At 36.9% G+C, this 72,089-nt stretch overlaps 1 protein-coding gene across 1 annotated transcript; it reads right to left on the reverse strand.

Moving 5' to 3' along the window:
- Positions 1–22,297: 22,297 nt before the first annotated feature.
- Positions 22,298–58,439, reverse strand: LOC149233259 (putative protein phosphatase 2C 44). The gene is made up of 4 exons (XM_089382136.1): positions 58,415–58,439; positions 31,032–31,325; positions 30,762–30,898; positions 22,298–22,372 (listed from the first exon to the last, which is right to left on the reverse strand). The coding sequence occupies exons 1-4, from the start codon at positions 58,437–58,439 to the stop codon at positions 22,298–22,300; spliced, it is 531 nt and encodes a 176-aa protein (XP_089238262.1).
- Between the last annotated feature and the right edge of the window lie 13,650 nt (positions 58,440–72,089).

Here is a 72,089-nt window from a genome sequence, read left to right on the forward strand (position 1 = left end):
GTCAGCAAGTTATAATATCTGTGATTATGATAAGCCGGCTCGTGATGAGACCTCTTATTCTTCAAGATGAAGTGTATCCTTGGGTTGTTCCTCTGAAAGTTGTGATCTCTTTAGCAGGGAGGAAGTCATTGTTTCCTTAAGATAGCTTTGGACGACAATAGTAGAGTTTTTTGGAAACAACTGTTCTATAGAGAATCTTTATTTTGTTATTGATACCTTTCATTGTACTGACATAAAACAATTTCTTCACTAAAGGTTGTTTTCATCAAACTTTATGAAGTTGAAACTAGTATCATATCTAGGCTAGAGTCTTTAACTGTATCTATCAATAATAAAGATCAATTTTCCAAAATATTTGCTATTTATACAAGCGAAAAATCAAAATTTGAAAGAGAATTGGTGTCTTGTTCGTAAATGCCTAATGTAACCACTCACAACTGGTTTTATTATGAAAAGAAAAACAACTACTCTATAAAAATAGAAGAATAACCTTCTATGGAAAATATTTCTTGAGAATTTGTCCGTTAACGACAAAGAGTATCTCTTACCTACTAAATCCTGTAACACAAACGTTGATGGACCTATGACTTCTACAATTTGAAAAGGACCAAGCCACATTCTTTGAAATTTTGTATGTTTGCCTTTCTCTTCATGAGCCTTGTCCCATTTTAAAACTAAGTCTCCCATCTGAAAATCTTTTCTGGTCATTATGTTTGAATCAAAAGAGGATTTTACTAGTGCTTGATGATGAGCATGTGTTTTCTTAGCCTGTTCTCGTTGTTCTTCTAATTTGATTATTTCCATTTGTCTTAGCTGTAAGGAGGAAGTGGGTACTTCATCAATGTATTGAACTAGAGACAAAGAGGGAATTGCTAAATGAGTCGGAAGAACCACTTCTTTCCCATAAACTAAATTAAAGGGAGAAGTGTTGATAGAAGCTTTTTGCATTATTCGGTCTGCCCATAAAGCATATATCAAAGCCGTATGCCAATTTTTATGATTTTGGTCAATTGTTCTTTTGATAATCCTAAATAGGTTTTTATTTGTAGACTCAGCTAACCCATTGCCTTGTGGGTAATAATTGGCCGAATATTTAAGTTTGAATCCTCTTTTAAGTGCAAATTCAGTCATTGCATTTCCAGAAAAGTATGATGCATTATCAAACATTAAAGTGGAAGGCAATCCAAACCTGGTGATTATAAATTGATCTATGAACTCAATGATATTTTTAGCATTAGCCGTCTTTAGTGGAACTGCTTCTACCCACTTAGTAAAATAATCTTTTGCTGTAAGGATATATCTATGCTTCTTAGAAGAGTGAGGAACGATCTCACCTATTATGTCCAATCCCCACTGATTGAAAGGTTGCTCAATGTTAACCGGCTGTAGTGGCAAGGATGGCTTCTTTTTTCTCCCAACAGTAGTTTGGTAGACTTGACATTTGCTCACGTAACTATGCGAGTTTTTAAATAACATGGGCCAGTAATAGCCTGCGCGCAAGATTTTATGTGCAGTAACATCTCCAGCATAATGTCCGCCTGCTGGCCCATCGTGGAGTTCCTACAAAACTTTTTCAGCTTCAGATTTCTCAAGACATATAAGAAGAACATAATCATAATTTATTCTAAAAAGAATAGCATTTATGAGCTGATATTGTTTGGCTTTCAACCTTAGAGCTGTTTTCTTAGTATGCTCAAGGTGTGAAGGAGCATAGGCGTTCTTAAGATAATAAATGATATCAGCGTATAATGATTCTACATCATTTAGGCTTACCTCGCACATTTGTACCTCTGCAGATGGAATTTCAGAAATTTGCGACGCTCCAGCCAGCATTTTGCAAAAGCCTTGGCCTCTTACAATGTTCGCTGGTTTAATCTCAATGTCATATTCTGTAAGGCAGTAACCCAATCGGCCCTTTTCTCACCCACATCCTTCTGTACTAGAAGATTCCTTACCGCTGGAAACGATACTATAATTTTAGTATGGGTTTTGAGTAAAAAAGGTCTGAAGTATTTGACTGCTTTGAAAACAACATAAGCATGTTTCTCCAAATCTGAATAATTTAATTCAGCGCCCTGTAAATTTGAAATGAAAAAAGCAATTGGGGCTTCCGCTTTTTCTTGATTTGCTTGAGTGAGTATCGCAGCATATGACCTATCTGAGGCAAATGTATATAATGTAAAAGGCTCTAAAAAATTCGGAGTTGTTAAAGATGGAGAATTAATAATAGCTTGTTTGATCAGGTTGAATGGTTCATGTTCATATTCACCCCATTTAAAATTTGAGTTCTTTTTAATCATGGCTTGCAAAGGAGACACGATTCATGAAAAATCTGGAACAAATCTCTTTACAAAGTTGATCTAACCAAGGAAAGATTGCATGGCTTTTTTGTTGTGAGGTAGGGATATTTCAGAAATCTCTTTGATTCTGTTGGAATCGATGTGAATTCCGGATTTTGACACTATGAATCCTAGAAGTTTTCCTTCACTTAATGCGAAAAAGGATTTTTTCGGGTTAAGTGAAATTCCATACCTTAACACCGTTGGAAGATTTGTTTTAAATCTCTAAGATGGTCGCTTCGTTTCTTGGAATACACTGTTATATCATCCAAATAAATTACTACAGATTTATTTACTAAACCTTTGAATGTGATGTCCATGGCTCTCTCGAATGTGGCACCAGCATTAATAAAACCAAATGGCATCTTTCGATATGCGTATGTGCCCCATTTAGTTCTAAATGTGGTTTTTAATTGATCATCAGGATGTACCAACACTTGATTGTATCCTAAAAATCCATCCAAGAAAGACATTAATTCTGAGCCCGCTAGTGCCTGCAATATCTATTCCATAGGTGGTAAAGGAAAATTATCTTTTTTGCAGGCCTTGTTAAGGTTTCAAAAGTCAATGCAAATCCTAATATCTCTGTTTTTCTTTCTAACAGGTACCATATTGGAGACCCATTTAGAATGTCTGACAGGAAAGATTATTCTGGCTTTCAATAACTTATTGAGTTGAGCCTTTATTTGATTTTCTAAATTGGGATGGATCTTTCTCAACTTTTGTTGAACAGGTTTTTCATTATCGATCATTGGAATAGTATGTTGGATGATGGAAGTGTCGTATGTTTTGAGTTCATCATAGTTCCAAGCAAAAACATTTTTATATTGTCTCAAAAGACGAATATACGCTAATTTTTCTTCAAGGGCTAGGCCGAGACCTAGATTAATGTTTTGTGGTTTGGCATTGGTTCCTAGGTTTACTAATTCGTAATTCAAGGTTGAACTTTGGAGTTTTGAATTGGTAGACCTTTTAAACCGATCTTTCAAATCGTACAGGTCTTCTAACTTGACTACCAACTTAGGTATAGCATTGTTAGTGCTATCTTGTTGCAATTGTCGATCATGTTGGTCTTCATCAATTATTTGATTGGAGTAGGATCCTTCAGATGTGAGGAAATTTACGATATCAGGATCGTCGTTGAATACTCTCTAATTTGTGATGTTATCAGAAATGGATGGTCTAGACTAAAATCTTCTGAAGGAATAAGCTTAGAAGCTACGTTAGCCAAAAGGTCTGCACTTGCATTCTGGAGTCGGGGAATTGAAGAAATATTAAATTCTATAAAATGCTCAGTCAGATTTTGAACTAAGGATTGATAATGTTTTAGATGACCTGATAAGCAATGTATAGTATTACATACCTGTCTGACTACAATTTTAGAGTCTCCGAAAACTGGAAGGTACTTGACGTCTAACCCGATTGCTTTGTACAACCCTTGGACCAAAGCCTCATATTCTGTTGTATTGTTGGTGCAATCAAATTCGAATCTGCATGTTAGCATAATTTTATCTCCTTCTGGACTAATTAGAATTCATCCTGCTCCTTCTCCTTCGTTACATTTAGAACCATCAAAAAATAATTTCCAAAACAAAGATTTATTTACAGGACTATCTAAAAAATTGATACATTTTGAACTATCAGTTCGAGAAAATTTTTTGACATGGGACAAAACAGAGTGTTCTAAATAAGGTGATGTGATAGCATTAAAATTGCCAAGGAAAGGATCTACTAAGTAATTTCCAATAATGCTACTGCTATATGCTACTGGTTCATTTTCCCCCTCTAGCTCCATTACTATGTATTTCTGATGTAGTTCTCGTTCAACTTTTATTTGATTTGGTTTACCATTGTAGGGCAGCCACATGTGCGACCAGTCAGTTGCGAAGTATCCATGAAGTTTTTCTGACCAATCCCTGCTAAGAATTAAGCCATAAAATTTTGGAATATCAGCAACTAAAATGTCAATAACTTGACATACCTTTGGGTTGGATGACAGCCTTATGGTTACTTGATTTAGTTCGCCAATCACTTCGACTTGAGATCGATCTAGCTGAACTATGCACACAGCAGATTTCTGTGGTTGAACGTTTAACTTGGCACATATGGACTTTGGTAAAATATTCGATGAAGCACCAGAATCCACCAAGCAATTGTGCACATTTTTATTGAAAATTTCATAAGGAGAAACAGGGGAGTATGAGATCTCGATCTTCCTCCAATTAGAGCGATGTCATTTGGATCAATCTTATTGATTGCATTAGCTGGAGGTCTTCCCATATTATGAGAAGCTTGAGAAAGTACAGCGGCAAGCAAAGGTGCAACTGGCACAGTATGTAATTCTTTAAACATTATCTTCTGTTGATGCTTTAACTTGCTTAATTCGTAAAGAGTGATGTTGGCCCTAGTATTTTTCATATCTTATATAATAGTGTACTCCATTTCATCTGACACGATCAGTGTTTTAAATGGAGTTGATGCATCTGTTTGGACTGGGCTGGTTTGAGTCGCTTTAGATGTCATTTTCTTTGTTGCGACTTTATCCTTTATTGCATAACTTGCACTCTTTGGCTTAGGGGTAGTTTGGGGAGGATCAAGCTAATTTCTACTTCGTGTGCTAACTGGGAATACTTCTTGATCTTCTTCTTGTGGGAGGATGAAATCCCACATTCCTTGTAACTCTACAACTTCTTCTTCATCGGTTTGCCCTTCAGTGGCAATTTCCTCTTCCTCTTCTTCGGATTCAGCATTTGAAATAGCATTGGGTGGCTTTGAATCCATTGAAGGGCCTCTTTTAAAGCTCTATAGGGCTTTTTTGAAGAATTTTTTTCTACTTGCTTCTTGATGTCGACCATTTCACTGGACATGGTCTTCAGAACTTTTTGCAATCCTTCCAAATCGAATGGATCTTTTGTTTGTTTCTTCTTGGAATCTTCCTTTGATGCAGCAACATCAAGGGTGTTTTTTATTTTGTAAATATGTTAAAAGGGGGTGTGATAATTTTTAATATTTTATTAATTAATTTGAATAAAATAGGAGAAGGTGAGGATTTTTGTAAATATATTTTTATTTAATAAAAGGATATGAGGGAATTTAATTAGTTGAAGGATTTTAGGGATAAAGATCTATCCTTTAGGGATGTTGAGAGATTTAGGGGTTTGTTGAGGAATTGAAGGGATTGAGCATTTAATTAAATGATTTTTTTAAATTGTATAAATAGGAGGGGGTTTTGAGAGAAAAACACATTGAGATTGAGAGTAGGCTTGAACAGTAAGGCTGTAAGCCTTCAGCAATTGTGAAGGGCCATCAAATGAAGATCTGGCCAAGGCGAGAGGAAGTTTGTAAGTAGTTTGCGTAATTAATGAAGAATTGATTTTGTGTTAATTTCCATTGTGTGATTATGAGACTGTTGTTTCTGAATTGTATGAGATTAAATAAGTCGAATTTTGTGAGAGATTGTGGGATCGATCTGAAATAATCGATGACTGACATGGTTAAAATTATGACATAAACTTATGGAAAGTTGAACACATTGAATTGGGTGACAATTTTGTGGGATTGATTGTAATCCAAAGTACTGAGTCTGCGGGGTTTGTAGGGTTCGGTTCTTTTGAATTTAATTGCTGTTAATACAAATGTATATGGAGAATTATTGTTGAGAAAACTCGATTTGATAAACAAATGTCAGATCGGTTGATTGATGAAGAAACATGTTCAGTTAACATTAATGGTTGAATATCCATCGATCTATTGAATCTATGTTTGTGTACAACAATCCAGAATTGAAGAATTCGATTTATGTTTGGAATGTCATGTAGCAAGAACCTACATTGAACAGAGAAATTTGTCAGAGGGGTTTGATTCTAATATCGACTTGTTTCTTTATCTGAATGTATTGCTCATCGCTGTGTAAAGAACACCGAGACCGAGAAACCTGTGAAGCGCAAGAAGACGAGTTAAGAAATGACATCGATATTTATTTGTTGCTATCAGCGTAGAGGAATTGTAATTTAAAGATGCAGGAACGGAGTATCAGTCGAATCCATAGGAGACTGATCGACAATTGTTGAAGACGCAGTTAAATTTGCAGAGTATTTGTAAAGATGCAAGCGGAATGTTATAAACCGGATGCAGGTTTGAAAGGAATTGCGTGGGCCAGATTGTCCATCGTGGAGTTCAAAGTTATTGAGTGATCAAGTTCAGGATCTGCAAATCTAAGTTCCTAATAGATGAAAAGGGGTCAAATGAAATTATTTTAAATCCAACGCAGAGTTGAAAGGACTGTTGGTCTTGGAATACATCAAAGAAATTGGAGCCTGGTGAAGAATTCGGAGCAGACAGAGTTATGATTGACTCTTGAGTGAAATCGATTTTGAACATCGATTTCTTATGTCTAAATATACTGCCTTAACGCCGGAAGATTTAAGATCAAATGCTGACATTTGAGATTATAGTTCCACAGCAACTACAGAGGGTGAATTGGTAGTACAGAGAACCTGTGTTATTGGTGGATAAACAGGTATGAAATTGGCATTCAAATTGTTTGGATTTGAGCTTGGTAAAGAGCGCACATATAGATTGCAACTCTAAGTTTGAACAGTTTATTGAATTGCCAATGAATTTTATAAACATGAGAAATTGTAGTGCATTGAGTTAATTCCTCAATTCAAGAATTCATGTATAGATGGAACTCCATTATGATGATGGCATTGACTTATGGAACGTTGTGGTAATTGGGTGTGTAATGTTTCAGAATTTGGGGAATTGGGTTTAAGTTGATGGACTTGAATCTGTATGTAAAGGCTTATGGGGTTGATATATATGAACATTCATGTTTGAGTCAATGGGTTTATGGTTTGAAACATATGATTGAAATGTTTCCGCATTCAAATGATAACTTGTGAAATTGCCAGAAATTGAAAGATAAGCTTCTGCATGATAGTAGAGGATTGCCAGTGGGTGAAATGTCTTAAAATGGAGATTTTGATTAGCAATTTACTGAGATGTATTTTGTCATGTACAAATACATGGAGATCCTGGGTATTGCAGGCCCTTCCTGCGTCATCCTTGAAGGTGACTTTCTTGGATTTCCATTCCTCTATCGGGGATTTCTTCTCTAGGGTTATTATACGTTTCTCTACTGCTATTGATTCTTTCATGTTTTCGACTAAGGTTGTTTTATTAGCCCTATCCACGAAGATTTCTATGTTTGAGGGTAAAGCAATGATATACCATTCACTTCGTACTTCTTCGCTAGGCTGGGAAGCAGTAGGAATTTTATTTAGGATTTTATTGAAACGTAAATTGAAATCTTTGATAGGCTCTCTTGACTCGGCCCTAAGGTTAGATAGGTCGTTGATTAGCGTTGTCGTAGACCTGTCATCACCAAACTTGGTCAGGAATTTCTCTTGGAAGATGTCCCAACTAGTGATAGATCTAGAGGGTAATGAGAAATACCATGATCCGGTTGTTCCTTGCAGAGTATAAGGAAAAATTCGAACAACAACATCTTCATTAGTAACCCCATTAAGATTAATGGATAGCATAAAGTTGTTTATATGCTCTTCTGCTAGCATGCCTGCCTCGGGATTAAACTTAGACAACCATTTCTCAGGATGGGCTGGTATTTGACTCAAGGGTGCAGGCATTAAGGCTGCCCCAGGGTTATTCCATGGAGATTGGGCCATTGCTGAACTACTAACAGAGGAAAGTGCAGACGATGATTCCTGCGGTTGGGAAGATGAGGATATTACGATTGCAGATGATTGAGGAGGAGTTGTGGGGGTTCCAATGGACGGATGGACAATGATCTGAAGTGGAGGAGTGGATGGTTGACTTCACGGTGAAGAGGTTGAGATGGATGATGATGATGAAAGAGTCTCGCTATCGGACTCCTTAGGTGATTTCCTTGCTTTTTTCCTTGTGGGAAGAGGTAATTTGGTTGGTTGAACACCAAACTTTTCACTCTTTAATCTGGTCAAGGGATGAGCAGGGTTATATTGAGAAGTCATGCTGCCTTGAGATTTATCAGATCTTTGAGGAGAAATAGAAAATTGTTGAAGTTTGTGAATCAGAGATTCAACTTCAGGAGGTTCAATGGTAGATTGTTCTGAAATGTCAGGGTTTTTAGCAGCGATTGATGCTCCAACGACTTCTAACTCTGGATTTAAGTGTAATGGAGAAGTTGGGGGAGATGGTGAGGGCGATTTACTCTCAGAATGGTATTCAGATTTAGATTTACTTGCCATTCATAGTTCAAGCCCTCCTTCTAGCGCCAAATATGTTGAAGCCCCAAAAATCGAGTCTACAACAAGGGGGATACCCACCTGGTCTGGACCTTGGTTGGCAGCTCCTTATCCGTTTGGTATAGCTGGTCCGACTAGGGATATGGGACCAGTTTCCCAATCTATGAGTGTGTGTGTGTGTGTGTAGAATTTGATATTCCTGATCTAACAGTTCCTAATTAATATATTCTAATTCTAACTTTAATCTAATGCTATTCTATTCTAATAAACAACAACATCTAAGTCTATACTAACCCAAGATGTAATTTTTCTATTATGCGATCTAAAAAGATTTCAAATAACAACTGGTAATAAAGATCATTCAGCTATTATGAGAAAGGAAATCAATAAGGATGAACCACTTCGCATAAAAAGTTAGACGAAATAGTTATGAAAAACATATCGCATAATGAGCTATTCATACATTAAGCATAAATAAATAGCTATCACCGTACAAAAGTGCCAAATGATAACTCAGACATTCATACATTAATATATAAACAACTAAAAATTGTATATCACTTTAACACATAAGCAGAAATGGTTAAGAGATAAAAGTACCATTTATAACTAGTCCTACTCATGAGCTTCAAGCGACAATGATTTATCTCTCTTTGCTCTAACATCCACTAAGAGTACAGAAGTGCAACATCAGTAGCAGATATCAAATGAAAACATCAACAAATCATGTTCCATTCATTCATCAAAACCTCCTCGGAGGGTGCAAAAGTGCATGTTCTGAGGACAAGTTTTTGATAAATTTCTGGACCCTTCTCTAAATGCATGAGAAGGGTTTAAATACTACTAACTAAATAACTTATTTACAAAAATTCAGGATACGGTTTAAATGACCGTCATTTTTCTAAGAAAAAATAAAGCAAAACTATTTCTAAAATTAAATCTAATATCTAACTATTTTTGCATTTGCTCCTTAATGTTGCAAGCATTCAATATTTGCTTGAGTATGAGTCGGCTGACTGTCTTCCGCTTTAGTTGAGCTAAGCAAACAGAATTGGCAAGAGCTGGCACCATATCCTTAGCAAAATCGATGATATACTTAAGAGTCATCCACTGACTATGTGGCTTTACCATGTATGCCCAATAATAATCCCAGTTCAACTTGGTTAACACTTGGATTGCTTCTACCTTTTCTTTAGCTTTCTGTTTCCAGTTTGTTTTTTATCATTGATTTCTTGCAATTTTCGGGCTTACAGGTGACTGAGCAGTTAGAAGCTTTCCTTCTCGAGCAATTTTCTCAGCGATGTGCGATTAGCGCTAGGCGCTAATCGTGCATCGGAAACTGCCTCCGTTCTTTGATCCGGGCTTCTCTGATGCGTTTTTCGCCTTTTGCGCCTCTTTCTCTTATTGGGTATAAAGCTCAAAATTTGTAAAAATAATGATTTCGTGAGCTCTTGACCCTGAGCATTAAACTGTCTGTCTCTGATATCAACATCGCTCAGTACCCATTTAACCATGGTTGTATATGAAAGATCTGTAATGGATGGCTCAGCAACATTTTGTGAATCTGCGGCTTTGTTGCATGCAGTATCTATTTATAAGGGCGCCTTTTCTCTATCTTTGGACATTGGAGCCTTACCCTTTTTCCCCATAGCTTCCTGCACATTGCTTTGTGTAACTTTTGTTCTTCGTTCCTGCAGTTCACAAGTGAGGAGAGAGTAATGATAATAAATAATGACAGGAAAGCTTTAAATGCCACAGATATGCAAAAACACGCCATCTAATGTCAACTGGCTCTTCGAAAAACACAAAACCATATTTTACTAACAACTGGCGTGTAATTCATTAATTATCATTAAAGCGCGTAATCAGTTCTTGGTTTATGGAAAATGGTTTTTCTTGAATATCGAGCCAGGAAAATCTGCGATGGAATGTTTCTGCGATTTGCATCGCAGTATTGCATATCGTTGTATCGCATTACCACAATATCTTCGTGCTGTTCTATCGCAAGGTTGTTTGATCGCAATATCGCAAAGACTACAGATCGCAATATCGCAAGATCGCAGATCGCTTAATCATTTAATTGTTATGTGTATTTTATGCGATATGTGATATCGCATATTGGCAATTTTAGGTTTTCCAATCATGAGTGCTCATTAATACGTGCAATGCAATGGAGTTTCGCGTCGCAGTTGATTCTCTAGTCATAACAAGACAAATGTGAATTTGTTTGATTAAAATATTTTGAATTTTTTTATTCAATGGAGTCATGATGTTTCTCATTAACCCAATTGCAATGGAAGTAGATTCATCCCCTGTAAGCATTATCAAATGGAATTGAATGTATTTTCAGTTTGTAATAGTTAGGGAGAAATTAGGAGGTTGAAAATGACTAGAAAAATAAATGGAGTCATGGTGTTTGCATCGACCAAAATTATTCACTGTTACCGTTCACTCTTTTATGAAGTTTTCAAATTACAAAAAGTAAGTTGATTAAGATTCCATTGTTCCCTCATTTTTCATTTATTTAAAAACTCAAAGAAAAATGTGATGTTGTGGATCATTTGGTATGTAAAGGTAGAAAAAAATTTCCATTTGCATAAATTAGGATTTCTCCATTCAAATAGACTATGAATGTTTCTTATAAAATGGCTTTTGATTACAATGCTACAAACGATATGAAATAAAATGACCTAGATTATAAGCCAAAATCCTCACGTGACAAGAAAAATAGGCAATCCATACAAAATCCACATTATAATGTGGTTGCAACAAAAAACATATCACACCCCTATCCTTGATGGCCTCAAAAATATTTAGTTCCCAAAATTTTTCAGTTCACTGCTTGATCCAAGTAGGATGGCTTACCTAATAGTGTTTTGTTAGGATGTGTTTCATTGTTTCCATATGATTGAGCCCAATTTTCCTCTTGTATCCATGGAGGAATTGAGTACCCATAACTCACACTTGCACTACTAACCCCTGCATTAAGTGGAGGTTTTTGATAAGAATACATAGGATTCACACTTGCATTGGTAGGAATATAGACAGTGGGTAAACTCTGATTCTGATAGTGAGGCACTTGAATTCTTCTGAGGTCTTGTAATAATGGTGTATTTTCTACAATTTGGTCCAATGTGATTGACATCATTGTGGTTTCGTTAATTATTATTGTATAATTTGTTGAGATTTTCTTTCTTTCTTTTCCATCCTTGCCATTTGTTTTTTATGGTCCATCTCTTGCCTTAATTTCTCTCTTTCAAGCCTTTCCTCAGCTCAAAGTTGTGTTGCAACCCTTGCCTCCTTTGTTTTCATGGCTAAATCCTTCTTTTTTCTGTTTTAATTCTTGAATGTCAATTTTTTATTTTCTAGACTCAAGTAATAGGGCTATATAGTATTCTGAGGTGAATAACTATGAACTTCGGCCCAAATGAATACTTCCTGGTGTTCCATGCTTTTTTCTTCATTGACACTATCTCTACTGGTAGCTTTAGGAATCAACCAAGTAACTTCTCATTCCTCGCCACCTCCATGTCATTAGTTGAAACTTTCCTTTCAATATTCAGGACAATTTATTGAACTATATTGTTCTCTTCATATGATTATGTTGATGTTGCTAGAAATATGTCAACCAAGGGGGCCTCCCCAATGTGAAGTTCCAATTGGACCTCAAACTATTTGGAGTAGGATCCCCATCCGAAGTATCATCCCAAATGCCATGTATCCTTTTATATTTTCATTGGCTACAAACTTTATCACAAGAGAGTAATACACAGGTATTTTCGTGTCAGTGAGTATTCCTTGTGAAATGTTCAACTATGGAAAGTATCAAGATCCTTCTACCAAAAGGGAAGAGAAAAGTGGGCCCTTTAAAGAGAAGTAATAGTACTAATCTAGAAAATTCACACGAGCATATACATATGAATGAATTATTGATCAACCAACGAAATAGTTCACAAGGAACAACTATTGTTAAAACAAATACAACACACCTTCAGAAAAACAAGTACCAAAGCCACCGAAATAGTTAAATTTCCTTAATACAGATGAAAACAACATACATTGCAAACATTCAAAGAATAATATTACAATATTGATGACATGTGCATGAAAGAGTGTTGGCTTAATGAGCTTCTGAATTAAGTAAAAGTCTGAAGATACATCAAGACAATGAACATAACTAGCCCCAATAGTGGAGCATCAGAGTAGTCACTCGCTCATCAAAAAAAACTTTCTTCCTCTCCAATGCCTAGTAGGAGGAGCCAAAGTGAAAAGTCATTTACATGAGCCACATGAGGGTATATATATAACAAATGGTGATCCATGACCTTCCTCGGGACTCTTTTAATTCTTGTGACCTTTCGTCTTCCTATATGATTTAGTACATTACATAGATGTCTCTTAGAATTCCACTTTAAATTAGATTTTCCAATATAGAATTTACATAATATAAGAAATCATGTGGCACATGATGATTCCTGATGGGACATGGACTACATGATGATGTGTCACTGAAGTTGTCCTTATTGTTGCTTTGTCTTCAATAAATATGTATCTAGCACTTCGTCTTCATGAAAGATATACTTTATTTTTTCATATCCATACTCCAAAGGGTTGTGAATCGGTATGAAGTCTTCATGCGGTCCTAACCTTTAATATTTTGTTGTACTTTGGTGTTCGTTCGTCTTCTCGCCTAATCATCATCTTACCTCTTTAACTCCGTAGGTTTCTTATAGCATGGTTTCCTTCTTCTTTTCATCCATCATAATCCTTTCATCATAAAGTAGAGTACTTGCAACTAAAACCACTCATGATAAGATGACACCAGTCCGAAAACTCCTAATCAGACATGATTCATGAAATCACTTGTTAGGAATATAATTGGATGACGAATTGAGTGCTTCACTTTGGGATTATGCAGATCCAGAGGCCAAGGTCTAAGACTGAGGCTTGAGACTGTGCAATGCGTAGTTTAGGATGACTAGGGTCAAAGGATTACGCAATTGAGGGATTTAAGACCTCAAGGTTGGGGGTTAAGGCTTGAGGTTACCTAGTGTGCACTTCTTCAAGGAGAACAAGCTGGTAGATCACACAGTTGAGCGGTTCAAAGGCTGAAGCTTGAGGTTACCTAATGTGCACTTCTACAAGGAGAACAAGCTGGGAGATTGCATAGTTGAGTGGTTCAAAGGCTGAAGCTTGAGGTTTGAGCACTACACAGTTATGGAAGGATAGGAGGCTAGATAATTACACAATTAAACATTTCAATAGCTCAAGGCTAAGGCTTGAGGTCTAATATTGACCAATGCATAGTTCAGGCTGGGTTGGAGATCAATATTGCGCAGTTCTAGACCTCACAGGTTGGGCTTAGGCATTAAAATTACGTAGTGCACCATTTTAGGAGGTAAAGATTGTGTAGTGCGCAATGTTAAGAGGAAAGGTTGATGCTTTAGGGTTGAGACTACGCAGTGTGCAATTCAAGAGGGATGGATAAGGATGAGTAGCCCGGTAAGGGAGTTTTCCCAGTTTTGACTAAGTGGGGGATCAGTGAAACGAAGTCGAACAAGAACAAGACTTGAGCATGATCACACACTTATATTACTTGATGACACAACATAGGAAACCCACAACACATGAAAAAAATACTTTCCTCAATGCAGCAACATTGCGACTACTCACTCCAAGTGCGACACTAAAGATACACTTTGTGACAACAATGACGACACTTGTGCGACAATGCTCGAAAATTTGAAACTAAGTGCGATGTATGTTTACATGATAAAAAAAACTCATTAGCGCAAATATCACTCCTAAAACAAGACAAAACTCCACTTTACATGATAAGCGACAACTTCGCATGCCAAAAGATGACATTTTCTATATGAAAAGAAAAAAGTGCAAAAAACACTTGAGATATGTGAATGATGATGAAAGCAACACATGCTAGAGTGAAGATAACATGAAAATGACACTTGTGAAAGAGGAGGTGTGAAAAAGTGATAGTTTGAAAACTCACCAAAATACAAGTACACACACGGACCGAAGTGAGAAACTGTCAATGGAAATGCACCCTAACTCTCGACATGAATTGAACATTGCACGGGCACTGTCTTTGTGGATTGTGCTAGGTCTGTTCATGCTTACGTCAAGGAATTTGCTCATGTTTTCATTATGGATTGATCATGTGTGAGCAGGTGACTTCGAAACTTATAATCCAAGAAAGGATCTCAAAGAGTTAACAGAGCATTAACTAACCAAGAACTGACTACAGAAAAACTGATCGCAAGATCCATATTAGGCTCCAAAATTCAAGTATAGGAAAAATTTTAGAGGGTGTTTTCCACAGCGACAACACTTGGCGACACACTAGTAGAACTTCAACTTATCTACCTTGGTAAATTATTTCACGTAGGGTCTAATTATTTGGGGACTATTTATTCATCATTGAGATCACTTTGGTTTCCCCACTTACCCTATGTATAAACATAGTCCCCTTTATCCTTCATCGATTGAACACAATCATATAGACAACCATATCACAATGTCTTGAATTTGGAGAAGGGTAATGTAATTCACGAGCTTTATATTTCCAAATTATAGATTTTCATCTCTGGTGTTGTTCCACTGCCAGTAGGCCTAAACAATACCCTAGCAGAGTCACTTTAGGAACATAAGCAATACACTACTACTAGCGAGCCTGGGTAGCACCCCGACAGAGTTGCTTGCTTCACTTCCCTACACATGAGTCCTTTCTCTTCTTTCACATTTTATTTGTTTATTTTATAAGGCCTCTGCATTGACACTTATTCATTTCATGGGTGGAAGGGGGATCCCAACTTATTGAGAGCAGAAGAGGTTATTCCTTTAGAGAAGCATAATGGTTTTCTCATTTAAATTTTTGCCTTTTCCTTCTCTACTTGATCGGATCAACATGAAAAACACTGAAACATAAAAAACTGATCATAGGGATGAGGTTTCTAGAATAGACATAGATATCATGGTTTGACACAGAGCTTTCCGTATAGAAGGATCATATTTTCCTTCAAAAGATCATCACCCAAAATATAACCAAGATGGACAAAAAGGACTTATAGTTAGACAAATCTTGCAGTGTCACAAAGCTTTTTTCTATTTGGCCACATTTTCTTCGAGCCAAAGGGAATATCCTTCATGCAAAGTCTTATTAAACAAAACACAACAAATACAAAAATACAAAATAAGAAAATCAAAAGGACAAAACAAATAGAGGCTAAACCAATCAACAGAATGCGAGACAAAAAATAGAAAATAAATGATAGACTACGAAATTGAGTGCAGGATACATGTGCAAGGGAAATTAATATGCAACTAGACCTACTCCAAACCCAACTAGCTAGAAGGTCAAGGTCATGTATAATGATATTTTCCAATGTAGCCACCATAGCTTCTCCTGACTTGCATACACAAAGATATGATCGATTCAAACTGATATAAAGAAATCTGTAATAGAAAAGATAAGAACTTGAATAGTTTGCACAATGGATTGAAAGTTTCTCCTTTCAATAGAAATATGTTGCATAGTCACTACTTCTACCCAGCTTTCGATCTTACCCTTTTGATGAAAATCATATTTAACCAAACCTCAGAAGCTTCTTGTGAATGTATCTCCATCTACACTTCACTTCTTAGCAAGCATGAGAAAATACTGAAGCTTGTTATTTGCAACAAAGATTTCTAAGTAAGATTTCTCCATCCATTCAATGATTGGATTGTGAAATTCAAAACAATCCTCTTGAGAAGTTTGATATCCTTGAAAAGATGAATTTTCAATTAGAAGCGCGGGATCAGGGTGATAATATTATAATGGAAAATGGATCTAATCATATTCAGACGACATGTAAAGATAGTGAAGACCTTACATAACCTTCAGCAAGTGCAAAAGTGCCTCAAATGCTTGACAAGTACCCGGATATATAGATGTTAAACCATACAGATCAAAGGATGTAAAATAACTATCATTGGATGTGCTAATGGGAAAATGGTAAGTTGAATGATAGTCGTCATAGAAAAAATCATGTTCAAATTGGCTGATTAAAGCATCAGATTCCTAGTTTGTGATTAACAAGAATAAATAAACCTCAATAGCTTCACAAATTCTCTCCATAATAGAAGAATCTTCCTCACATGTTGACTGTAATAAACCATTTTCTTGTAACTAGTTACACACTACATTAGCATCATAATCATCGAAAGGAGTGAAAAGGAATGCTAGTATAGCAATCACATGAAACTAGTCAGGGTAAAATGAGTGAAGAAGAATTTGACTAGTCAAATAACCCATGCATTCACTAGCCCTCAAGAAGATTTCAAGTGTAATGAAGAAAAATATTAGCAATATAAAATTCGCAAAAAAAACCAAGAGCTAACAATTCTGAAATGCATTTGATAGACCTGATTCCTTCAACAAATATAGTCTTTGAAATAATGGACATCACAGTTCCTTTCTTCTGTGAGAGATACACAGTCCAAAACTGAGTTAAGAGTAAGAGCTTTGCATGGAAATGAATCAACTGAAATAGAATCTTGAATCCAATCATAAATCGAATCTTGAAAGTTCGAAAGATTATATCTCCAACGGCAAACATATTTCAAGAAGTAATCTACATCGAGTGAAACCATGAAGAGAGAAGGATTTTGCAAGGAAAACCAAATATGATTTAGTTCAGGATCTTACCAGAGTTGCGAGATCTCGATATAGCCATCAATGAAAGTTGAAGTGCCTCAGCTTCCTGACAAGTCTCAAAACTTTCAAGGATTATAAAATCACATTCTGATGATTGAATCATATGATGCAGGATGTGAGGATAGTTTATTTCACTAATTTCATTGATACCACTACCAACTGGATGGAAACCATCTCTGTTACTGATTTGATCAGATTGTACAACTTCAACAACTAAATTAATCAAGTAAAAAGATTCTTATGATCGCAAATATAGGTATATATGAATCAAAGTGATTTCATGAGCGAGTTGATTTGAAGAGTTGTATTCATGTAAAACAAGGGATGAGATGGGATGGAAAGGATACTCAATGATATGATTGTTTTCTCTCTCATCATGGAAAACCTCACTACCTTGGGTCAATTTAACAATGAACTCATCTGATGAATAAATTGAAGAGCATGGAGAATCTTCATCTCATGTAGATACATCACAAATAAGGGAGCATAAGGGATAGTGATATGAAGAGGAAGTTTCGATAAGAATGTTTTCTTCAGCTGGATCAAATTCAAAATCTAATTATGTCAAATCAACATCTTGTAGAGGAACCGAAAGATCAGTTGGTGCACTTGGGAATTCATCATCACCTACATTGATAGATCCATCATCATCAGAGTGATTGTTGCCCAATGCTACGGATGTGAAAAAATTGATTTCAATTAATTCACTACTAAGATTATAGGATTGTAATTCATCCAATAATGTAAGAGTGTCATGTTGACATGGACTTTGAAAAAAATAAGAAAGGTTGAAAGAATATTCATCTTCCTTCTCCTCTACTCGCGAAATGCGGCGATCTTGTGCCAATTTACTTCTTGGATTTGGAAGATATTGATTAGGCAGATTGGGGGACAAGGGGTCATGAGAAAGAGATAGTAGAGGATGAAAAGTTTCCCAATCATATTCAAGATATTTATTCGTGGTAATAACATCATACTGAGGAATGGATAAATCAGGCTTCACCATAGGCTTCATGAACCATTCCAAGATTTCCTCCATGGGATTTGGACCTTGAAAAGGGGAAGGAGGATGAGAAGATGGATTGGGAATTTGATTTGTATATTTCCCAAATTTATTATCATTGCAAGGAGGAACCCAAATTGGAACTAAAAAGGAGAAGGACAAGGAACATAAGGGATAGTAGGTTCCTCCTCTGCAATTAGGGGTGTCTCATGATTTACAAAAGTTGGGGAAGCATAAACATCAACTGGTTTGGATTCACCTTGCAAAGAGATATGAAACAAATGCTCAAATTTTGCTTGAATAAATCCAAATCCATGTCTTCTTTAGGAAATTCATAACATAAGTGAAGGAATCCATTAGAAAAATGATCAATTGTTTTGTTGGATCCCATTCTAAGTTGATTGATTCTTCTATTAAAATATTAGTAATCATACCTATCAAAGGATTGAGGAATATCCTTAAGGAAATGATGAAAATAATGGATGGAAGAAAATGGTGAGGTATGACACCATCGATTAACACAACCTTCAAGGGTGAGGAAGAAAGTGACACATGAAAAATATTCATCATCAATTTTGTAATATTCACATAATTTAAGAAAATCAGAGATGTGATTGGTTATGGATGTTCCATCCTCACCATAAAACTTTATTGGAGACAAGTGATAAAGAGGTTCATCTAGGATTAAAAGTTTACCAGGGTATAGGTTATAAAAATACTCCAAGATTATGATTTCAGGATGAGCCATTTCAGATAAGAGATTCCAAATAGACTCAACATGCATAACTTGTCATCTGGCACTCCTTCTAGTGCCATTTTGTTGAGAGTGCTAGAAATCCATAAACCAAGGGGGTCTCCACAATGTGAAGTCCCAATTAGACCTCACACTATTTGGAGTAGGAGCCCCATCCGAAGTATCGGCCCAACTACCATGTATACTTGTATATTTTCCTTGGCTACAAATTTCAACACAAGAGAGTAATAGACAAGTATTTTCAGATCAAAAGAGAGTATGCCTTGTGAAATGTTCAACTGCGGAAAGCATCAATGTCTTTCTACTGAAAGGAATGAGAAAAATGGGCCCTTTAAAGAAAATTGATAGTACTAATCTAGAAAAGGAACACGAGCATATACATATGAATAAATCATTGATTAACCAGCGAAATAGCTCATAAGGAAGCAATGCTTGTTAAAGAAAATAAAGCACACCTTCAACAAGATAAGTACCAAAGCCACTGAAATAGTTCAATTTCCTTAACTGTACAGATGAAAACAACATACATCGCAAACATTCAAGGAAAATTCTTACAATATTCAATACATTGGCATGAAAGTGTGTTGGAAAAATGAGTTTCTGAATTAAGTAAAAGTTCTAAGATACATCAAGATAGTGAACACAACTAGCCCCAATAATGGAGCATTAGAGTAGTCACTCGCTCCTCCAAAACAAATATCTTCTTCTCCAATGCCTAGTAGGAGAATCCTAGGTGAAAATTCCTTTACATGAGAAATGATGGTGTATATATATCAAATGGTGATCCATCACCTTCCTTGTGACCCTTTGACTACCCTCGTGACTACTTGATGTCTTGTGATATTTCAACTTCCTACATGAATTTTCACATTACATTGAAGTCTCTTGGACTTCCAATTTACATTGCATTTTTCCAATATAGAATTTGCATAATCCATGAAACGATGTGGCACATGATAACTCATGACAGGACATTACATGACATTGATGACATGGAATCCATAATGATGTGGCCATGCCAAGCCATACTTCTTGCTACTTTGTCTTCAATAAAGATGTATCCAACACTTCGTCTTCATGAAATATATATTGTTCTTCATATCCACCCTCCAAAGGGTTGTGAATCGGTATAGAGTCTTCATGTGGTCTTAGCCTTTGATCTTCTATTGCACTCTAGTGTTCCTTCATCTTCTTGCCTGCTGATCATATTATCTCTTTAGCTCCATAGGGGTGTTCTAGCATGGTTTCCTTCTACTTTTCATCCATCATCATCATGTCATGATAAAATGGAGTACCTGCAACTCAAACCACTCATGGAAATTCAATATAAATCTGAAATATCCTAATTTAACATGCTTCATGAAATAACTTGTTACGACTAGAACCGAGTGAAGGATTGAGAGCTTGACTCGGGGATTGCATAGTTCCAGAGGCCAAGGTCTAAGACTGAGGCTTAAGATTACACAATGCATAGTTCAAGATGGCTAGGGTCAAAGGATTGAAGAATTAAGGGGTTTGAGAGCTCAAGGTTGGGGCTTGAGTCTTGAGGTTTCACAATGCATAGTTTTGGAAAGAGAATAAGTTGGGAGATTGAGCAGTTGAGGGGTTCAAGGGCTCAGGCTCGAGGCTTGAGTAGTAATTTTTCACACTATGTAGTTGTGGAAGGACAAGAAGCCCAGTGATTACATAATTTCATAGTTCAGGAGCTCCAGGGTGAGGCTTGAGGACTAATACTACACAATGCACATTCGAGTTGGGCTAGAGATAACTATTGCGCAATTCTAGAGCTCAGGGGTTGGGATTAATTACTGTGATTTCGCAATGCATAGTGATGGGAGGCATAGACTTCACATTGCATAGGTCTAAGAGGCAAGGTTGTTTCTTTAGGTCTGACACTGCATAGTGTGCAGTTCAGGAGGGTTGGATGGGGCTAAGTGGCCTCATCGGGGTGTTTTCCCAGTTTTAACTAAGTGTGGGCAAAGTGAGATGAAGTTGAATAGGAACAAGATTTGAGCATGATCACACACTTAGATTACTTGACAACACACCATAGGACACTCAAAACACACGAAAAAACATACTTTCCTCAATGCGGCGACATTGTGATAACCCACTCCAAGTGCGACACTAAAGATACACTTTGCGACAACAGTGACAACACTTGTGCGACAATGCTCGAAACTTTGGAACTGAGTGTGATGCATGTTTACATGATACGAAAAAATAATTAATGCAAAGATTACACTCTGAAACAAACCAAAACTTCACTTTAAACAATAAGCGGGCAACTTCTGATGCCAAAAGACGACATTGGCTATATGAAAAGAGAAAAGTGTGAATGATACTTGCGATATGTGAATGATGATGAATGCAACACATGCTGAAGAAAAGATAACATGAAAGTGACACTAACTAAAATGAAAGCAGGCAAAAGAGACAGTCAAAAACATGAAAATGACACTAGTTAAAGCGGAGGAGCGCAAAAGTGATAGTTTGAAAAAATCATTGAAATACAAGTAGAAACACGACCCAAAGTGAGGAACTTTCAATTAAAATAAACACTTACTGTCGACATGAATTGGACATTGCATATACACTGTTTTGGTGGATTGTGATAGGCCTATTTAGGTTTGTGTGAAGGAATGCACTCATGAATTCATTACGGACTGAGCATGCATGAGCAGGTGACTTTGGTACTTATAATCCAAGAAATGAGCTCAAAGATTTAACAGAGAATTAACTGACCAAGAAGTGACTACGAAATGATCGATCACAAGATCTAAAATAGTCTCCAAAATTCAAGTATAGGTGAAATTTTGGAGGGTGTTTGTCGTAGCGACAACAAATTCCTCAATATGTGCACTATCTTCTTCCATTGATCTATTGTCCACAAAAAAAAGAACAATTTCATTGTTCAATTATGTTAGTTGTGAAGAAATTTTGATGCTTTCTTCATTGTTTCTTGAGACACCATGTTTGTTTATATTCATCGTTCCAACCACGATGGTGGGGCTACATGGCTTGGCAATGTCAATTGGTCATTATTCCTTCCTAGTGCAATATCAACAATGTATTTTTTAACCACATTAACATTTTCAGTTGCATGATCAAAAGAGTCGTTAAGAATATCAACAGTTAAAATTCCATGTGCTTCAGTTGGTAGAAGAACCTCAATATGGTATTCTTTTTCACTTACATGTTCATCATCATCACCATATAAGTGTCCTTGAGAGAGGGAAATTATATAATTAGCTGCAACTGCATCTTCTTGTTCATCCACTTCTTATTGCATTTCAACATTTGATTGGACATTACCTTCTTCTTAACCATTTACATGAAACTCCTGGCTACAATTAATAGCATCATAGTTCAGTGGCCATATTCTAGTCCTCCTAAAGCTAGCCTTGATATTTGATGGTGTGAGAGCCCTTTCAAAGGCTTCCCAATCTCTTGTAGCTCAAACCTTTTCACCTCAAACGATGGATTCTTTGTCATCCACGCAACTCTCTCTGACCTGAAATAGTTCTTGAAAGGGCCAAACACACTAAAATCAAGGGGTTGCAATATATGAGTGGTATGAGCAGGGAATGTTATAGGTTGATGTCCAAATTATTTCCCTCCTCAATTGTTTGCACAACAATGTGGCTTCCATAACCATCTAAAATCAATAGGTGTTTGTTCTTAGGTGAGACACCACCTGTTATAGATGCAACAATGTGACAAAGCCAATTTAAAAAAGTTCCTTAGTCATCCATGAATGGGAATGTGCAACCATGTATGCACCTAGTTCACAGTTGTATATATCGTTTTTCAGTTGATTTTTACCTTTAAATAAATAAAATCCTGGGATTAAAGTGTCAATTGCATCGAAATAACATAGAATAGTTATCCACTCCCTGCTCTTAGGAAAAATATTTTGCACATTTCGGCTGCCTCTCTTGGAAATTACCCGCATGCCACAATTTGTTCCTACCTGTAAACCAATTTCATCATATTTCCATATATGGTTTGTAGCATAAGAATAATTATTGTATGCACCAAAAAGAGTATAATAGAATTTAGACACAATTGTAGGGTGTATATTTAAAGCTCTATCTATGTCAAGGCCCTCAACTGTATGCCATACAAGGTCTAGATGCCTTTTTTTAAACCTAAACCACCATGATTTACTAGGAAACCCATCTTTAAATGGATTTGGCCTCCCCTGCCATATCTGAGCAACTTTGGATTGGAGTTGTATCAACTCTAGCCCATGTCCAAATTGGGCCATCACCTTACACCACTCAACCACCTCGAACTCCTCCTCTTCAGTCATAACTTTAATAGGCCCTCTATGTTTTGTATGAGTGAGCCCATTTATCAAATAATGTATTAATGAGGGAGGAATACCATGTTTCTTTTTCCAGATGCCCAAATTGAATATCCATTAAACTTTATGTCATTAGTTGCAGCTAACATGTCTTATTTTTTCTAACCTATTATAATATTGATCTTCTTAGCTGAGCTATCCCCTTGGGTTCTGGTTGATGATGGCCCTTTGGTTGATGGTGGGGCAACATTAGCTTCTACTGCATGGTCATCCTCAACAAAAAATTTAGGAGCATTTTTTACACTCACATCACGTGTCCCATCCTCATCTGATGAAGGGCATCACAGCTAAGCACCCTGGTCACTCGCCTGCCACTTCTCCTTGTACGAGAAACGTAACTAACTCCTGCCATAAATGCAACTACCTACAAACATATTACATGCATATAGTTAACAATAATTTAAATTCTTCTGTTGATAATGCAACAAGATGGTGGAGCTTAGTGGAAAGAAGTCGCCTTCACTAAGTGGGCCCACAGGCTATTTTTGGCGCAAAGTTTATTTTTAGACTATGTCTGTTTTTAGACATATGGATCATGGTCTATGAGTTGCAGGATGCTATTTGTGGATGATTAGTCATGTTGGTAAAAATAGATGGACTTCTATTTTTAGACATATAGGCGGTTTCTATTTTTAGACCACTAGGCTAAAAATATAACAATCGAATATTATTGTCTCATAATAATATTTGGACTATAAACATTATCTTATCCTCTTGGAGCACTTCAGTTTGAGCTACAGAGGTGGCACATGCAGCTGTCAGAAGGAAATATGATTTTCTTGTGGGTCATTTGAGCTATTGCATGCAGGACTTCAGTTAGAACTCATGTGGTTGAGTTTGGTGGAGTTGATTGTGGAGTTGATGGAGTTATGTTCAGTTTGACTTGGTTAAACTAGTTATATTTAGTCTAACTGCAGAATACACTAGTGATGAGTGATGTGAATTAATTATTAAATTAATTCACTAATTATTAGCTCATAAAGAAACTAAAGAATACATCAGTTAACTCAGTGCATGGACAGTTCAATGGAGACAGGTGTTAGAGGTTGAGATTGTTATCAGTTGTGACTATAGTTGTGCATGAGATCTTGCAAAATTAGTGGGATTAAGTAATTCCAATGAGGATTGCGTGGTTCAGCCAAGGAAATACGAGTTTGCTTCAGCCATTCATCATTATTCTCTTTCAGGATTGCGCAGTGGAGGTAGGCAAACAGTGGAGGAGATTTGAGGCATCGGATCTGAGCTAGTTTGTCTGTAACAGGTGGAGATAGTACTGAGTACTTGTAAGGAGTATTGTACTATGTATTGTTACATGTTCTCAATCAATATAATATACAGATAGTGTGGGGTTTCAGCTGTATGCTTTCCCCGGGTTACATACTATGTTAATGTGTGCATGCAATTGATGTTTCATTGTTTTTAATGCTGCTAAATTGATGATCAACATAGAGGAGGTTATGTATTATGCATGTATTCCGTAATAGTGTATAATCGGGATAATCTCTGTGAATAAGTGATTAATTATTCAAAATTTCTACATGGTATCAGAGCTGTTGATCATCATATCTATTATTCAGAAAGTGTTTACATTTTATTTCTTCAAGCAGAGTCTGTAATCGGGCCAAGTAGCCTCTGGATTCATCCTTCCTTTGGAAGGTGAGATATCTAGTAGAATCCCATACAGTCAATCTTTGTACGAGAAATACTTTGTTCTCACGAATTTTAGATCAAGAGGCGGTTGAGTTTTGAGCTGGTGGAATTCGAATTTGCAGCAGTGTTTTCTTGGTGTCAACGTTGCAATGTCTTTCAATGGATTGCGATTGGAGTATGCTCTTGAGGGCAGCTCGAATTATATTACATGGAAAGACAAGATGGAGGCAGTGTTAGATGATAATGGGCTGAAGGATTTCATAGGGGCTAAGGTCCCAAAGCCTACTGATATTGCGCAAGTTGATGCTTGGCAAAAGAAGACAGCAAAGTGTCGAAGGATTCTGTTGGAGGGCGTGAAGGATCACATTGTGTCCAGCCTACATGGAAAGGCTTCTCCATACTTGATGTGGAAAGCGTTGACAGATCTATTCCAAAGGAAGAGTGATCAAAGGAAGCTGGCGCTCAAGGATAAACTCAGAAACATTAAGTGCGAGAAGGGAGACAGTATGCCCAAGTATCTCACGAAGTTCACTCAGTGCAGGGATGAGCTGGGAAGTGTGGGGCTGACTGTCGATGATGAGGACTTGGTGAGCTTGGCTCTCCTTGGTCTTCTGAAGAGTTGGCATTCCTATCAGGACTCTGTCAATGGTCAAGAGAAATTTCTAGGATGGGAGAGGCTTTGGTCAGATCTTGTGCAGGAGGAGATCGGGCAGAATACCAGGGACAAATCTTCATCAAAGGGACCTGATGAAGAAAATTGTGCTTTGGATGCCAAATAAAATAAGGGGAAGAACAAGAAAGCTTCTCATTCCGGTGCAAAAGGCAAGAAGTAGGATATGTCCAAGGTGAAGCTCTTTCACTGTCACCATCACAGACACTATGCCACTAATTGTCCGCAGAAGAAGAAAATTAAGAAAGTTGTTGGATCTGCAGCAGGAGAGGCCTTAGCCTCATAGTTTGAGCTTGATTTTTCGTTGATCACATGCTTGGTATCAAGTGTGATGGGATCGGTATGGTTCTTGGATAGTGGTGCGTCTTTTCACATGACAGGAGATCGAGATTTGTTTTATGATCTGGAGGAGAAAGATCTTAGAGTACACATCGAGATGGGCGATGATGGTAGATACAGTGCGACCGGTATCAATACCATTTCCTTTGAGAGGGAGTCTGGTAAACCCTTCGTATTGAAGGAAGTGATGCATGTTCCAGGATTGAAGAAGAATCTTATCTTTGTGGCGATGTTAGAAGACAAGGGATATGATGTTGCTTTCAACGAGGGAAAGGCTTTCCTCCGCAGTAAGACAACTCGAGGAACCCGGAAGATAGGGGTTCGAGTGAGGAACCTTTATCAGTTTCATGTAGATGGCTGCGCAGCAATGGCATGCAAGGTAAAAGGATTGGTGAGCCAGGATGATGGCAAGCTGTGGCACAGGAGATTGGGTCACCTTCACCATGGAGCCTTGAAGATACTGCATCAGATCACTACTGGGCTTCCTAAAGGCACTCTTACGCAGTCAGATCAATGCAAGGGGTGTACTTTGGGAAAATTTGTGAAAGCCACCTTTCACGAGAAGGATAGTCGTGCCACAACAATCCTTGAGAGAATTCACACAGACATGTGTGGACCTTTCTCAGTAGCTTCGACAACAAAGCACGAGTATTATGTGATCTTTGTTGATGATTTCTCTCGAAAGTGTCGGTTCTTCTTCATGCAGAAGAAGAGTGAGACATACTCAAAGTTCTATGAGTTCAAAGGACTGGTCGAGAAGGAGTCGGGGAAGAAGGTGAAGGCTCTTAGGAGCGACAATGGTGGTGAATACATCTCTAGCGAGTTCAAGGATTTCTGCAGCGCAAAAGGGATTCGAAGAGAGCTCATAGCTCCCCATAACCAACAGCAGAATGGGGTTGCTGAGCGAAAGAATAGAACGATCATGGGTGCTACACAGGCGATGTTGTATGATCAAGGCCTACCCCTTCACTTGTGGGCGAAAGCATGCAATACTGCAGTATATGTGCAGAACCGTTGTCCTCACAGGATACATGGCATGAGTACACCCGAGGAGGCTTATTCTGGTAAGAAGCCTAATCTTTCTCATTTGAGGATTTTTGGTGCTAACGTTTACATGCATGTGACGAAGGATGCCAGGAAGAAGCTGGAGCTAACCGCAGAGGTTGGGATATTTGTGGGGTACACTGATACGCCCCACAACTATCGTCTGTATTTGCCAGACAATCGCAAGACTGTTGTGCGGCGGGATATAAAATTTCAGGAGGAGAAAGCCATGAAGTGTTCGCTTGAGAGGGAGCCGCACTTGCATGCAGATGAGGAGCTATTAGTTCCTAAATATGAGCTTCAGGATGTGGATCAACCACAGGACGAAGTTCATGGAGTGGAAGAGACCACTCATGCAGCGCCAACCATTAGAGGGAAAAAGCGCTTGACAGAAGCTGAGAAACTAGCTTAAGATGCAGAGAAGGTTGTAGGACCACCTACAGCTCAACGTAGACAGAGACAGTCACCTGATTGGTACACTAGATACATGGCTCTTGTGAGCAAATGTGTTGTGATTGAGCCATCCTCTTTCGAGGAAGCTGTGGAGGATCCCGCATGGGTAGATGCCATGGTGGAAGAGCATGATTCGATTGTCAGAAACAGTGCATGGGATATTGTCCCAAGATCGGAATGGAAATCAGTGGTGGGTTCGAGATGGATCTATAAAGTTAAGCAGGCAGCCGGCGAGAGTGTGGAGAAGTACAAGGAAAGATTTGTTGCCTGGGGCTTTTCACAGATAGAGGGGATCAATTATGAGGAGACCTTTGCACCTGTCACAAGGTATTCTTCCATACAGATGATTCTTGCTCTCTCAACGTAGATGGGGTGGCACATTCATCAGATGGATGTGAAGACTGTGTTCCTCAATGGATTCATTAAGGAGGAGGTGTACATAGATCAACCCGAAGGTTTTGAGATCTTTAGCAGCGAGTCGCATGTGTGCAAGCTCAAGAGAGCGCTGTATGGGTTGAAACAAGCACCATGTGCTTGGTACACATGGATAGGAAGTTATTTCACCAGATTTAGATTCTCCAAGAGTGAGGCGAATCCTAACCTATACCAGATTGTGGTGGAGGGTAAGTTTCTTATCATTGTACTTTATGTAGATGATTTGATTCTAACAGGTGATGAGCTATTGGAACTTTCATGCAAGGATGATCTTGCTAAGGAGTTTGAGATGAAGGACTTGGGCCTCCTTCATTATTTCCTGGGATTGGAAATTTGGCAGTGCAACGATGGACTATTTGTTTCTCAGGGTAAGTATGCTCGGGAGATACTGGAGAAGTTCAACATGCATGGCTGCAAGCCTGTTGATACTCCTCTTCCTAGAGGTTGGAGGAAGGAGGATGCTACTTCAGTAGAAGTAGTGGATGCCACTGTTTATCGAAAGTTGGTGGGGTCGCTTATGTATCTGGTCAATACACGACCCGATATATGTTATGCTGTTAACTAGCTTTCACAAGCTATGGTTAAGCCAACCAAGCTCTTCTAGAAGGTAGGCAAGCATGTATTTCATTATCTCAGAGGCACATCGAGATATGGATTGTGGTACAGATAGGAGGATGAGGTGAAGCTATGTGGCTTCACAGATGCAGATTGGGCAGGGAGCCCAACGGACAGAAAGAGCACATCTGGAGAGGTCTTCAGTATCGGGTCGACAGCAGTTTCTTGGTACAGTAGGAAGCAGAGATCCGTGGCACTCAGTTCAACAGAGGCCGAGTATATGGAAGCAAGTTTGGTTGCATGCGAGGCTATATGGATTAGGAAGATCATGGTCGGGTTGTTCGGTTCATACTTGGAGCCTACTGTGATTTATTGTGATAACCAAAGTTGCATTAAACTCTCGGCTAATCCAGTATTTCATGATAGATATAAGCACATTGACATCAGGTACCATCATATCAGAGATTGTGTGCAGCGGAGAATCATGTTACTTTCATACATTCCAACGGAGGATGAGGATGCTGATATCTTGACAAAGGCGCTCACCAGGAGAAAATTCGAATACCAACGAGGCAGGATAGGGGTTGCTGATAATCCATATCTTGTTGAGAGGGAGTGTTGAGAATGCAACAAGATGATGGAGCTTAGTGGAAAGAAGTCGCCTTCACTAAGTGGGCTCGTAGGCTATTTTTGGCGCAAAGTCTATTTTTAGACTATGTCTATTTTTAGACATATGGGTCATGGTTTATGAGTTGCAAGATGCTATTTGTGGATGATTGGTCATGTTGGTAAAAATAGATGGACTTCTATTTTTAGACATATAGGTGGTTTCTATTTTTAGACTGCCAGGCTAAAAATATAACAGTCGAATATTATTGTCTCACAGTAATATTTGGACTATAAACATTATCTTATCCTCTTGGAGCACTTCAGTTTGAGCTACAAATGTGGCACATGCAGCTGTCAGAAGGAAATACGCTTTTCTTGTGGGTTAGTTGAGCTATTGCATGCAGGACTTCAATTAGAACTCATGTGGTTGAGTTTGGTGGAGTTGATTGTGGAGTTGATGGAGTTGTGTTCAGTTTGACTTGGTTAAACTAGTTGTATTTAGTCTAACTGCAGAATACACTAATGATGAGTGACGTGAATTAATTATTAAATTAATTCACTAATTATTAACTCATAAAGCAACTTAAGAATACATCAGTTAACTCAGTGTGTGGACAGTTCAGTGGAGACAGGTGTTAAAGGTTGAGATTGCTATCAGTTGTGACTATAGTTGTGCATAAGATCTTGCACAATCAGTGATTGAGTAATGCCAATGAGGATTGCGTGGTTCAGCCAACGAAATATGAGTTTGCTTCAGCCATTCATCATTATTCTCTTGCAGGATTGCGCAGTGGAGGCAGGAAAACAGTGGAGGAGATTTGAGGCATCAGATCTGAGCTAGTTTGTGTGTAACAGGTGGAGATAGTACTGAGTACTTGTGAGGAGTATTGTACTATGTATTGTTACATGTTCTCAATCAATATAATATACAGATAGTGTGGGGTTTTCAGCTGTATGCTTTCCCTGGGTTACATATTATGTTAATGTGTGCATGCGATTGATGTTTCATTGTTTTTAATGCTGCTAAATTGATGATCAACGTAGAGGAGGTTATGTATTATGCATGTATTCCGCAATAGTGTATAATCGGGATAATCTCTGTGAATAAGTGATTAATTATTCAAAATTTCTACATCTTCTTTCCTACATGCTACTAGTATTTCTGCATTCCTACAGGAAATTAAGATCATGTTAGTTTATTTAGAATTTATAGCAAATTTCAATAATGACTTTGTAATAACATGGATTATAATAGGGACAATTCTCAATAAAAAATAGTAACATCTTAACAAATTTTCATACATATGCCTTTTTGACAATATCCTTGAAAAATCAAATATACAAAAGAAATTTGTTGTATGTATTCAACTATATCAGTAATTGGTTTTTTGATAACTTTTTTTTTCCACTTAAAATACCACGCTTGTATTTTTACTTGGAAAATTACTGCCAGTGTGTTGAAATTGACCCAAAATTGGTTGTATGTCTTCAATTATATCAATACATGTTTTGGATTAAAAAAAAATATGTGTTATAATAAAATGATGTAGATAAGTCAATGATTGGAAAAAGTGTCTTGCCTTCCACAATCTATCACTAGCCAAAATGAGAAATTCTGTGTCTCTCACATCTGGTTCTGAACTTAAATGTTGCTTCAGACTCCTGTCACCAAATGCACGAGCTACAGCAAGCTGACCATTAACTCGAGGTACATCTCCTAATATATCAAAAAAGAACGCCATTAAGTATACAGTTTCTCCCTGTGACCATTCAAATGTTACTCTTGAGCTAGAAATTATTTAAGTATGTTCTCATTAAAATTAATCTCTGCACAGCATTTGTAGTGGTACCTGGCAGGAGTGTCACAAATCCACCCTTCTCGATGTTTTGGTGTTCAATACTTGGCTCATGATCAACAATCAGCTGAATAGCAGTGCCGTTTTTACATATAACAACCCTAGAATCTCCTGTATTTGCTACAAAGAGTTTTTTCCCATCAACTAAAATAGCAGTGACTGCTGTGGAGCCACCGGGCCCTAAATCAGCTGCCTTTGCTAAAATTTTCCCATCAGTCCGGTTGTATGCATTCTTGATGGCACTTTCTAGGTCTGTCCAGAACTTCGGCTCCATTATTATCAGAGATACTTGTCAGCATTAAAATACTTAATTAGCATTTTACACCATACAAAACTTTGAAAATAGCAAGTGACAACAAATGGCAGATCAACTGTAAAAGCATTTTACTGGATGTGCATCGGAGTCAGAAATCTCATCTGATATACAATTTTTTTCTAAAGAGTCATTTGAGAACCATCATATTTATATAAATGAAGGAAATTATCAAAAATGATAACGATTTGTCGCAAATGCAATTTTTGCAATAAGGAAGCACTATTGCTTTATGCCATGACGTGATGCTACTACTGGATGTTTTTTCTTTGGGTAGGTGCAAGAGACACATGAACATATAAGTATAGGAAATATATGAATAGTTTAAGCTATTTGAAAAATAGTGGATTTACGCATGAAACATATTCAACTAGAAATATGATGGGGAAAAACAAGAAATTCATTATATGTGAGAAGTAAAATGTTGGAGAATCTTCGCCTTTGAGGTTTGAGAAATGGACATGGTGATATATCACAACTAGAAAAATCTTGTTCATAGATGCAGATCATTGTTACAATTAACAATATATATCATATGCCAAAGATAAAACACAGGAAATTAACCCATGAAGTCAATGCAAGTAGAAACATCATAATAGAACCAATAGAGGAGAAAACGAAATTGTTTCACAAGTTACAATCAAGTTAGGCAATTGAGATAAACATATGCAATTTGGAAAATGGAAAGAAACTTTGAACCTGCTCCAATTTAATGTATAATTTTAATTTTTGATTGACTAGCGATAGCAAAACAATACATGTCACAATACAATCAACTATAGAGTTTAAATAGAAGTTGAATTTAAATAGATGTTGTTAAATTCACAGAGACCTTCCAAGTATTCCCTATGATTCATAGATGCTAAACCAGGTAGACCATCAGCATTGATTACAAGTATTCCCCATGATTCATAGATGGTAAACCAAGTAGACCATCAGCATTGATTACAAGTATTCCCCATGATTCATAGATGGTAAACCAGGTAGACCATCAGCGTTGATTACAGTGCATAACCCCAAAGGAATCGTAAGAGTTGAACTTGTGGCATCCCATTTCTGAGAAGTTTAATGTCTAACTCCAAGGCCAATCAAGCCAACCCCAGGGCTCAAAAATAAGATAATAAAAAATATATGCATTTGGTAACGAGGCGTGATACCTATCATCCAGCTCAGAAAGGATATAGGTTGGTAACAATTGAAATAGACTTACAAATTAGCTAATTTAGAGAGTTTCTTTGTGGGCAAAATCAAGAATCTCATTCTAGATTACGATTTAAGTTGGGAATCAAACCCTACTCAACTAATGAAAGGACTGAAATTTGCTAAACCCCTTTCCAGCACTAATTTAAATATGTAGACTATAGATTGGTACTACCCAGGCACTCCCTAGGTGACATTATCAAGCAGCACATCGGTAGCTACAGAGTGATTGATACAGATGTGGATGCTTCTTCTCCCTCCTCTACTTTTTACATCTATACCTAATGACAAGTAATGGGCACTTCCACAGTATGTTGTAACTGGTGTACTTTTGAGCCCCGTTGACCTCTCTTTTGGTCACCCACTGCCATTAATAAAACTAGTCTTATCTTATCTTCTATCGTCCGTTAATAGGAAATGGTACTGTAATATAAAAACAATACTAAATAGCCAGGACTAACTTTCACCAATTTAGATCCTCATCTAGGAGTGAGCACTTAGTGTCTATACTTTCTTTTCTATATTTGAGGCCAATGTACATCGAGAAATTACACTGTACAATACAAGTATTCAAGAGACATCTGCTATCAATTCCATCTGAGCAACGACAATCTCAGTTACATACCATGAACCACGTAATCCAAATGTACATCAAGAAATTAAACTGTACAAAACAATTATTCGAGCGACACATCCCATCAGTTCTGTTTCAACAAAAGCAATCTCGGTTATTTACCCTGAACCTCAAAATTTTGACGACATGGTTCATGGTATACAACTGAGATTGTTGTTTGCTGAAATGGAATTAATGGAAGGTGTCACTTGAATAATTGTTTTGTACAGTGTAATATAAATGTGTAGCCCAATATGGTTACAAAGATGCCCCAAACATTGAAGGCTCTGAATTTATCAACCAGGTTTTTGAAAGCATAAAAGACTATCTCAAGCTTAGAGGAACTCATTCCTCCTCACATGACAGAAGTTATGCAAGCAGAAATACAGTGGAAGAAAGTAACTACTCTTAGATGAGGAATTGTAGTAGATTGAATTGGCAAAGAATACAAGGTTTGTGTATCTTCTAGGAAAAATCACATTGAAGACTAATAAGAGCGCTAGGCCTTTTGAAGGATTACTGATTGACAAGCTCTATAGGTTTCTCCAAAACAATTGCAGGTTGACTTTGTCTCCCTATAATATACCACCTGTGCATTTACTTCAAGTCAGAATGGTGCAAGAAATTTAGAGTTCGTTCACACAAAACTGTTAGAAGACAATGAAATTATAAGCTTTTACTCATAATAAAACTTTTAGGGCCGTAAAGTTCCTGATCACTCAAAAATAAGATATAATTTTGTACTATTGTTACTATTTTAATAGATTTATAAGATTTCAAAATGCAAATTTCTGTTGAGATCAGAAGAAATAAGCATTGAGTTTTTTTACCATTTCTGCAATAAATCATGAATCATGTAGAGTGAACTGGTACATACATGTTTAATGTTTTGTGACTGGTGGAATGGAAAAAAATGATAACAGCTCATTACTTTTCAGTTTCAATCCTTATTTTACAGTAAGGCTCTTATCTTTTGATGAAATGTGGAGGCTGGTAAATTAAAATTTTCAAGGAATCCCAGGTAGAGTTTGTTAAGCGGGAATTTTAAATTTTAATAGTAACTCCTTTTTATCCTTTGTCCTCGGAAATTTGTACACTCTCGAGTTGTTTGGGGCTAAGTACCAGTTCATGTGTTACAAGCCCAAGCCACCAAACAACACTTTTACGATGTTGGGTCCCTTCAAATTCTGAATCTAAGAAGCCCCATAGGAGCAAAAAAATGAAAATGATACCTAGAAAATCACTCTTCTTGCCTAAGCCACCAAAAGGCACCAATCCTAGTAAGGCTTAAGGAGGACCAACGATAATTATAAGGATCCCATGCTTCCACTATACTCTCTATTGCTTTATGATCCAATATGTTTCTCATCCTACCTTTCCATTTTGTTTTGAATGTGGAGTCTTTATAGCATAAGCCCCTGTAGCAATATTCAAAATGTGGCTAGAGTTGATTTCCAATATCTGTAGATGACGGTATGCAAAATTGTTTTATTATTATTGTTTTGATTTAATGTTTCATTATGCATACTAAATCTTTTTTTCATATAAAACCAAATTTTAAATGTTTACTCATTTACAAATACTACAACACATACCCCTTTTTTGGATTGATGTTTATGAGTAGTAGGCCAAAACTTGCCAAACAATTCAATTTCTTTTCCAAAATTTCAAAGATGCCCATTTGAAAAACCTTAAAATAATGTACAAAAACATGTTCACATAAATAACAACTACTACATGGATAATGGATAACCTCTACCTGACATTAACTATAACTCATTATCATCCACCCATGCTTTCAAGAATGTCCATTCACATGTTGCTATTATTCCACAAACTACTATTACTTACAAAATATCCCTATTCAAAACATACATAACTAATAGTTTCAAGTGTAACTCAATATCATCCACACTTGCTTTCAACAATGTCCATTCACATGTCACTATTCTTCTAACACTATTATTTACAAAATATCCATATTCAGCATACACATAACTAACAATTTCAATTGCAACTCATTATCATCCACCCTTGCTTTCAACAATGCCCATTCACATGTCGCTATCCTTCCACACTCAATGCCTTACGGCGTTCCCTTTGCAACATCAGGTGCAAATGCTAGTTTAGAATTTATAGCAAATTTCAATAAAGACTTTGTAATAACATGGATTATAATAGGGACAATTCTCAATAAAAAATAGTAACATCTTAGCAAATTTTCATACATATGCCTTTTTGACAATATCCTTGAAAAATCAAATATACAAAAGAAATTTGTTGTATGTATTCAACTATATCAGTGATTGGTTTTTTGATAGTTTTTTTTTCCACTTAAAATACCATGCTTGTATTTGCACTTGGAAAATTACTGCCAGTGTGTTGAAATTGACCCAGAATTGGTTGTATGTCTTCAATTATATCAATACATGTTTTGGATAAAAAAAAATATGTGTTATAATAAAATGATGTATATGTTCGAGGAATTTTCAAATAAAACAAGTGACAACTCGTTCATTTTCTTGTTAAGATGTTTATCTAGTCTACTTCTTTCTTATAAATTGTTTTATGAATTAAATTATTCTACCTCATGTCCATGAACACTGACTTTACCAACATAAAACTTAATAAATCAATTTCTTTTTAATGGTTAGTGATTCTCGTATTGTGGGAATGCTTCTTAGTTTGCCAATATTGTTATTCCTATAGATAACAAACTGCAAGCATGAAGGAAGTTGTAGGCTTGCCTTGCTAAAAGAATTTAGCAGTTCAATAGAAGTTATAGGCTTGCCTTAGTAAATGTTTTATTGATCTGTTAATTTCCTTGAAAAATGTTGAGCCTCATGTCCATGAACACTAACTTTACAAACACAAAACTCAATCAATTTCTTTCTAATGGTTAGTGATTCTCCTATTGTCAGAATGTTTGTGTTTCATTATATAAAAAATATTCATGTTTAAAAACAACAACATAAATCTATGTTGGGTTTGTAGAAATTTCTCCATAGATCAGCTAGCTCCGATAAAAAAACCATGTAGAAATTTCACCGTAGACTAAACTGATTATGCAACGTACTAAAGAAAAATACTTAATCTACTTCTACAATCAAACTTGCAGAAGCTGAATCGATTTGAGCAAAGATCATATAGAACATATATAACAGAGAAGAAGATTCAATCACACATGAAACACAAAAGAATACTCTGGGGAAAACCTCAGCTAAAAACCTCACTATCTGTATTATCATACAAATGGAAATATCTCAGGATTACACAAAGCTTTAGCTCACAAGCTATCCAGCTCATAGACAAAATAGATAACACATATGCCTTCCTTCTGTCCTCCAAGCCTCCTATTTCCTTGCACAGTTTCTCTTGGGTCCTCAAGCTACCACCTGTGTGTAATAATCCCTCACACATTGCTCAGACCTCTGAAATAACTGCGCAATCCTGAAAGAGATAATTCCTTCTGCATGGATGAGTTTCCTTTATAGGAAAATTCCTCCAACTGATAGAACATTGTCCCTTCCTTTAATCTCAACTGGGTCTCTGTCTGAACTGACATGCATTGGTTATTTATAAGAGAATATTCAGTTATCTGGAGAACACTAGTTGCATGTATGCATGCATTAACTGACTGAAATCACAATTAGTTCCTCCAACTGTTTGGAACTAATTTAACTGGACTTAACTCAATTAACTGAGCTAACTAATTACAACTCAAATACAACTCATCCTTGTCTCCTTAATTAAGGGATAACTTCCTCAATCAAAGGGATAACTGTTGCATGTCTTCACATAGACTTCATGTTTGATTTTCTCCAACTAATTAACTCAAGATGAATTAATTAATTAGTTTTCAAATAGCTGCTAAGACCAAATTTGAATTTTAATTCAAGGACTAATTAAATTGGAATCTATCCTAAAATGCTATTTTTAGCATTTCTATTTTTTTCTGTTTTCAACAAAGTTGGAGTATATCCTGAAATGCTATTTATAGCAATGCTATTTTTAGCATTTCTATTTTTAGCATTTCCTGTTGCTATTTTCAATACTCCCTCTCAACAAGAAATGCATTCAACTCGAACCCAATCCTGAACCTTTGGACTGTTCTGCATGCAACACTTCTCTCAAATGTTGTTGCTCAAACAACTCTAAGAACACAAAAAATATCCAACCTAAATCAGAATGATGCATCTGTCATCAAAGTCTCTGACTGCTATTGCCTCTATCAACTGAAAACTCTGCACCTCTGTGCTCTTCAGTATCTGACTGTTATTGCCTCTGTCAACTGAAAACTCTGCACCTCTGTGCTCTTCAGTATCTGACTGCTCTAGCCTCTATCAATTTGATCTCTGACTACATCAATCCCACTAATTCCTCCTACTACATCCATGCTGTTGCTGGTCCTGTCTCCCAACACTGCATCCGCACTGCACCTCCTATCAACATGTTGCATCGTGCTGCCCACTACTACACTACAACTCAGTTACTGAGAATTAAGTAACTGATCTCCCAATTGACCTCCCTGTTGGGCTAGAAACATCCTATGATGTTGAAGCTTCCTCTACCGCTCCATCTGCATCTGTCTCTACCCACTCAGCCAGTCTTGCTACTCCTCGTCGGGGCTCCTGTAGCAAGGTCTAATCAAAGAGGCTGGGTACCTCAAGGATCCTACCCCTATTTCAGCCTTCTTCGGACTATCACTTCACATCGCCCCACCTCACACCTGGAGGTATGGATGCATGTGATCCCTCTTCCCACTTGGCTCAAAATTTCCCCCTACTGGAGGCCTCTGCATGAGTGGATACCTCCACTCGGTCTCCTCTCATCATCTCCATTTGTGGCTCCTCCACAATTGTCTGAGACTTCTTCCGGGACTACATGTTGAGAGGTAATTTACTCTCCCTCTCAACCACCAAGTATTTAACCTTTGCCTTTCTCCTCACGGCTTTGCATGCATCTTGTACCTCAAGTGCATATAGGTTCTTGGCTAGCACACCAATCTGTTTCATCCTTCCCGTCGTCACAAAATTTTCTGGAAAAAGAGTTGATTTTAAATCAACGATATCTCCCTCATCCAAACTCCGATTCAGCCGATGTTTTTTTCGAATTTGCGTATTTTTTTGCAAGGAATCCAAATCTGCAATTATCTTCTAAAAATTTTGCACATAAATTTTCAGATCTGCTCTATAAACTCTCGGCCCAAAACTCAAAACTTCAAAATATCCTCTAGTATATTGTTCTCAACTCCAATAAACTTGGCTTAGATAAACTTGGCTCTGATACCGTGTAGAAATTTCTCTATCAGCTAGCTCTGATACCATGTAGAAATTTCACCATAGATTAAATTGATTATGCAATGTACTAAAGCAAAATAGTTAATCTACTTCTACAATCAAACTTGCAGAAGCTAAATCGATTTGAGCAAGATCAAACAGAACACATATAACAGAGAAGAAGATTCAATCACACATGAAACATAGAAGAATACTCTAGGGAAAGCCTCAGCTAAAAACCCCGCTATTTGTATTATCATATAAGTGGAAATATCTCGAGATTACACAAAGCTTTAGCTCACAAGCTATCTAGATCTCAGTACAATCCCTCACTGCTACTCATAGATAGAATAGACAACACATATGCCTTCCTTCAGTCCTCCAAGTCTGCTATTTCCTTGCGCAATTTCTCTTCGGTCCTCAAGCTACCACCTGTGTGTAATAATCCCTCACGCACTACTCAGACCTCTGAAATAACTGCGCAATCCTGAAAGAGATAATTCCTTCTGCATGGATGAGTTTCCTTTATAGGAAAATTCCTCCAACTGATAGCACATTGTCCCTTCATTTAATCTCAACTAGGTCTCTATCTGAACTGACATGCATTGGTTATTTATGAGAGAATATTCAGTTATCTGGACATTAGTTGCATGCATTCATGCGTTAACTGATTGAACTCACAATTATTTCCTCCAACTGTTTGGAACTAATTTAACTGGACTTAACTCAGTTAACTGAGCTAACTAATTACAACTCAAATACAACTCATCCTTATCTCCTTAATTAAGGGATAACTTCCTCAATCAAAGGGATAACTGTTGCATGTCTTCACATAGACTTCATGTTTGATTTTCTCCAACTAATTAACTCAAGATGAATTAATTAATTATTTTTCAAACAACTACTGAGACCAAATTCGAATTTTAGTTCTCAATTTTAATTCAGGGGCTAATTAAAATTCGAATCTATCCCGAAATGCTATTTTTAGCATTTCTATTTTTTGCTATTTCCAGCAGAGTTGGAGTATATCCTAAAATTTTATTTATAGCAATGTTATTTTTAGCATTTCTTGTTGCTATTTTCAACAGGGTTGGGCAATAAACTGATGTGATTACTAAAACATAAACCTTCTTGGGCCTACACTTTTTTACACACCCCTTATCCTATAATCATTAACTCGAAACCTAGATAGTGATAGATTTGGCATATTCATCTAATGGTGGAAGAGGAGGTGTTCTAAGTTTATAAAATCTCTCATAGAATTTTTTTTTTGTTTTTAGATGGGGCCTCAAAAGGAAAAACAAGTTTATGGTAGGTGTAGGAGGATCACTTTCAAAATGTTTGTTTTGAATGAGGACCAGATCAGGAAACCAATAATAAAGAAAATACTTAAATTCAAAAAGAGTCAAGGTATCTCTACTTGAATGGTTCATGAGGCACAATACTTGCTAAGGTTTTGCAAATGGGGTAGCAAGCTAAGTGGGCTTGATTGTGGGGAAAAACTCCACAGTTAAGCGCGCTTGAGCCAGAGGAGTTCTGGGATGGGTGACCTCCTGGGAAGTCCTAGTTACCGGGTGCAAGCCCCGGAAGTGATGATTGATGCTATGTGATTCGTTCTCCACATTTCACTAGTTTCAATCCCACTTCTTCACCCCTGTGAGCATCACTCGATGCAATGAGTGCTAAGTGAACTATTCAAAAATCATGAGAAATTAGTCAGTTACGACTACCTCTCATGGAAATGGTCATACGTGAATGATCTTACTTAATGCAGTTGAATCCCAAAATGATATCTAATATAATGCACTGCGTAAAACCCCCATACTTAAATTCAAAAAGAGTCAAGGGATCTCTACTTGAATGGTTCATGAGGCACAATACTTGCTAAGGTTTTGCAAATGGGGTAGCAAGCTAAGTGGGCTTGATTGTGGGGAAAAACTCCACAGTTAAGCGCGCTTGAGCCAGAGGAGTTCTGGGATGGGTGACCTCCTGGGAAGTCCTGGTTACCGAGTGTAAGCCCCGGAAGTGATGATTGATGCTATGTGATTCGTTCTCCACATTTCACTAGTTTCAATCCCACTTCTTCACCCCTGTGAGCATCACCCGATGCAATGAGTGCTAAGTGAACTATTCAAAAATCATGAGAAATTAGTCAGTTACGACTACCTCTCATGGAAATGGTCATACGTGAATGATCTTACTTAACGCAGTTGAATCCCAAAATGATATCTAATATAATGCACTGCGTAAAACCCCCATACTTAAATTCAAAAAGAGTCAAGGGATCTCTACTTGAATGGTTCATGAGGCACAATACTTGCTAAGGTTTTGCAAATGGGGTAGCAAGCTAAGTGGGCTTGATTGTGGGAAAAACTCCACAGTTAAGCGCACTTGAGCCAGAGGAGTTCTGGGATGGGTGACCTCCTGGGAAGTCCTGGTTACCGGGTGCAAGCCCCGGAAGTGATGATTGATGCTATGTGATTCGTTCTCCACATTTCACTAGTTTCAATCCCACTTCTTCACCCCTGTGAGCATCACCCGATGCAATGAGTGCTAAGTGAACTATTCAAAAATCATGAGAAATTAGTCAGTTACGACTACCTCTCATGGAAATGGTCATACGTGAATGATCTTACTTAACACAGTTGAATCCCAAAATGATATCTAATACATTTATTTTATATCAAGGGCTAAAGGTTCCTGACCCAAGGAAGATAAGAGAGTTAATTTCCATCAGAGATTTAGAAATAACATTAGACTCATGCACTAATCTTAATTGTCTAATGGAAATCTAGAGATGCTCACTTCGCAAATCTAGGACACAACTAACCACTTTGAATCCATACGCTTTTCCAAGTATTAGAGAAAGGAATCAATCAAGCTAAGTGTTTGGCCAACAAAGTTGCATGCCTTGAATAGAGGATGACTTGAATTTGGGGCCTCTTAATAGTTTTCTTTACAGATTGGAATTACTTAAATTAGGACGAGGCTTTTTTTGCAAATAGCAGGACCTCTATTTTAACTACAACAGAAGAAAACAATGCTCAGGAGGAAAATCAGTGGAGTTGGCTTGTAATTTTATGGAAAATCTTGTTGGCATTATGATGCATGTTTGTCCTTAATGGAAACTCACTTTTAACAGAATTCATAGGTCAATTCAGAGGTGACAGTATGATGGAACAAAATGATGGGTGAAAGGTTTACAACACAGAATCAAAAGTTTGATATGGGGAGATTGTTGGCTTTATGAATCATGTGTTGTCCTTTATGGAAACCTACCTGATGAGTTGTCATTGATGAAAATTTATTTGATGAAATTGAATCCTACTTGATAAGTTGTATTTTGATCTACTTGTTAAAGGTATAAACAGGAATGTGTTTACAAAGGTGACAGAATGCATGGCAGTTCAGAGAAATCAGCTCAAAGGAATGATAAGGTTGGAAGTTAACATTATGTGTTTACAGAAGTGACAGAATGCATGAAAGTTCAAAGGAATTAGTTTAGAAGAATGATAAAGTTGGAAGTTTAAGAACTATATGTGGGTTTTGTTAAGCCAAGTTGTGTATGCACGCAAGTTACGTGAAGAAAAGTAGTGTATGGATTTTACAACATGGTATTCTAAATACCAAGGGTTCTTACCATGGTATTGGCCCATAGTAATGAGTGTGACAAAGAATATTGATCCCGTCAAAGAATACCATCGACATAACTATGGTTTTGACCCGTGGTATTGAAAAAGGCTAAACTATATAAAGAGGTGAAGATCAAAGTGTTAGGTGCGACTGTGATGGAAATCTTATGAAGAGTTAGATCAAAAGAAAATATGCATGTTATGGGTTTTTGATGCTTTTCTTGATATAAACTAAGTATGCACCTGAGATTTTGATGATGGATGAGATCCAATAGATCTGAAATAATTATGCACTAATGAATACAATGATGGATCAAGATCATGAGACCTGAAATGAATTTTCATTGTATGATCTGCTCATGGATTGACTAGATTGAAGTACTGGCACATGTTTTTATCTCTGATTATTATGATCTCAGTCAATCTAAAGTTCTAAAGAGCTACGAAATTTTAGTTACAAATTTACAGATCTATATGCTAGTTGGTCCCGAGAAAAGTGTGTATACACGCGGGTACATCTCCTCAAAGTCGTGTATACAAAGTAAGGGTTTTTTTTATAAATGATTGATCAGTTTGATCAATGTTGTTGATTCTCTATTGTCTTCCAATGATGCCCTCGTGTTGATATGGGTTCAGTGATAATGTCTGAAGTAGATTTGATTGAATGATGAAGTTGAATTTCGGTATTAATTGATTGATGAATGTCAAGATTACTTGTTGATTATGGCTGAAGATTAGGTTCAGTTCCATGATTTGTTCAGAGTGTTGTAGTAGATTTGAGTATGACTCAGTATTCTTTTCAGAATTGCAGTAGTCAAGTTTTCATTTTTCTGTATTTTCAGATCTGTACGTGGCTTTCTCTACTCAAAGCGTGTACGCACACAAGTTGCCTTAAGTGAAGTAGTGTATGCATTTTGAAAATGAATGATGAGGGTTGCAGATTGATTCAGTGTGTTGATGCAGTATTCTAGGTTCAATTCTATGTACTGGTTATAGTGATCTGACTGTTCTAGTTGATTAGCTGAATTTTGATTAAGTGTCGATTGATTGGGTTTTAAGTGAATGGTCAATTCAGTTGTATCATAAATTGATGATTGGGTGATTTAGTTGTGTTAGAGGTTTCAATGATTGATTGATTCAGTTTTGTCAGAAGTTCCAATGATTGTTTGATTCAGAAATTGATGATTGGGTTTCAGTTATGTCATATATTGATGATTGTGTTTCAGTGATTGATTGATTTAGATGTGCCAGAGATGGATGACTATGTTACAATGATGAGTTACAGTTTTATTTTTGATGTTGAGCTTAAGTGTTGATAATGGGTCCAGTATGAAAATTCATCAAACGTGGTCCATGGAGGTTTCTGAGGGTTGGAGCCTTCAATGAGGAAGTCGAAGCTTCCTTCCAGTAATGGCTAGTGACCATATCAGGGGGTTAGAGCTCCCTCGCAGTAGTAGTTGGAGAACGAGTGAAGGTTGTAGCCTTCTGTAGGTTGATGCCTACGTACTGGTACAAGTTTATGCCAGTACAAGAACCAAGGGGTTGTAGCTCCCTTCTAGTAGGAGTTGGAGAAAGAACGAAGGTTGTAGCCTTCTGCAAGTGGGTACCTGCATACTGGTATAAGCCTGCACCAGTACAAGATTGTAAAAATATTTTTCTTTATATTAAAAACAATATAGAGACAACAACAGCAAGTGGTTTTATCCTGCGTTTGGTTTCCACCTTAAATCTCGGTGTTCATGTGTGTTTCTTATGTTTGATGGCTTATTTTCTTCTTACAACACCTGATTATTGTTTATCTAATTTTTATTAAAGCATTGATGCACTCACTGAAGACCAACGTATGATTAATTAATTGAATCATAAGTTCACTAGCTATACGATAGTTGTCTTAAGAACAGTCACATACACACGTGGGTTCCTTTCAGTAAAGTCACATATAGAAATATGAATATGAAATGTAAAGAGTTATTGATTTGAAAACACTGATTCACCCCCCCTCCCCCACCCCCTCCCTCTCAGTATTTTTCCCAACAATTGGTATCATAGCAGGTTGCTTGTCAAAATCTTGATCGCTTGAAGGAGATCTGTCAAGACGATAGGAAATAAGCAAAAGAAGAAAGAAACTCAAAAGAAGAAGACATCTCAAGGAAACAATGACAGTCTTAGAGACAATTGTCTATTAAATGGAAGCGAATATTCAGATTCAAAATCACCTCATATTGAAGATGAACAAACAAAAGAATTATCAGGTACTGATTTTTGGTCCTCTAGTGATACCTTTCTCTGTTCATGCAATATTGAAGATAGTGAATGTGACAGTGAAACAACTGGATTTTCTCTTATGGGTGAATGTGAAAGAAATCTAATAGAAGTAGGAGTTAAAAGGCTCACAGATAAAATTAGAGATCAACAAGATCTAATTGATAAAAGGGAATGTACCTACAAAGAAGAGGTTACCAGGTTAAAAACTTAGTTGGAGGAAGGAAGCAGTACAAGGAAAAGGAAGATCAATGTCAAAGACTGAAGGATGAAGAGACATCATTGAGAAATAAAGTGAATCAAAAGGATACAACAACCAAGGAACTTAAAGAAAGAACCAGTTATTGTGAAGGTCATGAAGCTGAGGTCGTCTCTCTAAAAGAAGAGCTTGAAAAAACAAATAATAAGAATGAAGAACTACTTCAAGCATTTTAAGAACAAGAAAATGATATTCTCAAATTAAAACAACAAGTGGAGGAAGGAAGAAAGGTTAAAGAAATCATGAAGAAGTGGTACCTAGAAATGAAAGAGCAATGTCAGGTTGAGGTAAATATCCTAAAAGTTAAATTAGAAGAAAAGGATAAACTTTTACGATTTCAAGATAGTACTAAGATTTTGGATAATGTTCTTAGTAGTCAAAGGTCTCCTACCATCAAATCTGATCTTGGTTTTCATGAAAATGTTAAAGGTGAATCTATCTCACAAGCTGAGGTAAGAAATCCTAATGAAAAATATGAAATTCTCAACAAGGAGATAAGAAGTCAACCCGATCAACAACCAAGGAAAGAAAGTATTCAAAGAAAATCATTTAATCCTAACTATAGAAGTATTAATCAATTCTTTCCTCTAATAAATAATGTTGAATGTTCTATATGCCATAATTTTGGACATGTTGAAGCTAGGTGTAGAATTAGAATGTTTCAAGCTAATAGCCATCACACACAAAGATCATCAACTTCCAGGTACTTTAACGGATATTGTTTTCCTTGCAATATGTTTGGTCACAAAGCCATTGATTGCTAGAGAGGGAATATGAAACATATACAATGTTATGCTTGTAGCAAGTTTGGGCATACAGAAAAAGAATGCAGGAATAATTCTATAGATTGTCGTGGACAATATGGTAAGAAACAAAATAAGAATATTCATATCAGAAAATTTGAAAAAGATGGATCCACCAAAAAGCATGAAAAGGAAGATCAGATAAGGTTTGGCCTTGCTCTCTTCTCATTCGAAGACCAAGATGAATGTTCTCATCACATGACTGGAAACAAGAGTAAAATGGTCTCTGATAAAGAACCATCATGATAATGGTATTCTTGGAATTGATGTTTCAACAGAAGTTCTAGGACCAGGTATAGTCAGAACATAACTAGGGGGAGCTGAAAGTGTGAAATTTCAGTATTCCAATTTCCATATGTGGATCATATGAAGACAAGTTACGTATATACGCGAGTTTGAAACTGCATAGTCATGTATATGTTGGTTTAATGAAGAAACATTAGGACAAACTCGGGAAAAGGGTCTAATATGGTTCAGTCAATGATCAATTGTCTTTTATGTTTTGATGGTTGATCATTACAATTTATTGATGCTATTTAGAAGTGCTTTTGGCCCTCATAAGTTGTTGATGTCTTGATGTATATCTAGTTGATGATAATGCCTTAATGATTCTTACTGATATATGAAATGATCAGATCTGACAGTGAGTAGTTGGCATAGGTTCAGGGGGAGCATTTTATATGCTTCTAATAATTACTTGTTGGCATTATGTTTGCTTAGAAGTCCTTGGTAGATAATGATGCTCATCAATGATGATGATTATTATGTTGCTGAAGTGTTTAAATGATGCATCATGCTATGCGGAGATCATGGGTTTCTTATGATGAAATCACATATGATACTTATATTGCTTGAGCCACATAGTTGTTTTGATGCTTCTGATCAGATTTATGGATGATTCAGATGATTCTTTTGATGATGCATATATGTATGTTACTTACATGATGATATTCATAAAGAACAAATCTTGAGTACACAACTTCATTATTTGATGATGATAAGTGTCACTCATTTCTTTTACGTACTATAAACATGCCTTCAAAGATGCATAAATTTCATATGGTATGAATGAGGATTCCTACAGTTCTTGGCTCTCACATGGTATATTGTTTAAGGATTGTTTCTCTTGATGGTATCAAGAAATTTTGACAAATGACTGTGAGCTCATTGTTTGCTTTTCACATTCATAAGAAGCTAGATACATATTGCTATCTCTATGTTAGATACATGGATGATTACTTAAATTGCACATTGGTACATGATGTTGGTATAAATGATCTTCTCATGAAGAAAATTGGCCAAGAAAATAATGTTATTGCAGGTTCCATGAAGACGTAGCTATTTGAATACATGGCTTACTTAGTCACATAATGATGATGACTTCTTATTTTATGATGATAGGCTTGGTTCTCACATATGTTGGTTATCATGGTTAATGCTTATCAAACGTGGGATGTTGGAAAACTCCCTAGTGATGATACATGGTTGATATATTGTGGGTTGTTGTGGAAATATCATGCCTTTCTTACTATGATGATGATATTATGGTCATGAATGATGACTATGGTGTTTTTACATGTATATGATATGATGTGAGTGGATAGAAATTACTACTTGGAGATATGGCATATGCTTAGTTGATTCATGGAAGGCTATGTTTTTTTATAAACATAAGGCTTTTTCTACTAAGGAAAGGGAGAAAGCTAATCTTGATAAAGTCAAGAGGATGAGTTGATGTCTATATGTGGCATACTTAGTCAAAGGTTGATGATATTAAAGTTACATTTTCTTATCTTTTGAATTGATAATGGACATATACAGGTTGTTATTCTTAATGTTGTTGACAGATGATTATGGTGCAGATCATATATGGTGTATGATAGTTGGTGATAACTATCATGGTCTTGTTTAGGTCTTTGATATTTTTTTATAAATATCATGTATATCATTTGATGTAAAGGTCATGTAAAGCCCTATGATGTGATAATTTCCATATTCAATCATGCTTGGACTTTTCAAGTCATGTCAAATATGTAATCCCACTTAGTTTGGTGGTTGAGTCAAACATGTATCCCCACTTGGTTGGGTGATTGATGTAAGTATGGGTCCTTGGTGATAGGAAGGTCATACTCAGTTGAGTCATAGAGTCATTTCACATCCGTCAAATATTTCAACATATGATCAAGGGGAGCATGATTAGATAATTCAACATGTGCTCAGGGGGAGCATGGTCAGTATGAATATTCAACAGTTTAGATATGGAGGCCTTCATTTAACATTGGTTGGGCCTTTGCCCTTGATGTCAAAGGGGGAGAGTAGCTTGGTGTTTGGAGAATAGCTTGATGTTTTTTTCTTGGCTTGATGTTATTTACAGGTTGTGGTGACCAAACACCAAAGTGGTTTCCATCAAGTCCAGAGGGGGAGATTGTTGGCATTATGATGCATGTGTTGTCTTTGATGGAAACTCACCTATAACAGAATTCACAGGTTAGTTCAGAGGTGACAGAATGATGAAACAAAATGATGGGTCAAAGTTTTACATCACAGAATCAAAAGTTTAATACGAGGATATTGTTGGCTTTATGAATTAGGTGTTGTCCTTAATGGAAACCTACCTAATGAGTTGTCCTTGATGAAAACCTATTTGATGAAATGGAATCCTACTTGATAAGTTTTCTTTTGATCTAATTGTTAAAGGTATAAACATGAATGTGTTTACAAAAGTGACAGAATGCGTGGGAGTTTAGAGGAATCAGTTGAGAGGAACGATAAGGTTGGAAGTTAACATAATGTGTTTACAAATGTGACAGAATGCATGGCAGTTCAGAAGAATGATAAAGTTGGAAGTTCAAGAACTATACGCGGGTTCTGTTAAGCCAAGTCGTGTATGCACACGAGTTCAGTGAAGAAAAGTAGCATATTGTTTTTGCACCATGGTATTCTAAATACCAAGGGTTCTTACCATGGTATTGGCCCATAGTAATGAGTGTGGAAAAGAATATTGATCCCATCAAGTAATACCATCGGCATAACTATGGTTTTGACCCATGGTATTCAAAAAGGATAAACTATATAAAGAGGTGAAGATCAAAGTGCTAGGTGTGAAAATGATGGAAATCTTATGAAGAGTTAGATCAAAAGAAAATATGCATGTTATGGGTTTTTGATGCTTTTCTTGATCTAAACTAAGTATGCACCTGAGAGTTTGATGGTGGATGAGATCCACTAGATCTGAAATAATTATGCACTAATGAATACAATGATGGATCAAGATCATGAGACCTGAAATGACTTTTGAGTCTATTATCTATTGATGGATTGACTAGATCAAAGTATTGATGCATGTTTTTATCTCTGATTATTATGATCTGGGTCATTCTGAAGTTCTAAAGAGATGTGAAATTTTAGGTCAAAATTTGCAGATATATACGTTGGTTGGTCTCGGGAAAAGTTCATATACACACAGGTACATCTCTTCAACGTCATGTATACAAAGTAAGGGTTTATGTTTATAAATGACTGATCAACCTGATTAGTGATGCTTCTTCTCTATTGTCTGTCAATGATGTCCTCATGTTGATATGGGTTGAGTGATAATGTCTGAAGTAGATCTGATTGAATGATGAAGTTGAATTGGGTATTAATTGATTGATGAATGTTAAGATTACTTATAGAATATGAATGCACATCAGGTTCAGTTCTGTGATTGGTTCAGAGCATTGCAACAAATATGAGTATGACTCAATATTCTTTTCAGAATTCCAATAGTCAAGTTTTCAATTTTATGTATTTTAATATTTCTACGCTGGTTCCTCTACTAAAAAGTGCATATGCACATGGGTTTCCTTAAGTGAAGTAGCATATGAATTTTTAAAATGAATGATCAGGGTTGCAGATTGATTATGTGTGTTGATACCGTATTCTAAGTTCAATTCTATGTACTGGTTATAGTGATTTGACTGTTCTAGTTGATTGGTTGAATTTTGATTAAGTGTCGATTGATTGGATTTTGAGTGAATGGTTAATTTAGTTGTATCATAAATTGATGATTGGGTGATTCAGTTGTGTCAAAGGTTTCAGTGATTGATTGATTCAGTTGTGTTAGAAGTTCCAGTGATTGGTTGATTCAGAAATTGATCATTGGGTTTCAGTTATGCCATAGATTGGTGATTGGATTTCAGTGATTGATTGATTCAGAAATTGATCATTGGGTTTCAGTTATGCCATAGATTGGTGATTGGATTTTAGTGATTGATTGATTCAGATGTTTCAAAGATGGATGACTGTGTTACAGTGATGAGTTACAGTTTATTTTTTATATTGAGCTTAAGTTTTGATAATGGGTTCAGTATAAAAATTCATGAAACATGGTCCATGGATGTTGCCGAGGGTTGGAACCTTCAGTGAGGAAGTCGAAGCTTCCTGCCAATAGTGGTTGGTGATCAAATCAGGGGGTTAGAGCTCCCTTCTAGTAGCAGCTGGAGAAATAGTGAAGGTTGTAGCCTTCTGCAAGTTGGTGCCTACATACTAGTAGAATTTTACACCAATACAAGAATCAGGGTGTTGTGTCTCCATTCTAGTAGGAGCTGGAGAAAGAATGAAGGTTGCAGCCTTCTACAGGTGGGTGCGTGCGTATTGGTATAAGTCTGCACTAGTACAATATTGTAAAAATATTTTTCTTTATATTTAAAAGAAGACAAAGACAACAATAGCAGGTGGTTTTCTCCCGCGTTGGGTTTCCACCTTAAATCCTCGTGTTCATGTCAGTTTCTTATGTGTGATGGATTATTTTGTTCCTAGAACACATGATTTCTATTTATCTAATGTTTATTAAAGTACAGATGCACTGGTTGAAGACCAACATATGATGAAATAACTAAATCATAAGTTCACTGGATATACGGTAGTTGTCTTAAGAACAGTCATGTACACATGCAGGTTCCTTTCAGTAAAGTGGCGTATAGAAATTTGAATATCAAATGTAAAAAGTTATTGATTTGAAAATATTGATTCACACCCCCCCCCACCTTAGTATTTTTCCCAACAACTTTGATGCAGCAAAAGAGACATATTGAAAACACAAGAGGCTGAGTTTTGTGTTATGCGCCAACAAGTTTCAAATTATTTAGGAGCCCTGACTCAAGCACCTCCAAAATCAGAATGTCTATTAGTTCAAGTGTTGAAGAAAAAAATGAATAGGAATGCCCTTTATTAACTTCAGGTCTTCTCATGTTTTGTAAAGCTAGTCTTTTTTGATGTGTCTTTTTCAAGCTTTATACAAGCATAAAATTTTGGACACCCCTTACTAAGGATAATATCACCTTTTGTATATTTATTTTGCATGATTTGGAACAAATATTTAACTAATTTTCGAACATTCCTCTTTAGTAATTTTTCTAAACATGGTAAAGAAATATTTCCAATGCAGGCAAAACGAAAATGGTTGTGTAGGTAATAGTTCTAACGCGTTTTCCAATTTTTTTGTTCCTGCAAAAGTATCATAGTAGAAAACATGGGGTCTGAGAGTAGTTTCCACCAACACAACCTAACAGGTATACATTCGCTGAACCTTATAACCAAAAAAAAGAAAAAAATAAATGAGATAAATATTGGAATGCAACCACTTTATCTACTCAGATCAGAACAAATTTAAACTATCTGATGATTTTATAATCTTGAAATATTCTGCAAGATATAGATTATTATACACTACATCTCAGTAAATAGTTCAGACTTCAGTTGTGTAGTACGATTCCTTGTTGCAAGTTGATAGCTAGCTATGGTAAGAATTTGTTTCAATTATGTGGTTCGCAAACTAACATCCACCACTCCATGAGATATATCATATTTATGTTCTTCAGGCAAGATCATTTGAAAATCATATTGATCAATATTCACTACAATGGTATTGACAAGAAAGATATCAATAATGGTGTGACACAATGTTTACAATATGTTTAGGTCTAAAATTTGAAGTGAAATTTATGATTTGGTTGTTGATAGTAGTCATTCGTTTGTTTATAACAGTCATAGGAGATCAACGTTGACTGTTTTCTCTGGATACTTTAGAACACTTTTTCATCTCTATACTTCTTTTAAATTCAATGAAAAGTAAGAACAATAAGAGAAGTAAGAGGAAATGACTTAGAACAAAGATCAATCAGTGTATAAATTTGAAATAAATAAAAGCATTCACCATTATGAGAAATTGACAACAAAACTGTGATAATTAACCTAATTAAATTGTGCATAAACTAAAATAAATAACCCAAATAAATAACTTGAATATACTGTGAAATATTCTGTGATTGTATGTCTCGAGCACTGGTGAAGAGTTTGAATGTTTCAAATGCAACTTTAGCAAGGGTTAAACTTTTTTTTATAGTTTTTTGCATTTGACTTTGATTGGTAGTAGAGATTGATATGGATTGCAATCTCTGAATTTTAATGTGTGATCTAGACTTACTTGGATGTGATCCAACTACTATGAATTTCTTATGGTTGATCCATGTGCTTCGATCTGATCTGTTTTAATTGGAAATTTAGTGGGTTTAGTGTCATTTATTACAACAATTATGGCTGATGTTGGAAGTAATGCTTCCATATCATGTGTTCCATGTGTATTACAAGTTGTCAGTGAGTATTCTAAGGTGTTATTCTAGATGTGGTTGTTTCCCATGTGTATGAGTTGTAATTGTGAATCCTAAGGAGTCAATCTAGAAGTTTTTATTTCCCTATTGTGTGAATTGTCTATGAGTCATAGATCTACCTTCTTTGGATCTTATCATTTAGAAGTCAGTGATCTAGTTCTTATATATTTAACTGCTTTATGTGATCAATAAAGTAGAGTATGTGATTTGTTGTGTGTATAATCTTTCTTAGCTCTCTTCTATTTTTCTAACATGGTATCAGAGCTAGTACTGGCTTGAATCTCTCAAGGGAGGGTGAGGAATATGTGAGGGATCTTGAGTGTTATTATTCTGTACATATTAGTATAGATTTGTGAGAGTTTATTTTTAGTCTGTGATTTTTTTTTGTGATCATGTGTACAGATGTGTTTGTTTGTTCACAACTTCTTCAAGCATCGACAAATTCCTCCATTATCTTGTTCTATGTAAAGTTTTGTTTGTGCTTATCTACCCATACCTTGCAAAGGAGTTAAATTCATGTCTGGATGGTTTTGTCAAAGTTGTGTGCACTATCATATTATAAATCTTCAAAATCATGTTGTTGCACAAATCTGGATCTAAGATCTGGGGCAGAGGAGTTTCAAGTGGCCAATGATAAATGTCAAAAGTGTTAAAATTGGAGGCACATATCAAGTTTTTTCTTTTGCGAGGAAGGGATCTCTATGTCAAATGTTTATGTTGCAATCTTGTTTCGATCTCAAATTTTGGAGTTTGCATTTTAAACATATTGAGTTTGGTCAGCTCAATATGTGAGTGTAAGTTTGTTGGAATTGACCACTCTAACAAATGCTGCTTTGTGAAGATGAGAAAGCTCCAAGACAAAGATTGAACCAGATGAACAACTTTTGACCTGTGCTAAGGAGGGACGTGGTGACTTGTCTATGCCTGAATGACAATTGATAGTTTGATGATTATTGAGTTTGTAGTTGTGAAATGTTTCAATTTTGGTTATAAAAAGGGTTGGTGGTTCTTAAACTGGAAGCCCCGGTGTCCAAAACATCAATTCTTGTGTGTTAGTAAGGTCAAGTTGTTTGATCAACTTTTGAACACATTTAGTATCTAGACCCCCATCCTAGCACTTGATGGATAGATGAAAGTGAAATATCCGACATATGGTGGTTGGTCCATAGGATTGTTCATTACTTGAAAAATCTTATTACGAAAGCCTCGACGATCTGAGGTGTCAATATTATTGATCTTGCAAAGTTTATCAACGATGGTCATAGGTGGTTACATTTTAAATGGAGATCAAGTGACAACTCGAAAATGTGGTGGTGAAAGAGCGGTGTTTGCGAGATTCCAAAGTGGATGTGAGTGCTGATAAAGACTAGTCAGACAAATTTTCTTTGTTGTTGTAATATGTATTTTTCATGTAAGCATTAAGGGAGGGTGTTGGAATTAATGTTTCCATGTCATGTGTTTCATGTGTATTACAAGTTGTCAGTGAGTATTCTGAGGTGTTATTCTAGATGTGGTTGCTTCCCATGTGTATGAGTTGTAATTGTGAATCCCAAGGAGTCAATTTAGAAGTTGTTATTTCCCTATGTGTGTGAGTTGTCTATGAGTCATAGATCTACCTTCTTCGGATCTTATCATCTAGAATTCGGTGATCTAATTCTTATATATGTAACCGCTTTATCTGATTAATAAAGTAGAGTATGTGATTTGTTGTATGTATAACCTCTCTTAGCTCTCATCTATTTTTCTAACAACTGACATAAATCAACCATTTATATGTTCATGTATGAATGTGTATTTCAGATACATAATTTCAATTCAGTTAAGTGAGGTTGAAGTGATGGGTACTTTGTACTTCTGGAATAGACCATGTTGGAAGGATTTATAGTTTTATTTGTTTTATAACTTGGGACAATGTGTTTTGTGCTTTTTAATATTTAAAAGACTATTTATAGACATTATGAGCCAAATCTGTATTCTAGAAAACTTTGACATAAATTAAAAGATATTTACACTTAATGTTATATATTTTTGTTGAAAAAATAGTTACACAACATTAGACATCTGTCGAGTGAGATTTTTCCAACTTGATTCATTTTCCCACTCATCTCTCATCTCCGAGAGAAGACAACCGTGACGTGTACCGGTCAGAAGTGGCTTTAAATTTATCTAGCATTTGAAATAAATATGGACACAAAAAATCTTGTAGTACATTCATGTCCCGTAATTAAGATTGGTGAGCCGTGACATAAGATGCAGGTAGCCGTAGATTCTCATAAACAAATGTCACCTTTTCATTTAGACTCTCGTAAACAGATGTGTCCCTTTGTTCTCAACTGGTTTTATTAAAATTACAATTTTAATAAATTGTAATTTTAAATTAATTTAATACTTTGAATATATTTAAAGACTCAAAATTACAATTTACTGACTTTGGACTTACAACTACTCATTTATGGAGTAAATAAACAATTTTTTTCATTTGGTAATTTTTTAGTCGTGTAGCATATTTATTTTAAAAACCAGTACAATTTTTTTAATGTAGGGAATATAAAATTGATAATTATTTTAATAAAAGTTTTTATATTTTGATTAGGATTAATATTTTCTAAAACTTTAATTTATTCATAATTAATAAATAGGTAATAGGAGAGATTTTCTTATTTTTAATTTTTTAATTTTTCAATCTAATTAGGAAAAATTATAAAATAAAAGATATAAAATAAATTAAGTGGGAAAAGAGTTATGGATATTGAATATGTGGTACTAATAAATTATGGTAATGCAAAAAGAAAATTATTTATGGTTAATTTATATAAGGAGGTCTTCAACCCTACTCTAAAAGATCAAATGTATCTCTCGATTTTAACTAGCGCAAAGAAGAAAATTAATATAGCCAAGATTAGAACGAACTCTCATGAGTTCCATAGTGAAACGGGTCATTGGGTGGTTCCTAAAACACCATGGATGGAAAGGATCTGCCATCTTCGTGAGAATATGAACATAGAGGATGAAAAACACTTCCTCTTAGAGTGTCCCTCATTACTGATCTTAGTTTCATAATCTTTGTTGCAATGCTGACCTTCCTAGCCTTCTTCGATGTCAAAATTAGCCTTCTTCGATGTCAAAATTATAGTGAGATCGGGAGGTTTCTCTCCAAGATTTTTGAGCATAGGAATAAAACCTTAAATCAAACTAAATAATTCATTTTCTTTAGGTCCAATAGACCAAAGTTTGGTCTCAGTGGACGTTAACCATCATCATCATCATCAATAATAATAAGAATAAATGTAATATGCAATATTGATGCTTATATATATATATATATATATATATTGATTTTGAAATGAGTTATGGTTTTTGGGCATGTGGTATTGATAAACCATGGGAAAGACCAATGATATTATAACAAAGTCTAAATTATTATGACACATATTTTTTAGATTTTTTTTGACATAATTTTTATAATTGACAGTGTTATTCCACATAAAAAATAGTCAATTAATTAGAAAAAACCAATTTATATTTAAAAAATTACAAACTTACTTTTTAATTTTCAAATATTATTTGATATTTATTTTTTTCAAAACATTAATAAACTTCATAAAATCTGTTTAAAAATTTCAAAACTAATTGAAAGTCAAAACTAAGTTTTTGAAGAAAATAAAAAAACAATACAATCTATGGTATAAAAAAAACAAATAATTAGAAGTGTTTTTTTTTCAAAGATAAATTATAGTAACATTCCATAATAATGAGGCAAAAGTGATGCTTAAGCAAGGAAAAAAATATTTCAGAAAACTATTTTCTAGAACAATATGTTTCATGAAGTCAACTCATAGGGTGTAAAATAGAAAGATATGGGGTGTATTGTTAAGTCACTCCATGATGTCAAGGTTACCGGTTATATAGTCATTGTAAAGAATTGTGTGTTCCAAGCTGGGTGCCATCCCTAAGTGAATTTGACAACTTAAATGAACTACGTCGAGGTTTTAACAAACTAAAACAAACAATATGTTTCATAAAGTCAATTCCACAAATGCAAAAAAATAAACTTTAATATATTAATGGTTTTCCTAATTTACATTATCTACCTCTATACTTATCTGCTTTAATATGTTGATGCTTTTCCTAATTTACCTTATCTAGAACCATGCTTAATACTATGCTTAATTATCTTTATGCTTAGTAAATACTAGCTTTTTTAATTTTAATATGTTATTGGCTTAAAAAATAATATATACTTCAACTTTTAAACACTAGTGGAAAAAGATTGACATAAATTTCCAAATCAATTATATATATAGATATATTATTTTTTAATTTTAACCATTAAAAAATAAATGAAAAGACAAATTGAATCTTCGAGTTTTTACGTCATTTCAATTTCCAAAAGAATGTGAAAATAAAACATATTAATACTTTACCTTTAAACGATCTACATTTTGTATTTTAAAAATAATTCCAAGTTTATAATGAACATAGTAATGCCTATATTACCTACCAAAGTATTTCTATAAACTTTCATAATGATTGGTAATAACATAACCGTGTCAAGTTTCAATGTTTTTGGTTTTATACATTATTTTCTAGCTTAAAAAATTCAAATTGATGTACACTTGCCCGCCAGCCCTATACATCTTAACCAATTGTTAGCCCTACACCTTAACCAATTGTTAAAATATATATATATAATTGTAAAATTATAAACATCGCTTGAGATTTTAGAATTGTATATTAAAATATATTTTTATGAAAACTTCTCAAAATTTTTATAAAACCACAGAAAACCGGGTAGTATTAAAAAAAAAGTCAGGCAATTATACCAGTCATGATCTGTAGAGATACGATAATACCAATTATAACAATAATGATATGTAGAGATACCATAATACCATTTATGCTATGTGAATTATCAATTTAATTATTTATTATTTTTTTAAAATTTATTATTTTTTATAAATATATTGTAAATCACATGTCAAAATAATAATAAAATATTTATATAAAAAATAACTTATTTTTTTTAATTGTGTTTTAATAAAAAATTATAAAAAACTTTATAATTATTTTTTTTTTCAATTTTTTTTAATAAATATTTATGAAAAACTTTATAGATTTTTTTGTTTTAATTGAAGTCAAAGTTTTTTAACTAAACCAAAAATAATATGCTTATCTATCATGTGATGTCCTGGGAAAATGTAAATATTTGATTTTTACTGTGGTAAAAGACAGAGCTAAATATGACACTATTCACTGTTTGAAAATTAATAGTATTGTTATTATTATTGTGTTCTTTAAAATATATATATATATATGTTACTATTATTATTATTGTGTTCTTTAAAATATATATATGTAAGAAATGTTTCTTGAAATGCTGGCAACTTCTAAGGAGGAAGTTGGGAAAAGACAGTTGTTAAAAACTACAATCAAACTACCTCCCCTAATTGGAAGGCTTCCAGAGAAAAGGAGGGGAGGAGGCAAAAATCTGTGCTGTAGGGACACGCAGAAAAAAAAGAAAAAAAAAAAAGATTGAGGCTAAGTCTGGTGATGACCAGATAGCCAAGCACTGAGTGCATTCTTGCTGAGGATAGTGATCTGGCAAGCGAAAGCTAGGGGGGAGACTCTGGTCTTGAAAGACGAGTCTCGCGGTTGGGTGGTCAAACAGAGAAGCAGCAGGAATCTAGGTGAACCACTGAGGAGTCTTATTCACCAGGCAGAGACCAGGTAAGTAGGAAAAATCCCTAGGACATCTGTTAAATTATCTGCTAAGTTTTCCTAGTAGGAAATGTGTTCCATATTTGATATGTAACTGCTCAAGAAACGGGGGAAGGGTCTGGTTTATTTTATTTATTAGCAGATAATTGTGCATAGATAGTGTTCTCTTACCCCTCTGTCAATTGCAAAGAAGAAATCAGAAAATATGTGTAGTGGCAGAAATACCCTTGAGTGAGGGAATTCGGGAACAGTGACTAGGGTCTGTGGTCTACTCATACAAACTTTTCTGGGACAGTGAATAGCCATAGGCTGCAAATGCTACAGTTCAACCGTAACCAGATAAGAGCATTATTGTTAAACCAGAAATTATAAAGGCGTTATTTAAGCTTGAAACAGAAGTAGACCTGCACAACCGGTGTTTTATTCCCCTAAGAAAACCCTTGCTAGAACTGAAGGAAAAGTTGTCATGCAGCTAGAAGAAATAACAACTAGAATAAAATCATAAGCATGGAGGGTCAACATTCAAACCCTGGGGATGTTATTGAATTTGGCTTGCGGTTAAGGCAAGACAAGAGTCCTGGATGGGTTATAGTAAAATATCGAAGGGTAGAAAAACACATTAGAGCCGTATGAAAGGAGTGAACATACATCGAGCCCTTGATAATTTACCCATCGCACAAAACTAATTCCAATGAAAACTGTAATAGAGGCAAACATTTAAGTATATAAACGAATGGCAGAAGTAAAATAACATCTTCCAGCCAGCCTGCATATAATAAAACAAAACTATTTACATTACTGTGGCAGAGCAGTAGCTCAAAGACTCCTGGGTAGAGGTATTAGGGTTTGGAAGAAAATTAATTCAGAGTGTGAAACCATTTATTGGGTAGCCAGCCTTGAGCGGGGCTAAAGACCGCACGCAAATACCCATATGCAACCCTGGAGATGCCGATAACAGGTGACTTGTAATTCTTACGGGGCGATTTTTACCGAAAGCAGTAAGGAGAGTTTGTCAATTGAATATTCACAGACATATGTCAATGTAAGAGGTTGTATAATATCAAAATTAAAGATGACAAGAAACTGCAAAATAACCTTAGAGAAACCATAAACAATTTCCTTAATCATGGAGTATTATGCCAGAAAAACAAGCAACTATCATCTTTAGCATTCCACACAGAGGAACCGAAACAGTACTCTGAAAATAGCACATAGCAAGGCCGCGAGGGCTACAAAATATCATGCCAATAGAAGAAGTAGTAATAAGACTGTGTTAACCATTGTAATCTAGTGAGAGACATTCACCAGGGCTTTATCCATTTCATGTTCTTAAATGGAAAAGGGAATTAAATTACAAACAACTCAGGGAAGCCCGAGGGCATGCCCACGTATATTAATACTGCTAAACCCTGAGCCTCGGCTCAACATGGCTCCACCTGGAACCAATACTCTTGTAACCGGAGAGGCGCAGGACTAGTCTGGTGTGGAAAATCCTGTCGTTATCTGTGACCAATAGTGGAAAAAGGGGTAAGGCTATGGACCATTTGGGCTGTGCCAAGGAGTACGAGGGAGAGAAACCCCCTTCGTTATCAAACAGTACATAAAATAAACAAATGACATTTAACTGGAAACTGTCCATGAAGTGTTTAGAAAATGAACATACCTGTTGAGAGCCGGTTGAGTCGAAATGACAGGAGGAGACGACCATACCCAGGAGCAGGCACGGAAGGCTGAACAACACCGTTCTCACCCATGAGATCAAAACAAAAACATAGAATTCATTAGCCAAAATGAACCAAATCTCTCCAAAAAAGTTTATAAGAGCCGAGATTGATGAACAAACCATATTTAAGATAGCATAGCAAAAATATTACCAGAAATCATCTAACTGTGCATGTAGTGGCCTCCGGATGGTTGCTCAACGGACTGAAGGACCCAAGACAATCCTGCGGTGGCATAGAGTCGGAACGGGTTCGGAGCTAGCTCGTCAGAGCCTCTGTGGAATCCTTGGAAAGACTGATCTATGCTTGTGCCATCGGATAAACCAAGGAGGAAACTCCTCCGGTGGAACAAAAGACCCGAAGAAGTAAATTAAAACCATTCTTCATACATGAGAATAATGCCAGATTTATGACTGTGTAAATTAAATAATAATAATAATAATAATAATAATAATATAAAAATAAAAATAAAACAATTATCTCGAGGTATGTGACAAGTGGTATCAGAGCCCAGTTACAAAACTGAGGCCTCTGGGAATTGAAATTAAAGTTGAATTTGACAGTAAAATAGAGATTTTGAGTTGAAAATTGAAAATGAAACACAGAGTAGCACATACCATTATTTTGTCCCTATTTGAGCAGTTCAAAGAAAAGAAATAGTTAAAGTGTTGATTTACTTTTCCCATGTTAAAGGCAGGAAACCGGAAGACTGACAATATGAGAAGAGGGGACAGTGCGTCACGCAGATATGCGATGGGTTAGGGACCTATACCTGGGCCTGAGAGTAATCCCGAGCTATGGGTACAGCTCGGAGAGGAAGCTCGTAATACAAACCAGGCTATTTTGGAGACGGTGTAGGAATTGAAAAATGAAATGGCCCGGTTACGTGAAGATAATGCACGATTAACGATAGAACAAGAAAGAATTCTAAAACAGACAAAACCAGCCGCCAGCTAACCCCAGTGCGGAACAACAGAGAATGTCAGAAGAACAGAACCATCATACAGAACCTGAAGGGTCAGAAGAGAGGGAGGAACGATCTGATAATGCATCTGAACAGCATACATCAAAGAGGCAACGGATAGAGTTGCAGGGAGAATTTCGTAAGATTAAACCTCCGCACTTTGACGGGGAACAGGAGGAAGCAGTTGAGGCATGGTTAATAAATATGAACAAATACTTCCAGCTGTATGAATACGATCATAACCTGAAGGCACGATTAGCCATCTTCCAATTACAGGGGAAAGCGACCCTGTGGTGGGAAGAAGTCAAGATCGTAAAAGGAGTAAGCGAACAGACCATAACTTGGGAGAAATTTCAAAGGTACTTCAAAGAAAGATATCTGACCGAGCGTTTCTACGACGAAAAGGCAAGGGAATTCCATGACTTGCGGTTGGGGCAGCAGACCATGGACGAATTTATCACCCGTTTTACTTCCTTGCTTCGCTATGTGCCTTATATTAGAGAAGAAAAAGCTAAGGTGCAAAGATTTGTTAGTAGTTTACCCCTGTATATGCGGGAAAGGATTGAGTTTGACAATCCAAAGACGATGGACGAAGCTATCCGCAAAGCCAGGATTTGTTACCAGCAAAATAAACAGAAAGGAGAAGCTCCGGGCAAAAGATGGAATGAGAAAAGAGGAAATAAGCCAGCTGGAAACAGTAAAGGAAATCGTAGTGGTGGAAGCAAGGGAATGGGCAAGGGGCAGAACAGCAAAACTATGCAGAGAAGCTCATTCAAATCCAAGCCAACCAGTGAGTCCAAAGTCAGTGAGCAGCGTGCAAGATTGGACAATGAAGGGACAGCAAGACCCCCAGTACAGTGTTGGGGTTGTGGAGGGCCTCACTACGTCAAAAACTGTCCACAGCGAAAGGGAACCGAACAGTTATCCCAAATCCATGAAGCATCGACAGTCGACGATGTAGGACGTAGCATACCAAGGATTAATGCAACCCTGGACGATCGTCAGGCGGAGTACCAGCCGACCATGGTGGAATTTGAAGGTAAAATTTCAGACCTTACTATAGCTGTTTTAATTGATCCTGGAGCCACATTAAGTTATATTAGTCCAAAGGTAGTAGAACATTGTAAACTGCAACTTGTTAAATTCAAGAATTCGTGGCTAGTACAACTGGCTACAGGGGCCAAGAGGCAAGTGCTGGCAAAAGTCAATAACTTCCCTTTAACAATAGCAAGGCAACTAGTAATGGCAGATTTAAACGTGCTCCCCCTTGGTTCATATGATGTTCTGATCGGTATGGACTGGTTAGAAAAGCACTGGTCATTGGTTAACTACAAAACAAAGACTATTTATTATAGGGATGAACTTGGAGCTAGGCAAGAGATGCAAGGAATTAAACGGCCAGTGCAGGTTCGGCCAATAACTACATCTCAATTAGCAAAATGCATCAGGAAGGGGTGTAAGATTTATCTCATCCAAGTGGGCTATACTGATTCGAAGGATAAAACAGCCATGTTGGATAACATCCCTGTAATACAAGAGTTTGCGGATGTGTTTCCAGAAGAGATTCCCGGACTGCCGCCTAAGAGGGATATAGACTTTACCATCGAATTGATACCGAGGGCAGCACCGGTATCTTGAGCACCCTATAAAATGAGTGTACCTGAGTTGATAGAATTAAAAATACAACTACAGGAATTGTTGGAAAGAAGCTATATTCACCCCAGTGTATCCTCGTGGGGAGATCCAGTGTTGTTCATTAAGAAAAAAGACGGGACCCTTCGCATGTGTATAGATTACCCTCAGCTGAACAAACTAACAATAAAAAACAAGTATCCCCTACCTCGGATTGATGAACTTTTCGATCAAGTGAAGGGTGCAACAGTATTCTCCAAGATCGATTTGCGATCAAGTTACCACCAGATCAGGATTAAGGAGGAAGACATAGCTAAAACAGATTTTAGAACAAGGTATGGACATTACGAGTTTGTGGTGCTACCCTTTGGGTTAACCAACGCCCCTACAACTTTCATGTGCTTAATGAACATCGTATTTCATCGGTATTTGGATAGATTTGTGCTGATATTTATCGATGATACATTGATATACTCCCGCACTAAGGAAGAGCACAAGGAGCACCTCAGATTGGTGCTACAAACCCTCCGAGAACACCAGTTATATGCTAAGTTCAGCAAGTGTGATTTCTTCAAGGAAGAAATATAATATTTAGGCCATATAATCACAAAATAAGGGATTGGACCCTGAAAAGATAAGGACCATAATGGAATGGCCCGTACCAAAAGATGTAGTAGACATCAGGTCCTTTATGGGGTTAACCAGTTATTACAGATGCTTTGTAGAAGGCTTCTCAAGAGTAGCATATCCTATCACCTCCCTACAGAAAAAGGGAAGAGCATTCAAATGGACCCCGGAATGTCAGAGAAGTTTTGAACAGCTTAAACATCTGCTCACCACCGCACCCATTTTGAGCATAGCCGATCCTAATAAGGACTATGTGGTGTGCACTGATGCAAGCAAGGAGGGCATGGGAGGTGTGTTGATGCAAGAAGGGAAAGTAATAGCTTATGAGTCAAGGAAACTCAAAGAGCATGAGCAGAAATATTCTGCCTATGACTTAGAGCTGGCAGCCGTCATACACGCCTTGAAGATGTGGCGACATTATCTCATGGGGAGGAAATTTTTATTACTGACAGACCACCACAGTCTGACCAATTATTTTAGCCAGCCCACTTTAAACACGAGGCAAGCACGGTGGGAAAATTTCTTAAGTGGTTTTGACTTCGATATCAAACACTTGAAGGGGAAAGAAAACCGGGTGGCTGACGCCTTAAGTCGGAAGGTACAATGTTTGTACGAAATTTCCTTCAGCGAATGGAAAAGTCCCTTCGAGGAAATGATAAAAAAGGCAGCAGAACAAGATGTTGAATATCAGCAAATAAAACAGCAAGTACAACAGTCTACCAGCGAGAAGAATCAACAAGGATATGAAGTAGATAATGCTGGAATGTTGTATTATAAAAAGAGGCTATATGTACCTAGTCAAAACAGTCTTAAAAATCTAATTTTGGACGAATTTCACATCAGTCACTATGCTGGACACCCAGGGTATCAGAAAATGGTCACTGCGCTTCGAAAAGAGTACTATTGGCCAGGTATGAAGAAGAATGTAGCTGAGTATTTAGCACGGTGTTTGGAGTGCCAACAAATTAAAGCGGAGCATCAGCATCCAGCAGGGCTATTACAACCCTTACCCATTCCGGAATGGAAATGGGAAACCATTTCTATGGATTTCATAACAGGGCTGCCTAGGACAAAGAAGAATAACGATTCTATTATGGTGGTGGTAGACAAGTTGAGTAAAGTAGCACATTTTATACCTGTGCAATCCACCTACAAGGCTGTACAGATTGCCCATATCTTCATGCAGAATGTGTTTAAATTGCATGGACTCCCGAAGACGATAATCTCTGATCGTGACGTGAAATTCACGTCGGCTTTTTGGAAGACATTATTTGCAGAATTGGGAACACAGCTGAACTTCAGTACAATGTACCACCCCCAGACCGATGGACAAACAGAGCGAGTGAACCAGGTGGTAGAAGACATGTTAAGAGCCTATGTAATGCAGCAACCAACGCAGTGGGAGGAGTATTTGCACTTGGTTGAATTTGCATACAACAACGGGTATCATACCTCGGTACAAATGAGTCCCTTTGAGGTCCTATACGGGCGGAAATGCCGCACACCCTCAAGCTGGGGTGGACCTGAAGACAAACTAAGGTTAGGGCCAGAAATGCTTAAGGAAATGGAGGATATGGTGAAAAGGGTACGCTCTAATTTAAAAGCTGCTCAGGATAGGCAAAAGAGCTTTGCTGACCGGAAGAGGAGGTTCAAAGAATACCAAGTCGGTGACCATGTTTATGTAAGGATCCAAGCCAGAAAGAGTACACTGCAATGGAGCGGGTGTGCCAAGTTGGCACCCCGATATTGTGGACCATTCCAAGTCTTGGCAAGAATTGGGCTGGTGGCTTACCAGCTCGCCCTGCCAAGTCACATCCGGGTCCACAATGTCTTCCATGTCTCTATGTTAAAAAAATACGTTTATGATCCTAAACATGTGATTCGATGGCAAGATATACAGGTGAGGATTATTTCCAGTAGACCAGTCTAAAGGTTACTTTAAAAGAAACTGACTTGAAATATTTCCTGTTGCAGGTCGAACCGGAAGGAGAAGTCTTGGTCGAGCCGCTGAGCATTCTCGACCGGAGAGAAGTACAGCTGCGGAAGCGAGCTATTACCCAAGTTAAAGTGCAGTGGCAGCACTTTGGGCCTGATGAGGCCACTTGGGAAGATGAAGAGCTCATGAAAAAGGCTTACCCAGAGCTGTTTATGAACATCAGACATCGGGACGATGTCCAATCTCAGGAGGGGGAGATGTGATGTCCCAGGAAAATGTAAATATTTGATTTTCACTGTGGTAAAAGACAGAGCTAAATATGACACTGTTAATTGTTTGAAAATTAATAGTATTGTTATTATTATTGTGTTCTTTAAAATATATATATGTAAGAAATGTTTCTTGAAATGCTGGCAACTTCTAAGGAGGAAGTTGGGAAAAGACAGTTGTTAAAAACTGCAATCAAACTACCTCCCCTAACGGGAAGGCTTCCAGAGAAAAGGAGGGGAGGAGGCAAAAATCTGCGTTGTAGCGACATGCAGAAAAAAAAAAAAAAAAAAAAAAGAAGAAGATTGAGGCTAAGTCTACTGATGACCAGATAGCGAAGCACTGAGTGCATTCTTGTTGAGGATAGTGATCCGACAAGCGAAAGCTAGGGGGGAGACTCTGGTCTTGAAAGACGAGTCTCGTGGTTGGGTGGTCAAACAGAGAAGCAACAAGAATCCAGGTGAACCACTGAGGAGTCTTATTCACCAGGCAGAGACCAGGTAAGTAGGAAAAATCCCTAGGACATCTGTTAAATTATCTGCTAAGTTTTCCTGGTAGGAAATGTGTTCAATATTTTATATGTAACTGCTCAGGAAATGGGTGAAGGGTCTGGTTTATTTGATTTATTAGCAGATAACTGTGCATAGATAGTGTTCTCTTACCCCTCTGTCAATTGCAAAGAAGAAATCAGAAAATATGTGTAGTGGCAGAAATACCCTTGAGTGAGGGAATTTGAGAACAGTGACTAGGGTTTGTGGTCTACTCATACAAACTTTTCTGGGACAGTGAATAGCCATAGGCTGCAAATGCTACAGTTCAACCGTAACCAGATAAGAGCATAATTGTTAAACCAGAAATTATAAAGGGGTTATTTAAGCTTGAAACAGAAGTAGACCTACACAACCGGTGTTTTATTCCCCTAGGAAAACCCTTTCTAGAATTGAAGGAAAAGTTGTCATGCAGCTAGAAGAAATAACAACTAGAATAAAATCATAAGCATGGAGGGTCAACATTCAAACCCTGGGGATGTTATTGAATTTGGCTTGCGGTTAAGGCAAGACAAGAGACCCGGATGGGTTATAGTAAAATATCGAAGGGTAGAAAAACACATTAGAGCCGTATGAAAGGAGTGAACATACACCGAGCCCTTGATAATTTACCCATCGCACAAAACTAATTCCAATGAAAACTGTAATAGAGGCAGACATTTAAGTATATAAATGAATGGCATATGTAAAATAACATCTTCTAGCCAACCTGCATATAATAAAACAAAACTATTTACATTACTGTGGCAGAGCAGTAGCTTGAAGACTCCTGGGTAGAGGTATTAGGGTTTGGAAGAAAATTAATTCAGAGTGTGAAACCATTTATTGGGTAGCCAGCCTTGAGCGGGGCTAAAGACCACACGCAAATACCCATATGTAACCCTGGAGATGCCAATAACAGGTGACTTGTAATTCTTACGGGGCGAATTTTACCGAAAGTAGTAAGGAGAGTTTTGTCAATTGAATATACACAGACATATGTCAATGTAATAGGCTGTATAATATCAAAATTAAAGATAGGTTGTATTATAAGAGCCGAGATTGATGAACAAACCATATTTATGACAACATAGCAAAAATCTTACCAGAAATCATCTAATTGTGCATGTAGTGGCCTCCGGATGGTTGCTCGAGAGACTGAAGGACCCAAGACAATCCTGCGGTGGCATAGAGTCGGAACGGGTTTGGAGCTGGCTCGCCAAAGCCTCTGTGGAATCCTTGGAAACACTGATCTGTGCCTATGCCATGGGATAAACCAAGGAGGGAACTCCCGAGGCAGCACAGCCCTTGGATAACAATCAAACCATCCCCACCGTTGAGCAAGGCGGTGATAACCGAGGGCGCAATTTTTAGTGACTCCTGGACCTCATCCCTTCACGTGGATGAGCCGGCGAAATTAAATGCAATAGCCGGGTGTCAAGCGCTGGCACTACCAGCAACAAGCCAACTGTATCAGTGAACACGATGGGTAAACTATTCCGACAATGGTAAAATAGAACGATGTTACCAAAAAAACTCCTCCGGTGGAACAAAAGACCGGCAAAAATAAATTAAAACCATTCTTCGTACATGAGAATAATGCCAAATTTATGACTGTGTAAATTAAAAAAAAATATATATCTCGGGGTATGTGACATATCAACACCTATAATAATAATAATAATTTTTATGATTTTTTTCTTAATTTTGGCAGTGTGATGAATATTTTGATTTTTACTATGGATTGATGTTTATTTACATTGACCATTGATTTAATTGAGCCAAGAGACTCATTCTACTACAACCCAATATGATGTGTAACTTGTCCGTCATCAAAATTGAATTGAAATTTTGATATGTTTGCCAAAATAAAAATTATGAAAAATCTAAAATTACAAAATTAAATAACTATACAAAAAATTTACATCTGAAGAAAATGGATCCCTCTTAGCTCATGTTAGATCTGTATTTAACATGGATCTATGCTGGTTTATATAGTTGTGCTAATTATTTTGGAATTGGAAAAGAGTTTTTAGTAATAGAGTGTGTTTAATCATCAATTTTTATTTTTAATACTCATTATACAATTTTAAATTTTAACAACCTCTGTTTAGATAAACATCAACACACTTATCTCTTAATACCACATATCTAAAAACAATTATAATTTTATTTTATATTATATTATTGGTATTAATTAAAAAATATCTAATATATATTTTAAATATATATACATTCAAGAAAAACATTAACAAAATTTTTAATTAGAAAATTTAATCTCAGTTTTATTATGAAAGTTTTTAGTGTGTAAATAAACTTGGTTATAACCTAAATGGTAGCCACAATTTTTTTTAACACTTGTGGCAATCTTGAAATTGCTACCACCTTGACTCGATCAATTCGGTCTCCATTCTGTTTAGTCCCTATTTCTTTCTGTTTGAGTCCAACATTAATGGTGCGTGGTGATCGATTGGGGAATGCTGCAAAATTCAAATGTCACCTTATTCTCCCCTTTTGTTTTTCCTTTCCTCCTATGTTTGCAACTAGGTTCCAGTGTGGCACAAAACTCTAGCAGAATTGATATTCGTCATTAGATTGTGGGTGACGAACATTACAAGATTACACAAGGAATTAAGCCAACTAACCAATGTTATACAGAAGTGAAGCACATTATAGCCACTCCTAGACCAGATCAGAAGAAGATGATACTGTACCAAAAGCACGAGCATTGGTCCCATCTTTGACATGCAGATATGGGATTGGATATCTGGGCACAAATCAGCTAAATGGATAATTTTATTAAAAGCATTTTACTTACAATTATGGCAGGAGGCAAGCTCACGATCAACGGAGTATCGCAAAAAATAGATAAGTCTATTGTAGCGGCACCAGTTAAGATGTTCATGAGAGTGGGTGATTATTTATCGAGTTGTTTTTAGCGAGAGTTTTTAGAAGTTTTTTGGTTGGTTTTTTTGGTTTAATTTTTCTAAAATCTGACACGGATTTATTGAAATCATAAGATTGTTAGGTAAGAGCTGCACAATGAAGTGCCCTAGGAATTTTTCAGGGTGCTAAAACTATATATGTAGTGAAAAAGCTGTTGGAACTACTACACACCTACATGAAGACTCTTAGTTAGAGCATGTGACTGCATGCAAGATTCCTTTTGCATGTTGGAACTACTACACATCTACATGCAGACTTTTAGTTAGAGCATGGGATTGCATGCAAAATTCCTTTTGCATGATTTACTCCTTGATTTATTCCTTGATTTGCTCCTTCTTTAACTCCGTAACTGACTAGTTATCTCCGGAACTTGTTGTAGGTGTTGAGTCTTCTCATTGATCACCACTATAGTCATTACCTTGGGATCTTCACCCAGTAATGCTATATCATGAGCATTGTAACATAATTTTCTATTGAATCATTCTTTTCTTCTTTCGATTTTCTTTTAGTGTTTTTGCTCTACAAAGCTGTGTGTTCAACCTTTACTAGCTAGATTCATCTGTGTAGGTTTTCTAACACATTTACATGGTATCAGAGCTTGGACCCAGGTTCGATTCCCCCAAGTTGCGTTTGAGGGGGGGTGTTGGAAGAATCACCGCACCTCTATAGAATCCGTAATTTCCACCCCGGGGATCCTAGTTACTGGCTTGTAATGTTTACCAACACTTGCGGGTTTTGGTGTAACGGCAAACCTCCACATGGTATCATAACTATGATAGAACTATGACAGAATTCAAGATTTCTTCACCAAATATAATGATCTATTGCTGCAACTCAAGGGTTGTGGAATTGACAAATCCAAGGAGGAGAGTCGCCAAGTTCTCTCTATTATGTCAAAGCTCGGACCGGAATACTCCGTCTTTGTGTCTACATTTCATTCAGTAAGGCTCGCAACAGGTAAATCCTACACTAAGCCTTCTCTCAAAGAATTTATGGAGTCTCTTATTTTTGAGCAAGATAAACTCATTGGCATGGGGAAAATCAAACCTCCAAAAGCACATGCACTTGCTGTGCATGATGGCAGCCACAATAAAAATTACAGATCTGATTCAAATCAGAAAAATCAGCAGCAAAAAGACAAAGGAAAAGCACATTCCCATCCAAAGAAGGAAGGGTACACCAAGCCCTTCAATGACTCCTCCGGCTCGAGAAATGAGAAAGGGAAGAAAGGAAACAGATGCACCTACTGTCAAAGAGGATTCCATCCAGAATCCTCTTGCATGAAGAAACAAATTGACCAAATGGCAGAAATCCTTCAGAAGCACAACCTTGGGGACCACATCCCTCAGGGCAACAAGAATAAAACTGAGGATCCGCCACACGGGAAAGGTAACAATTTTCATGCTTTAGTTGCAATTAATTCTTCTCCTGATGCATGGATTATAGATTCTGGTGCATCACATCATATGGCTGCTGCAAAGGAAGTCTATTCCTCTTTGGATGCATGCAAAGGACCTCCCATCCTCATGGGAGATGACTCACCTATTGAGGTCACCAGAAAAGGTAGAGTGGAACTTTTACACGGAAGCTTTGAAGATGTGCTTCATGTTCCAAAACTTTCGGTGAACCTGCTTTCAGTTTATCAGATCACTCATTCCGGCACTGGAAAGAGAGTGGAATTCACTCCAGATGCAGTGAACATATATGATCTACATAGCAATGCCAAAATTGCAACTGGTGAGGTAAACAATGGAGCCAGACTGTATACATTTTCTGAATTTATTGAATCTGAATCCTCCTTATTGCTTGCACATGCTGATGATAGTAGTAGGCTTTGGCACGAGAGGTTTGGTCACTTAAATTACAGGTATATGCAACAGCTAAGCAAGAATGAGATGGTGGAAGGCTTGCCAAATATCAGTTTCTCCAAAGGAGTTTGTGAAGGGTGTGTTCTTGGCAAACATCCCAGAGAAAAGTTTGACACCGGCAAGACTCACAGAGCATCCTCTCCTCTAGATATGATCCATAGTGATCTCATGGGCCTTTTCCTCATCCTTCCATCAACAAAGCAAGGTATGTGCTTACATTTATTGATGATTTCTCACGGTATACTTGGGTGTATCTTCTCAGGAACAAATCTGAAGTTTTTGAGCACTTTGAAGATTTCAAAGCACTAGTTGAGACACAGTCAGAGAGAAAGATCAAAGCCCTCCGTACAGACAATGGGGGGGAATATGTTAACACAGCACTTCAGAACCTTTGCCTTCAGTTCGGCATATAGTTGCAGTATACAGTTCCATACACTCCGCAACAGAATGGAGTTGCTGAGAGAAAGAATCGATCTCTCAAAGAGATGGCTTCCTGCATGTTGCATGCCAAGTCACTGCCTCATAAGCTTTGGGCCGAAGCACTTAATTGTGCTAACTACATCCAGAATAGATCTCCTCATAGGTCTGTCAAGGACCAGACCCCCTTTGAGGCTTGGAGCGGCACTAAACCAGAGGTCACTCACCTCCGTGTTTTTGGCTCTCGAGCATGGGCCCGGATCCCCTCTGAAAAGAGGAAATCTCTTGATCCACAGAGCATTGAGTGCATATTTGTTGGATACCCTCATGGTGTGAAGGGATATCGACTCCCGATTCCCTCTACGGACAAGCTCATCATTGAGCGAAGTGTCAAATTTGAGGAAAGTCTCTCGCATGCACCTCAAGCGCCGTATGCAGACACTTTTTATCTACCTCATGTCCGAGATGATGACTCAGTGCATTCAGATGCCGATACAGATCATGAAGATGCCGAGGAAGAGCATGCAGATGCAAAGACAGAGTCTTCAGATACAAATCTAGTGCATGCAAATGATGATCCACATCCAAGCCCAGATCAGGCTTCCAGCAGTGAATCATATTCCCCTGTCATAAATCAGAGAACAAGGAGCTTACGTGAGATATATGCACAAGACCAACCAGCTGCTAGAAATGGTCTTGTGGGGGATAATTCTGATCTACAGAGGACTAGCTCAGAGTTTATTGAGCCTCCTCTTGTCCTCACTGCCACTGAACCATCGCCCTCCTGGCATTGTCATTTGGTTCAGTCTTCTGATCCACAGTCTTATGCTGAGGCTGCTGGGCATCCATCTTGGGAGTCTGCCATGGAGGAGGAGTATAACTCCCTCCTCGAGAACCAGACTTGGGATCTGGTCCCCCTTCCTTCAGGAAGGAAACTTGTTCGATGCAAATGGGTCTACAAGACCAAGAGTGTTGCAGATGGGCAAATCACCAGACGGAAAGCAAGGCTAGTAGCCAAAGGTTTCCAACAAGTGCATGGCATTGATTATGACGAGACCTTTGCTCCAGTAGCAAAGATGGATTCCATACGCCTTACACTTGCCATTGCGGCTGCCCAGCGGTGGGAAGTACATCAGATGGATGTGAAGAATGCCTTTCTTCACGGAGACCTATCTGAGGAGATCTACATGGAGCAACCACATGGTTTCATTCAGGATTCATCTTTGGTCTGCAGACTGAAGAAATCTCTCTACGGCCTTAAGCAAGCCCCGAGAGCTTGGTACGCGAAGATGGATTCTTTTCTCTTATCACAAAACTTTGAAAGATGTAAGTCTGATCCGAATGTTTACATGCTTAGGACACATGATTATCTTCTTATCTTAGTTTTGTATGTAGATGATATCCTAATCACTGGCAGC

This window comes from Pinus tabuliformis, chromosome J (genome assembly GCF_031772625.1).
Source record: "Pinus tabuliformis cultivar Carrire ecotype Pingquan chromosome J, CPIR1, whole genome shotgun sequence".
Lineage (NCBI taxonomy): Eukaryota > Viridiplantae > Streptophyta > Pinopsida > Pinales > Pinaceae > Pinus > Pinus tabuliformis.

Excerpts from the sequence above, each read along its gene's own strand:
- LOC149233259 (XM_089382136.1), bottom strand. The coding sequence starts at position 58,439 with ATGGGTAAATTATCAAGGGCTCGAT. Across the intron at positions 30,899-31,031 it reads ATTTGTGACACTCCTGCCAG|GAGATGTACCTCGAGTTAAT; the intron begins GTACCACTACAA and ends TTGATATATTAG. Across the intron at positions 22,373-30,761 it reads CTAGTGATAGATTGTGGAAG|GTAATGTCCAATCAAATGTT; the intron begins GCAAGACACTTT and ends GTTAAGAAGAAG.